Here is a 71453-nt window from a genome sequence, read left to right as displayed (position 1 = left end):
AGCTGATGCAAGTAGACGAGGCGGTCCCCGAGTGGGCTACTGAAATTGTACAGTATCTGAGAACAGGTGAGCTCCCGCCGGCCAAGGAGGATGCTCAGAGGATTGTCCGCCACTCGGCGCGTTATGTTCTATTTGGAGGAACTTTGTACCGACGAGGGTATTCTTTGCCCTTACTAAAATGCTTGCCGAGTGAAGATGCGGATTACGCGTTGAGGGAAGTGCACCACGGAGTATGCGGAAACCATTCTGGAGCTAAGGCTCTTGTGAACAAGGTTATCAGGGCAGGATATTACTGGCCGACGATGAGTAAGGATGCAGCGGAGTTAGTAAGAGCATGTGATGCGTGCCAGAGATTCTGTCGTATCCCCAGAAGCTCTTCGGAATACCTTCATTCAATTACCTCTCCTTGGCCATTCGCCAAGTGGGGAGTCGACATCGTCGGTCCCCTACCGGCGGGAAAAGGTAACAAGAAGTTTGTACTGGTTGCAGTGGACTATTTCACTAAGTGGGCGGAGGCCGAAGCACTTGCGACAATCACGACCGAGAATGTCATTAAGTTCCTATGGAAGTCGATAGTGTGCAGATTTGGGATACCCTATGCCATGGTGACCAATAATGGCAAACAGTTCGATTGTGGCCGTTTCCGCGAATGGTGCTCCGAGCTGGGCATACGGAAGAGTTTCTCCACTCCTGTCTTCCCTAAGTCGAACGGCCAGGTAGAGGCCACTAACAAGACGTTGATCCAAATGTTGAAGAAGAAACTTGGCCAGAAGAAGGGAGCATGGGTCGAATACCTCCCAGAGGTGCTCTGGTCTTACCGGACTACGGTCAGAACCGCGACGGGAGAGACCTTGTTCGCCCTCACCTATGGGATGGAAGCAGTAGTACCGGTTGAGGTAGGGTCACCAAGTTTCAGAGTGGCCCACTACAATCCGGGATTGAATGAAGAGGGCATGAATCTGCACTTGGATTTATTGCAGGAACGACGGGAGGAGGCCCGCACAGCATGCGCGGCCTATCAACGCCGTGTGGCCAAGTACTATGATAAGAAGGTTAGACCCAGGGAACTTCAAGTTGGCGATTGGGTCTTGCGGAAGGTCAATCTGATGACTCGAGAGCCTGCTGATGGTAAGCTGGGACCGAACTGGGAGGGGCCCTATAGAGTCGTCAGCTCCTGTGAGAACAGGGCCTATCGCCTAGCTACGGAGCAAGGAAAAGCACTCCCAAGGGCTTGGAATGTAGAACACCTCAAAAAATATTACTTCTGAAACTCTTGTCTTGTAAAGTGAAGCTTTTGTTGTATCAATTTCAAAAACTCTGGACCCCCTGTCTCCGGACAGGGGGGGTAAAGGGAGCTCGCCCCCACGAGGGGAAGAACAGGTGGACCCCCTGTCTCCGGGCAGGGGGTAAAGGGAGCCCGCCCCTACAAGGGGAAGAACGGGTGGACCCCCTGTCCGGAGACAGGGGGTAAAGGGAGCCCGCCCCCACGAGGGGAAGAACGGGTGGACCCCCTGTCTCCGGACAGGGGGGTAAAGGGAGCCCGCCCCCTCGAGGGGAAGAACGGGTGGACCCCCTGTCTCCAGACAGGGGGTAAAGGGAGCCCGCCCCCACGAAGGAAAGAACGGGTGGACCCCATGTCTCCGGACAGGGGGGTAAAGGGAGCCCGCCCCCTCGAGGGGAAGAACGGGTGGACCCCCTGTCTCCGGACAGGGGGGTAAAGGGAGCCCGCCCCCTCGAGGGGAAGAACGGGTGGACCCCCTGTCTCCGGACAGGGGGGTAAAGGGAGCCCGCCCCCACGAGGGGAAGAACGGGTGGACCTCCTGTCTCCGGACAAGGGGGTTGAAGAGAGACACCCCCTCGAGGGGATGAACGGGTGAATGTCCGACCTCGGACTCGGTCTACGGATAGGGTTAGGGGACGTCGATAACATTATATGGAACTCACGTAACCCCGTCCGACCATATGGATACCACCCTTCCGGACCTCGGACATGTGGGATAATATAACTCCATTCTTAACAATGGATTAACGTTCGACTGCTTCGTTTGGGATCACTTGGATTTACCCCTTTCCAACAGCAAATCCTCCGTTCATACTTAGTAGCAACGCACGGATTTGGGGGGGAAGAGTGAGGTAAGTGAGGTAAGTGATCCCGCTCCCTCTGACGTCTATACATTTTTATTTGGTTGCTAAAGTGAAATGAGTGCTCGAGAATAACCTTTAAAGGAGATATTTTAGAGCAGAAAAAGAGCATGCTTATTGATAAAATACACAATTACATGTTGTAAAACATTTGGGCTGGCATACATGAAGGCAAGTCGTGCGCCAACAGGTCACCGTCCTCTTCCAGCACCCTCCACCGCGTCCTCTCCACGGAGATGCTGTCAGGAGTCGACAAGCCTGGCAGAGGGGAACCCAGCTGTTCAAAGGCATGGGTGGCCAATGCAAAGTTGGAGAGTGGCGAGGAGTCGGACGATGGGGTCCACTGGACGCTAAAGCCGGCGACTCCCGACCGGGCGTGATAAGCAGTGGAATATCTCCGGTGTAAAGCCGGAGATCGCGCCTCCCTTACTAGATAAAGCCGAAGATCGTGCATCCAGGTGGGTCAAGATGCCAGAATCGGGACACTCTTAACTTCGTGTCTAAGTGCTGGAGCCGCAAGGGCATCGCGACTCCAAATGAGAGAAAGCAAGTGTGAGAATTTGAAATGAGGATGTGATGCACGGGGGAAGTCTAGAAGTATATATATAGGTGCGAAAGTGTTAAATGCATTCGCGATTCCCGTGATGGCAGGTATACCTAACGCTGAAAGTTTAGATTGAAAATCAATTCGGGCCGGTAGCCATTAATGGAGTAAAACCAGATAAGATGTTCATTAATAGCGACAATAAACGAAACGTACGGTTTCCTTTCATTAAAAAACAAAGTGAAACTGTACAGTAAAGCAATACATTGATATTTTCAAAAAGAAAGAAAGGAGTTATCAGGGGTTGCCGGGGGCGCGGCTGGAGGAAGGAGCCCCTTCTCCGGACGGAGAGGAAGTGGACCCTGACTCTGAGTTTCCTGCCGGAGAGGGTTCAGAGGATTTCGGACTCCAGTCGGCTACATGAGGGAATTGGTCGACTCCTAGCTTGGCCATGGTCTCCAAGGCCTCGTCCGGGATCTGAATGGTACTGATGTCGAGATCCTTGAAGGACTCGTCACCGGGAGGGGCACTTCTGGCAACACCTCTGTAATGTTCAAAGCCCCAATTGAAGCCCACGGCCCATGATGTATCTCGGAGCTCTGGAACCCGAGAGAGCTCCCTTGTGAGCTCAACCACTTGGAGATGGAGCTCTTCAATTCTCTCCACCGCTTCTCTCCTTTCCTCGAACGCACTGATCTGAAGGTCGAGAGCTTGCTTTTTATCAGCAATGGCTTGTTCGAGCTCCGACGTAACCCGGTCCCTAGCGGTGAGTGCTATGCCCTTCTCGGACAACGCTTGATCCCTTTCCCCAGCAAGCTTCTCCTTGTCAAGCAAGGCTCGGTCTTTGGCCGCCTGGGTTGATAGCAGTTCGGATTTCAACGCTGAATTTTCGGCTTGCAAGGACGGGATGGCCGCCCGCAAAGAGCGGGAAGATTGAATCTCAACCTCTAGTGTAGCCTCAAGTCTGGTCTTCTCGGAAAGTGCGTCCTTTAGGCGAGCTTGGGCTGCAGATAGGTTGTTCTCTAGGGCCTCCATGTCATTGACCATTCTCTCGCAGCTGCTCAAGGTGCTCTGTAGCGTACTTTCTCGGAGCTCGGACAATTTTTGGAGTCTTAGCCGATGCTTCTCTGACTCGGCCAGAGCCCTCCTTTGCCCCTTGGACTCCTCTTCCAACTCCTTTACGCGAGCCTCTAACGACCAAATGGATTCGCTCTGGTCTTGATCGGGGTCGCGAAGGCTCCTCCAGGATGTGGCAACGTCCACGGCGAACTAAACAAGAATAAGGCGTCGGCACGTGAATGGAAGTGGGAGATAAAGTATAGCCCAAGTAAAGATTGTCAGAATCATGTACTTGAAGGATCTTTTCGGTAAGCTGTTCGGCATAACCTTCCATTGGGAGCTGCCCGAACTGGGGACTGTAGTCCGGAGTGACCAAGGAGCTTAGAGCTTCCAGGGGACATCCCGCCAGCCCGTCGGTTTGGAAGTCCTGCCGTCGCCCGGCAGCCACGGGGGCGGCTGGAAGAACGGAGGATGAAGCTTCGGGAACTGTGTGGACCGGAACTGGGGCCGGAGACTCGGGCCTGATGGGCGAGGCAGGTGTCGGCGAGACCTGTTCGAGTGCCTCCCTTTCAGAGGCCACTTCCTCTTGTAATTTATTAAACTCCTGAGAGAAGGTGTCCGGCTCTTCCCTCAGTAGTGAGTGAGCTGGTGATCCACTAGGAGGAACTTCACCCCCCACAACGACATCAACTCCGGAGGTCGGTCCGGCCTCCGGACAGGCAACGGGGTCGACGGAGGCGGACACCAGAGCGGTAGGCACAGGAAGGGACGTAGTGGGCGGAGGGTTCTGGCTGCTCGGGGGAGCGTACACCTTGGCCAGGGCTAAAATCCGGCCGACCATGAACCTGCTGTCCCGTTGGGCTCGAAGTTTTTTGGACTCAGGACCCTCATCGGCCCCCGGAGCGGTCCTCTTTCCTTTCTGGAGCAAGGGCACCTCATGTCGCCTAACCGAGCCCTCTGCAGGTCGTGAAGGAAAGTTGGAATCAGTTGGAGAAACGGTAGAGCGCTCGGCCACTTCGATGGGAGCAGCAGCAGTGGCCACGCCTTCGACGACCTCTTCGAAAGAAATAGGGGGGAGCGAGCGCTTAAGTCAAGGGAGGAGGGACCCGCCCGAGGGTCTTGGGGAAGGATCACTACGGCTGGGGAGGAATCCCCCTCCTTTTCCTCGGACGAGGCCTCGGCTACTTCGTCGATCTCCCTTATGATAGAGTCGTCGGAACCAATTGATGAATCAGAAGACGGCCTGTCTGAAAGGGCCTTAGGAGCTCAGGTAGCCGGGGCCTGCGGTTGTTGAACCTTTGAGGCGCGTGTTCTCCGGGGAGGATGATCAGCCTGCCTCCCTGACGTACTCCCTTTTTGGGCGGCCTTCTTCGGAACTTTGCCCGGAATGGGTCTACTGCTCGTTACGGACCACTCAGCTATCGGAGCCCCCCGCTTGTCCAAAATCACTTTTTGCTCTGGGATTTGGTACCCAAAGCACTCGTTCAGGTTCTGAACTGAAACGAGATTTTCGTAGTCGATCGAAGACTGGACTGCCCTGGCCGAAAAGGAAAGCATGGCGTTGACCTCTTTGACTTTAGCGACACTCAGTGTGGGTAGGACCCGTAAGTCGTCGACCAACGGCCTCCAGTCTCTGGGCACCCGTTGAGAGTCCGGAATAACTGACTGGGAAGGGCATTCCCATTCCCCGGAGACCCGGAAAAATTGCTCTCTCCAACCTTTGTTGTTCCCGTACTTGCGCTGATCGAGGTAGATGAATATCGGATCTTGGCACACCCGCAATTCGACGGCCCCGTCCTTGGTCGATGGACGATATATGCTGAAGAATTGAGCGACATCCATCTCAGTTCCGAGGACCTGCCGCCATAGAATAGACGCCGCCACTACGTACCTCCAGCCATTCGGTGCTATCTAGCTAGGGGCTACCCCAAGGAATGCACACACCTCACGAACAATCTTCGGAAATGGGAGTCGTACACCTGCCATAAGCATCCGCTCTGTCAGGGTAATTTCGCCGCCGGCTATTCCCAGCTATCCGGGCTCTTGGAAGAAGATGTTGACGGACGGGCCGATGTCGTAGGCCCTCCGGAGGGTCGACTCATGACTCGCCAACCAGGTCGATTCTAACCGGTCTTCCGGCGGTACCAAACGAACGGCCCCAGGTCTGACAGTAGGAGGGGGGACGACGGCCAAGGGGATAGGCTCTTCGGGGGTGTCCGCGTGACCTCGGGGCGCTGGGGCTCTACGAGTGATGGCCATGCGAAGGTTGGAGGAAGCAATGAGGGGAAGGAGCCGAGAAAACGAGAAGACGAAAACAGAATGAGCTATGGAAGAAATGACCAAAGATGAGGCCGAAGGGAGATATTTATAACAAGGCCGACAGCCTCTGGAAAACGAAGGGGTGTGTAACTGTTTGATTGATGGGGGCGAATTAATTCTGCCACCGGCATGAAAGTTGAAAGGCCTTCTTGTCGTCATTATTGCGCCACACGCAGAGTCCCTCGATCCCCGACAAAACGCGCCCGTTCAGTATCGGAACATTTCTAGTTCCCTCCACTCCAAACTAGCCACGCTGGGGAAAAGTGAAGTTGAATGTCCTTTCCCTGGGGCCCACCGGGGAGGCTTGGACGCCCCCGAATTAAATGGCAGAAAAGGGACAATCCCGGGAAAAGTGCCAGAATTCTTCCCCTTCGTAAGGAATGGAGAAAGAATTCGGGGGGTAAGTGTTAAGGAATTTCCCGCCATAGTTCAAAATAGTAAGGAGGTGAGCTAGAGTCTACGGCTACGAGCAGAGTGAGTTGAATGAAGGGGGAGACTTCTCTCTAATTAATGTTTTTGTCTTATTAATAGATTATCATTCGCCGCCGTTCAGAGAAAGTGGAGACGAGTCGACCATGAACACTTGGGTTCGTGGGCTCAAATTAATTAAGGAAAAGAAAAGCATCTTCAGGTAATAAATGTTGATGTGAAGGATGTTTAAAAGGAGTAGACATATAAAAGAGTTCTCATATATACAAAAAGGTATCTTCTTCTTAAAAAAAAGTTGTCTTCTTTCTGACTGCCCTACTTCACCAATTCTAACTTGATCGTCAGAGGAGGCGTTGCCGGGACACCCCGACGACCCCTTTTATTTTGCAGGAATCTTTAAGAGCCCTTACTTGATTCTTGCCGACCTTGGGAGCTTTGGTACACCGTGTCAGTCCGGAATTCCAAGTCATCTGCCCCAAAATATTCATCAACACAAAGCATCACCAAAGGATTATTTGGGATTGTTTAACCAAAGATTTATTTGTTCGTATACAAACATGTGAGAGTTGTGCCCGAAGAAATCCCTCATCGAGCATCCCATCTCATTTTCCCGATCTTTATATATAGCACGTAAGTTGCGGCGTAACATTAGCCCTAATCTCGGCCATAAACCCGGCAGCTTGTGCCGGTGGTGGCTACAAAAATACAAGCATCAGAAAAATAAAAGGAAAAGAAGACGTACCACTACAAAAATTACAACACTTTGACACGTGCAGTTTGACACGTGTACAGTGCTGTACACGTGTCAAACATTTAGACACGTGCACTTTGACACGCGTAAAACGCGTGTCAAATGTGCACGACATTAAGTGCACACTTTGACACGTGTATCTCAATACACGTGTCAAATTGGTTTGACACGTGTATCTTAATACACGTGTCAAATTGGTTTGACACGTGTATCTTAATACACGTGTCAAACCGTTTGACACGAGTATTTTAAATATTCGTGTCAAACCAATTTGACACGTGTATTGAGACACACGTGTCAAATTTGACACGTGTATTTCAATACACGTGTCAAGACACTTTGACACGTGTATTGTAATACACGTGTCAAATTTGACACGTGTATTGAGACACGTGTATCTCAATACACGTGTCAAATTGGTTATTTTTTTAATAAAAAAATCCAAATCGAATTTTTCATTTAAATAAATTTTTAATTTAATTATTTAATTGTATTTTTAAATTAAATTAAAAATACGATTAAATAATTAAATAAAAAATTTAATTAAATAAAAAATCCAATTTGGATTTTTTTTTTCAATTTAGTTTTGGTATTGGTTATTTAAAATTATTTGGTATAATAATTTTAATAGTTATTTCAAATTTTATTATTTCCGACCACAAATAACGCAATATTGATTTTACCGAAAAACAGCACAAAATAATATTACACAAATCATAAGTTAATAACGTATTCGTTAACTAAGCAAATATTTACACATAAAAATTAATTACACAAAATATTTACAAATCTGAAGGGCGTCCCTGCGAATGAGGAGGTACCGTCCCAGGCGTGTTCTCGCCAATCGGCGATTGCTGCGCAAGGAATGGTGTAGCGGGCGAAGGTGTAGCGACAATGGAATGCTGGCTCAGCCGTCGTCCAACAGGCGACAACGTACCAACCGTTGTCGAATTACCTGCAAATAATATAGACAATTAAAGTATATAATATTACTTGCAAAATTAAAGGGGTAATTAAAACAAATTGAAATTAATTTTGTCCTACACACAGTATAAATCATACCTGCAGATGCACTACTAACAGACGACGTACTACCTACGTGTGTAGGTGAAGGCGTACCAAGACATGGTGCTGATGCTCCCATGGAGGACATGAAGACCTCAACCTGTCGCAGGCGCTGCTCCAACAGGTCATTCCTCGCTCGCTCAGCCTGTAGCTCCGCTTGGATCTCTTCCATCTTCCGAGTGTGTTCGGCCCAATCCCGAGACGTGCCCTGAGATGGTCCCCCTTGTGACCGAGGCCTATATGAGAAACATGTCCCCCGAACAGGTGTGACGTTCGGCCCAACCTGCCGAACCCTCCCTGCATACTCAGGCCTCCCAACCGCCTGTTCGTAAGCGTCGTTCGGTGCCCAACGCACCGTGTCTGCGGAGACGCTTTGTGTGGCGGCTGGATCACTGGATAAACTCTGGGTCATCCTCTCCTGTACGTCGTCAACATGAAAAAGTCATATATTGAATAATGACAAATCACACATAATTTTAAAAATAATAGTAAATTAAATCAGTAGCATACGCATAGGACCCGTGTACGTTCGTTCACGTGAGTGCCGTCCTTCCTTGTGTGGGTCTTCACGAACGACGCGGCGCGAGTGGGGGGCGTGCCAGATGTACATGTCTGTCGTCATGCAGTTGACATATATAACAAACAGATAGCGATAAAAATAGTATAAAGAAAAATAAAAACAATTATCAACAAATATATATAACATAAACATATATATTTTCATACCTCCTCGTGATTAAATCTGGCATAACTTTTAGATCCCGTACAATGAGGAAGGTCATTCTGCTCGCGCAGCCTCTTCATCCGTTCAGAGGTTGCCTACGAATTTAACATGAAAATAAAAATGTAAGCATTGACACACTTAAATTAAAACCAAAATTAAATAAACTGTTATTAAAAAACCATAACATTTTCTTGGCCTACATACGATTTTTTGCTCACGGCACCAATCTCTCAGCAGGAACTCTACATCTTCTGCGTCATAGTTGCCAAAAAAATTGTCCGGCATTCTCGCACGGATACTCTCGGGCGTGTCACCGTCTCTAATACGTAGTTTGGTTTTGAACCTCGACTTCCACCAGCGATGCTTACGGCCAATATCACATAAAGCCTCCTATTGTGCCCTGCGCGCGTCTACTGATACAGGTAGATAGAACTCCTCCTGCACATTCAACACATTTTTATAGGTTTAAAAACTTCAAGAAATACATTAATCTCAAGTTTAATTCAAATAAATAATTAAATTATATTCATAGACATACCATCAGCGTGTCCCACATTGCCTGCTTAATCTGCCTATTTACCTTCGCTCATTCGTCCCGCATGTGTATGTAGGACCCACTCCTGATCAGCTTGCCCTCAGCCCGCCGAAATCGATTGCAGGCCCGTCCTACAGGTTGTATAGCAGCATTGTACTGCAATACAACCTTCTTCCCCCTCGGGAGGACCCAGTTTCTCGCTGGGTCGTCAATCACCTCATAATAAATGGTCCCGTCTGGGTTGTACCCTAATGAAAGAAATATTCAACATTTAATCATAAGATTAAAGAACATATATATATATATAAACAATTTGTAATCAAATATTTATTTATTTCAAAACCAAAAAAAAAAATTTTTGGTAACAGAATATGAGTTTTAAGGATGTCTAAATATGTACTTACCCATCAACCGAATCTGCTCAATCCGTATGTGCTGGGTCGCTGGGTCGCCCGCAACCTCCTCGCCAACCCCTCCGGCTTGTGGATCCTGCTGATCATCATCTGAATCCATATCCTGGGGACTACCGGGGGCCAACTGATCGGTACCTAACATCGCAACGTCCTCCTCATGGGTACTCTGGCTCCCCCCCACATCTGGCATCTGACTCTCACCGGAAAGTGGCATCTGGCTCTCACCAGATAAAGGCATCTGGCTCTCTACATGCCCCGGGCCCTGACTCGCCCCCGATGCTGGCATCTGTCTCGGCCCCAAAATCTGGCCAGGCATCGCCGCCTGTGCCGGTATCTGTCCCAATCCCATAGCCGGCATCTGCATCTCCCCGGTCTATGACAATGGAACTCTACAATCCTGCGTCTCACTATCAGGGTTACACGTCATAGGTCGACTATACGTATACGGAAAGTACGGCGCATAACCCTGTGACCCCATCCCCTCTTGCACCCACCATCGATAGGCGTTACCCGGTTGGGTGAACCCTATTTGAGATAATGTCGGCAGCTCCGACAATGGAGAGCTGCAAGGTCCAGCTGTGCTGCTCTGCCCGTGATCTGACGTGGGCACGGCCACCGTACCCTGCAACAATGGTCTATAAGCCCCGTCTGGGTGGTGTGGCCACGCTGCAGAATACAATGCCGTCGAAACAGTGGGCGTGGTCATGGGGGAAACGGGTGGGCTAGGTGCCCGATACGCATAATGAGGGGGTCTCTGGTCCATCAATACCTGCGAACAAATGCAGACAAATTAATTAGAATATGTTTTTTTAATATATTTTTAATGAACATACTAAAGAACAACGAAATTTATGCAATTAATAAAAATTTGTATTGAGTACAAGCGAATTGTACAAACAATATATATATCAGTCAAGTGTATTGAGTTCAAACTAATTATACTCACAACAAATACATCAATCATTGTATCACGGGAGCTTCAATAGGATCTATGTCGGGCCTGTCGTACTCGAATTCATCATTCGTATCTGGTAGGTCAGCAGTGGCTAGTACGAGCGGTACGCACTCATGGTAGGTTGTACCATCCTCATTACTCCCATCCCCCTGTCCAACGTTGTACACGTTGCGCGGTTTGGTCCTAACCGCACAAACCCAATTTGGGTTCCTTCCATCTTCTACGTAGAATACTTGATCCACCTGAGATGTAAGCACGTACGGCTCGTCCTGAATCTGTTCTCCCCTGTGGACGAGGTGATTGAAGTTGACAAACACTAGGCCATACTCGTCTATTGTGAATCCTCTGTCCATTGTGGGGTCTGCCCAATTGCACTTAAATAGGACGTACGTAGTCCTGTCATAATACTCGACCTCAAATATATCGGTTAACTGCCCGTAGTACGTTTCGCCTTCAACGGCAGGAACACATACGCCGCTATTCTGAGTCCTCCTTCCCACATCATGAGCAAGCGTGCGAAATAATTTTCCATTTACCACGTACCTGTTGTACTTCACCGCTGTCTCATTTAGCCCTCTACAACGCATAACCAACTTGTGGCCCAATTCCTCCCTACGTTGATCGTCCAGGCCATCGACCTATGTTTTAATTACAAATATTAAACATAAATTTATATTGAACCCGCATAAATTTATCCAATTTCAAATTTACAACTATTTCCTTACATATGCACGGTACCATTCGCAGAACTGCTCATGATGTTGTGCTTCAATAAGAGCCTCCGTAATGCGGCCCCTAGTGCATGATCGCCTAAGCGCGTCTTTGTGCATCCTACATTCAGCGTATACAATTATGTAATAATTGTTATTAATACTTTTATTCGAATTCTGCTAAATATAAGGTTAGGACTATTTACGTCCGCAAATTGTGAAACTCTTCAGAGTTGAACACAATATAACGATGAATCTGGTGCATTATCAACCGGTTCATGGTAACACGCGTGCCCGCCCCCTTGGATCCATCAGGATTTCTCTGAGGTCTGTTGTGGAATGTTGGTGCGTTATTCAGATACCTTGAACAGAACGTTACCAGCTCGGTCGCTATGTACCCCTCCGCAATGCACCCCTCAGGAGCTGCTTTATTGCGCACATTAGATTTGAAATTCCCCAGACTCCTGGTGTAAACACATACACGACAATTTAATTGTCGTCAATTAGGATTACAATTAAATAAAAATATATATTTACATATTACGCCGAATTTTACCTCTCTGCCGAGTGCATCCATCTATACTGCACGGGTCCGCCCAGTCTACACTCGCGCACAAGATGCACGACCAAGTGGACCATGCTGGTAAAAAACCCTGGAGGGAATATCTGCTCTAGCTTGCACAAAGTGATACAGACGTCACCCTGCAGTCGGTCCATATCTTCTTGTGATAGCTTTGTTAAGCATATGCCTCTAAAAAATGCAGAAATCTCCACAAGAGGTCTAACAACTTTATCAGGCAATGACTTACGCAGTGCAATTGGGAGAAGCTGTTGCATCAGTATGTGGCTATCATGGCTCTTCAAGCCGGAAATTGTACGGTCCTTGAGCCGAACACATCGTGAAATGTTCGAGGCGTATCCGTCCGGGACCCTTACATTTCGAAGAACCTTCAGAAAATTTTCTTTGTCCTCTTTAGACATGGTGTGACAGGCAGCGGGAATATACGTTTTACCGTTGGCGGCCGTGAACGGATGCAACTTAGGTCTCAACCCCATTTCCTGCAAGTCCAGCCGAGCTGCCAAGTTGTCCTTCGTTTTCCCTTTTATATCCAAAATAGTGCCAAGTATATTGTCCATGACATTTTTCTCTATGTGCATAACATCAAGATTGTGCCGAAGCAAATTGTCTTTCCAATACGGCAATCTGAAAAATATACTTTTCTTCTTCCATATAACATCGGAACTCCCTGTACCCTTCTTCCGCTTCTTCCGTTTCTTCTTCTTACCCGCGGTCTCATCCCCAAACACAACTCCGTCCAACTGTTGGAGAACCTCGTCTCCGCATGGCACAATCGGCGTGCTGTCAAATTCTTCAGTACCGTCAAATGTCTGCCTGTTTAGCCGCCACAGATGTTCTGGCGGTAGGTATCTCCTGTGCCCCATATAGCAAAATTTGCATCCGTTCTTTAAGCGTATAGAACGCGTCGATTGCATACAGCAAGGGCATGCCTTCGCACCCCTGTTAGGCCAACCAGATAAATCTGCATACGCTGGCAAGTCGTTAATCGTTCACATCAACTGGGATCGCATAATAAAATTTTCCTTCTTTGAAGCATCGAATGTTCGTACCCCTACATTCCACAGTTCCAGCAACTCATCAATCAATGGCTGAAGGTAAACATCAATATCCATACCTGGTGAGCTCGGTCCAGGGATAACCAGGGAAAGGATGAAGGACGACTGTTTCATGCACATCCAAGGTGGCAAATTGTACGGCACAAGCATTACGGGCCATGTGCTGTGGGATGTGCTCATGTTCCCAAATGGATTAAATCCATCTGCTGTCAAACCAAGCCGAACGTTCCTACTTTCTGCCATAAAATCTGGATGTAAAATGTCAAACGATCTCCATGCCTCACCGTCGGCCGGGTGCCTCAATATGCCATCCCTAGTGCGGCCTTCTGCATGCCATCTCATATAGGGCCCAGTATGCTCAGACATGAATAACCTCTGCAACCGTGGGATGAGTGGAAACCACCTCAAGATCTTCACCGGGCGTTTTTTCCTCGCTGATATGATCTCACCATCATCATCTACATGTGTATCAGCCCTCCACTTAGACTCTCCACATACGGTACATGAATCTAATTCTTTATTGTCTTTCAAGAATAACATACAGTCATTACGGCACGCTGGAATCTTCTCATACCCCAGACCCATGCCACTTAGGAACTTTTTGGCCTCATACGTGTTATCTGGCAATGCCTCATCGCAAGGAGGCAACAACTGATTGATAAATTCGAGAATGTCTGAAAAAATCTTGTTACTAAAACCTCCAACGCACTTCAAATTGTACATGTGTACAGTAGCACTCAATTTACTATGCTTTGTACCAGGGTGAAGGGGCTTCTCGGCGGTCTTTAACAGCTCTTGGTACTTCAATGCGTCCCCGCAAGAGGTATCTTCGTCAACTTGTTGCGTAAGAGTACTGACGGCTTCAGGAACATCGTGCACGCCGAAGGCGTCACGCAACATGGCGTGCATGTCAGGTGGGCAAGAACGTAATCTGGAGTGTGACGCTGGTTATTTCGACAGTACTTGCATGGGCAGTAAATTTTTCCATCGACGGCCGTACAGTTACTAACGGCAAATGCCACAAACGCCCTACACCCGTCGTTATACCCTGTCGTACCCCTAGGTGCTGACATCCAAGACTTGTCCATATTTCTCTGTACAGGGTTAAGAGGACAAGACAAGACAAATCATACGTCTTACAGTATAAAGTGTAAGTGTTTTTATTTTTTTTTTATTTTTTTAAAGGGTTTAGGGTTAGGGTTTGTTAAGGTTTAGGGTTAGGTTTTATTTTTTTCTTTAAAAGTGTAGGATTTTGTTTTTTTTTTTTTCTTAAGGGTTTAGTGTTAGGGTTTATGGTTTTATTTTTTATTTATTTATTTTTTTTTATAAGGGTTTATGGTTTAGGGTTTGTTAGGGTTTAGGGTTTGTTATGGTTAATGGTTTAGGGTTTTTATTTAGAAAGTGTAGGAAATTTTTTTTTTTTTTTTTTAAGGATCTAGGAATAGGGTTTAGGGTTTGGGTATTTTTTTTAGAAAGTGTAGGATATTTTATGTTTTTTTTTTTTTGGGTTAGGGTATTTTTTTTTAAGAAAGTGTAGGATATATTTTTTTTAGGGTTTAAGGTTTAGGGTTAGGGTTTTTTTTTATAAAGTGTAGGGTTTTAGGATTTAGGGTTTGTTAGGGTTTAGGGTTTAGAGTTTAGGGTTAGGGTTTGTTAGGGTCTAGGGTTAGGGTTTAGGGTTTTAGGTTTTTTTTTTTTTTAAGCGATTAGGGTTTAGGGTTTAGAGTTTTAGGATTTAGGGTTTGTTTAGGGTTTTTAGGGTTTAGAGTTTAGGGTTAGGGTTTGTTAGGGTCTAGGGTTAGGGTTTAGGGTTTTAGGTTTTTTTTTTTTTTTTTTAAGGGTTTAGGGTTTAGGGTTTAGGGTTTGTTACGGTTTAGGGTTTAGGGTTAAGAGTTTTTTTTTAGAAAGTGTAGGAAGTTTTTATTTTTTTTAAAGGGTTTAGGGTTTTATTTTATTGTTTTTATAAGAGTTTAGGGTTTGTTAGGGTTTAGGGTTTAGGGTTTTAGGATTTAGGGTTTGTTAGGGTTTAGGGTTTAGGGTTTAGGGTTAGGGTTAGGGTTTTAGGATTTAGGGTTTGTTAGGGTTTAGGGTTTAGGGTTTAGGGTTAGGGTTTGTTAGGGTCTAGGGTATAGGGTTAGGGTTTAGGGTTTTAGGTTTTTTTTTTTTTTTTTAAGCGATTAGGGTTTAGGGTTTAGGGTTATGGTTTGTTAGTGTCTAGGGTTAGGGTTTAAGGTTTTAGGTTTTTTTTTTTTTTTTTTAAGAGTTTAGGGTTTAGGGTTTAGGGTTTGTTACGGTTTAGGGTTTAGGGTTAAGAGTTTTTTTTTAGAAAGTGTAGGAATTTTTTTTTTTTATTTAGAAAGTGTAGGAATTTTTTTTTTTTTTTTAAAGGATCTAGGATTTGGGTTTAGGGTTTAGGGTTTTAGTTTCTTAGGGTTTAGGGTTTAAGGTTAGGATTTTTGTTTTTAGTGTTAGGGTTTCTTTTTTTAGAAAGTGTAGGATATTTTTTTTTTAGGGTTTAGGGTTTGTTAGGGTTTAGGGTTTAGGCTTTAAGGTTTAGGGTTAGGGTTTGAAAGTGTAGGATTTTTTTTTTTTAGGGTTCGTTATGGTTTAGGGTTAGGGTTTTTATTTAGAAAGTGTAGGATTTGTTTTTTTTTTTTTTTTTTAAAGGATCTAGGATTAGGGTTTAAGGTTAGGATTTTTGTTTTTAGTGTTAGGGTTTCTTTTTTTAGAAAGTGTAAGATATTTTTTTTTTAGGGTTTAGGGTTTAGGGTTTAAGGTTTAGGGTTAGGGTTTTTAGGGTTTGAAAGTGTAGGATGTTTTTTTAGGGTTTAGGGTTTAGGATTTAGGGTTTAAGGTTTAGGGTTAGGGTTTTTTTTTTAGAAAGTGGAGGATTTTTTTTTTTGGAAAAAGGGTTTAGGATTAGGGTTTAGGGTTTTAGTTTTTTTTTGGAAGTAAATGAATTTTTTGTTTTTTTAAGGGTTTAGGGTTTAGGGTTAGGGTTTTAGTTTTTTCTTAAGGGTTTAGAAGGTTTTAGTTTAGGGTTTTTTCTTGGGTTAGGGTTTTTGTTTTGTTTTAAGAGTTGAATGTTCTTTTTTTAGAAAACAAAAACAAATATGGGTTTAGGGTGTTTATTTTTTTTTTTAAAAAAAATGGTTTATTGTTCCGTGTTTAGAGTTAGGGCTTAGGGTTTACGGTTATGAATTTAGTGTTTAGGGTTAGGGTGTTAGGGTATTTTTTTAAAAAAAATGGTTTAGGGTTAGGGTTAGAGTTTTTGTTTTGTTATAGGGTTTGGACTTTAGGGTTAGGGTTTTGCTTTTTGTAAAGGGTTTAGGATTTAGGGTTTATGGTTAGGGTGTTTGTTTTTTTTTAGTGGTTTAGGGTTAAGGAGCTTGGTTTTTTGGTTTTTTTAAGAGTTTTTCGTCATAAATTAAATATTTTGGGTCATTTTATGTTTCTCAAATTGTTTTTTTAAGAAAATATCAAAAACGAATAGTACGATATACTTGTTTCAATTTTAGTTTAAACAATTCCATAATTTTATTTTTAAAAAGTGATTTTCTATATGTAGATCATTTTGTTGAGTCATTTTGTCAGATTTCGGTTTTATAGAATTCCCAAAAACCAAAATATGATAATTGTCAAAAATGATAATAACAACACAAATTTGTAAATGGTAAAATATATCACCAAAAAACATACAACTGTACGCATGCATATTTTCCATGCATAATAACCAACCACAGATAAATCAAAAAAATGATACAACAATATATAGTAATACTGCAATGATAAACAATTAAGAAAAATATATAAATAAATACAGTGAAATATTTGAAATTTATTATAGCCAAAAAATGTAGGAAACAAATTTTGAAAATTACTCACAATCTTGTACTCTGTGATGTAATATACTACTGATTGTTGTATTTTTTGTACCTGCATTTTTTGGGAAGAACAAATTAATACTATAGCAAAAATAAAAAACACAAAATTACAAAAAACTAATTACAAAAAAATCACGTAGAGATACAGAGAGAGAGAGGGAGGCAGAGAGAGATAGAGGCAGAGAGAGATAGGGAGAGAGAGAGAGAGACATAGAGATACAGAGAGAGAGAAGAGAGAGATAGGGAGAGAGCGATAGAGGGAGAGAGAGTACACTGAGAGAGGCAGAGAGATACACAGAGAGAGAAAGAGAGAGAGAGAGAGAGAGAGAGAGAGAGAGAAAGGTAGAGAGAGAGAGAGAGATAGAGAGGAAGAGGGAGATAGAGAGAGAGAGGTAGACAGAGAGAGAAAGAGATAGAGAGGAAGAGAGAGATAGAGAGAGAGAGGGAGAGACGGAGCGAGATATTAGAGAGAGAGAGACTGAGAGGAGGAGAGGTGGAGAGAGGGCGACTCACCGGCGGGGAGGGCGGATCGCGGTGACCAGGAGCTGTCCGGTGCGGCTGTATGTGTCGACGGAGAGGGGGAGAGAGAGAGAGAGAGAGAGAGAGAGAGAGAGAGAGAGAGAGAGAGAGAGAGAGTGTGTGATCAGAAATGGGTAGCTTCCAGGGGAAGCTACCCATTTCCGATAATATATATATATTTAATATATTATTATTTGAATTTTAAAGTTTATATATATATATATATATATATATATATATATATATATATATATATATATATATATATGCACAGCAAGGCCAGGTGGCGCGCGGGAGAACTCCCGCGCAGCCGTCTTGGCCAAAGGATTGGGCACGTGTACTGAGTACACGTGTCCAATCCGGGACGTGTATTTAAATACACGTCCCCAATTGTATTTATTTATAAAAAAAAATAATATATATGTATTTATATAATTTAACCACATAATTTAACTCCCACGCAGTACCTGGCCAAACAGTTGGACACGTGTACGTAGTACACGTGCCCAATTGGGGACGTGTACTACGTACACGTCTCCAAATGTAATTTTTTAATATTATTTTTATATATTATATATATTATATATATTTTATATAAATCCATGCAACCCAGAACGTGTATGCACTGCATGTACTGCATGTACACATTACTAAACCCTAAGACCTAAAACTAAAACGTAAACTATAAATTAAAACTAAATATAAACCCTAAATTTAAATCATGACACTAAGTATAAGTATATATACTATACTACCCTAACCCTAACCCTAACCCTAAGTATATGTACTATATATTATTTTGAATTTTAAAATGGCGGCGCGCGGGAGACGTGTAATTAAAATACACGTCCCCCATTGTAGAAGTTTTATTTAATTTAAAAAAAATATATATATATATATATAATTTAACAACGTAAAAAATTGGTAGGGTTTAGGGTTTTAGTTTCTTAGGGTTTAGGGTTTAAGGTTAGGATTTTTGTTTTTAGTGTTAGGAATTTTATTTTTAGAAAGTGTAGGATATTTTTGTTTAAGGCCGGGTTTATGGTTTAGGGTTTAAGGTTAGGATTTTTGTTTTTAGTGTTAAGGTTTCTTTTTTTACAAAGTGTAGGTTTTTTTTTCTTAGGGTTTAGGGTTTAGGGTTCGTTATGGTTTAAGGTTAGGGTTTGGTTTTAGAAAATGTAGGATTTTTTATTTTATTTTTTTATTTTTTTAAGGATCTAGGATTAGGGTTTAGGGTTTAGGGTTTAGGCTTTAGGGTTTTACTTTCTTAGGGTTTAGGGTTTAAGTTTATGATTTTTGTTTTTAGTGTTAGGAAAAAAAATTTTAGAAAGTGTAGGATATTTTTGTTTAAGGGTTTAGGGTTTAAGGTTAGGAATTTTGTTTTAGTGTTAGGGTTTCTTAATTTAGAAAGTGTAGGATAATTTTTTTTTTTAGGGTATAGGGTTTAAGGTTTAAGGTTAGGAATTTTGTTTTTAGTGTTAGGGTTTCTTTTTTTAGAAAGTGTAGGATATTTTTGTTTAAGGGTTTAGGGTTTAGGGTTTAAGGTTAGGAATTTTGTTTTAGTGTTAGGGTTTCTTTTTTTAGAAAGTGTAGGATATTTTTATTTTTTTAAATACACGTCCCGAAATGTATTTGCATGCATAAAATATATATATATATAATTTAACCACATAAAAAAAAAAATACTATACATATAGCTAAACTTTACACGCTAAAAGTAAACCGTAAACTATAATTTAAAACTAAACCCTAACCCTAAAATTAAACTCTAACACTAAGTATATATACTATATTAAACCCTAAATAAAAAATAAAAACTAAAACCTAACCATAAAATTAAACTCTAACCCTAAGTGCATAGACTATATATAGCTATAAACTATAATCCTAATTAAGGGTACGTACTGTATATAGTCATAAACCCTAACCCTAATCCTCGTGATTTAATATATATATATTTAAAAGTATACAATAATAACACATGAAAAATATATTGACATTATTATTCATAAAATGTAAAATCAATTAAATTATAACCCATAGCTTTAAGTGTATATATTATATATACCTATACAACATAAAACCTAAACCCTAAGTGTATATACTATATATAGCGATAAACCTTAACCCTAAGTATATATACTATATATAGCTATAAACCCTAACCCTAAGTGTATATACTATATATAGCGATAAACCCTAACCCTAAGTATGTATACTATATATAGCTATAAATCCTAAGTTTAAGTGTATATACTATATATATCGGAACAATCTAATTTTGAACTGCTCATGATTTAATATATATATATATTTAAAAGTGTACAATAATGACACGTGAAAAATATATTGACATTATTATTCATTAAACGTAAAATCAATAAAATTATAACACATAGCCCTAAGTGTATATATTATATATACCTATAAACCCTAAAACCCAAACCCTAAGTGTATATACTATATATATCGATAAACCATAATCCTAAGTATATATACTATATATAGGTATAAACCCTAGCCCTAAGTGTATATACTATATATACTATATATAGCTATAAACCCTAACCCTAAGGGTATGTACTATATATAGCCATAAACCCTAAATGTATGTACTATATGAGGGACTAAACTATAAGTATTTAATTTATTATGTAGCGCAGAACTCTAAAAATAATTGCATTTACTATATATAGCCATAAATAAAAAGGTTACTGTATATAGTTTCTAAACCGTTTACATGCATGCATATCTATATATATAGTATTAATTATAGGTTTTTTAACTTTGTTATGTTTAAATTTTTTTTTTTTTTGTTTCTAAACGTAGATGGTGTACAAAACTAAACCCTAATTTGAACTCTTTGGTTTAATTATATATATAGCACCAAATTTGTTTAATTATGCATATAGGACAATATGTAAATTAGGTTAGGGTTTACGTGCTTATTAGTATACTATATATATATATAAATAAGGAACCTAAAAAGTATAAATTCCAACCAACAAATTTACATATAGCATATAGTACAATATGTAAATTAGGTTAGGGTTATGTACACCGTATTTTTGGATTAGATTTGTATGATTAATAATGTAAGGAGTTTTTTTTTTTTTAATTTTTTTTTTAAAATAATTAATACAACACAGAATTTTTTTTTTTAATATATATTTGGCGAATTAATAAATTTTTGACACGTGTATTACTACACGTGTCCATTTGGACACGCATATGAAATACACGTGTCTAATTGGACGCGTGTATTCAAGCACGCGTCCAAAATTGACACGTGTAATAATACACGTGTCCATTTGGACACGCATATGGAATACACGTGTCCAATTGGACGCGTGTATTCAGACACGCGTCCAAAATGGACACGTGTATTAAATACGCGTGTCCAAATGGACACGTGTAATAATACGCGTGTCCAAATGGACACGTGTAATAATACACGTGTCCAAATGGACACGTGTATTTAATACACGTGTCCATTATTGGACGCTATACAAGTTGACACGTGTCTTCCATAACACGTGTCAATTTGGACGCGTGTCTACAGTAACGGGTACTGTAGACACGCGTCAAACTGCTAGTATTTTTGTAGTGTACGTACGACAAATCTGCTAGATCACTGTGCTATCTGGATATCTAGAGAACTAAAGTTGTATTTGACCCACAACAAAAGGACAGCATTTGTTGTAGAAAATAGAAATTAACAGTTTATAGAGCACAAAATGTCAACACGTGCACGTGTGCCCCATATAAGTCGATACAAATACAAGTGAAAGCAATAAAAAGGCATAGAAAACCAGAACCTATAAGATGTCAAAGTCCAAGACGCCATGCCATACACAGATTTAGAAAAGCCACACAAAACATCAGCCCCCATAACAGGATCGAAAGAAACAGAATATTATTATGACTTTCTGGGAAATCAGGAAACCAATTAACGTCATCTCCCCTGTCAGGCAGTTTTCCAGCAGGAGAGAGCAAAGAGGATTCTCCCCTTCCATCCTTGTAGCAGCCACTGTCCATCTTCATCTACCAAGAAATCCTTGTGGTAACACAACTTCACATGCGCCTTCACTTTCTTCAGAACCTCCCCGTTCAACGGAAGTTGCTTCAACCCAGCCCTCTGATTCCGAACCTGCCACTGCTTATATGTCTCCGGCCTCTCGAACCTCTTCACCCCTTCACAAGCTATAGCGTTCAAAACCTCTTTTCCATATATCTCTTGCTCAAACACCAACCTGTCCTGGTCTTCGCGGGGTGCATTGGCTTCAAACATATCAAACACTGCCGAGAAGTAGTAGAGTGCCTCTCGGAAACGTGAAACAAAAAACGGGGAATTGTAAGACCCATTAATGATCCCATGAATAAAAACATCTGGATTAATCCTCTTAATCAACTTCAAAACAGTGTTCCTTGGGCTGCTCGACACGACCGTCTCGTCAAGTAGGTACCTAAACAGGTATAAACAGTCGACAACAACCATCTCATCTCTGAAAATCTTGAGGTCCTGGAATTGGATAGTATCCCATTTCTGCGCTATGGCATTGTACTCAAAAGGGACATGAAATCTATCGCAATAGTTTGCTAAACGACGCCCCGTTTCTTCTGCCCTTGCTGTCGGTTGGAAACCAGGTTGGGGAAAGTCTACTCCTGTAGAGAATATAAATTAAACGATTTAAGCTTTTGGAATTAATCAAAGCCAAGGTCTTAAGTTCACATCTTATCTATGTCAAGACTTTCATTCCATTAAATATTCAAACGTGATGGGGGAGTGTTAGAATATAAATTTAAGCTATTTTGATATAAATAGTGACTTAACACCTGTAATGTGTAGCACCGGCGGCCCGCCCGGTCTTTCTGAGAGGCGCTGGATAAGGCCAGGCCACTGGGAACCAAACTGGATACCGAAATGGATGATGTGGAGCCTGTTTGCTTTCTTTGCTAGGTCCATAATCGTTTGTGTCACAAAGAAATTTGACGTCCTCATGAAAGGGAATGCTGAAATAAATAGCCTGCAAGCTTTCAAGATATGAATGGATGACATCTTTTTAGCAGCGAGCGCTGCATATAACTGACCACTTCCAGCGCCAACCAAGCGTGCTCCAAGGGCGTTGGCAAAGCAATGAGCCAGTCTCTGGGACCCGTCGCCAAAAGGAGAAGAGTTCTGCCTAATCTGCGACAGTAGTTCTTTGGCACTCTTGAGATCGTCTCCTCCCACAGCCTCAGCGCAGTGCATGAGGAGAGCCCTCATGTCAACTAAATCCCCTTTATTAACACGTTTTCTCTTGCGTTTTCCACTCTGGTGCAACATCCTTCCTCCTCCATCTTCAGTACTGTTAAATGGTAATACTTTATCAAACACCTCCGATGATGGCTGCGGTGTTTGATAATGTATTGACAAATACTGATCAGGCGCCGGAGGAGCTTGAATACAGGAAGATTTCTGCTGAGAGGGGTCAGAAACCAAGCTGGATTCAATAGCGTTGTAATTATCATTGGCAATGCTCTTAAAACGACCATAATAATTGGAAAAGCAAGTGTCGTTGTTGACAGGGCTATCTACATTTTGATTGATTAAGAACGGATATTTCTCACCAAGTACATCGTACAAAGACTTTTCAGCGGCTTGAAGTGTAGCAGCCGGGAACATGAAGGTTGCATTCTCCATGCCTTCATCCATAAGAATCTGGCGTATGTTGCTCAGAACAGCATCATCTGGGGTGTTGCTTTCTTCTGAAGGATTCCCTCCCTTTGAGCTCATGTTTGAAGGTGGACAAATTTACTTGGACCTGTATGATGAATCGATGATCAGTCAAGGAAATATTATGAAAGCCTAACTCAGAAATAAAGACGTATAATAACACCAACAACTTGGTGAAAAGAGAAAATCTGTACGTATAATTTTAAATAAGAAGCTGAGCATGAATTAATTCCTTAACTTCAAATAGGAATTGTAAAATGAAGTAAAGGAACAAAGAGAACGTCGTACTTGAGAGAAACCTGAGGAAATTATGGCCAGTTCGCTGAGGGTAGGAGAAAGCACTGCTCTTATTTAATAAGAAAGATATCGCCTCCAAAATTGACTGCTGGGGAATGTCATTTTCATCGGCTGTCCAGAATAGTACGTACGTACTTTAATTAGTGCCACGCTGATTACAGAAAGGTTAAGTCAGAACATGAGCGTCATGGTTAGAACTTAAAACTAAAACCAAAAGTTACACGAGCTTTTTAATTTCGTACGCAAGTCAGTATAGAATTTATTGAGTACACACGTGACACGTGGATCATGATACTGATCCAGAAGATCGTTTTACATGAAATTAACATATATCAATATATATAACACAATTAAATCTAAATCTACTGGTTTAAGTTATTGGGTTAGGAATCCGGCTTCCATGCGGTAGTTGGATGCTGTAGTGACACAAAACGGTATTGTTTTCTACTTAAAAAAATTTGTAAAATTTTTAATAAATTTAAAAATTATAAAAATAATAATAATTAAAAACAAAAAAAATATTAAAATAATAAAAAAAAACTTAAGGGGTGGCCGGCCACCCCATTATTGGCCAAGGGGGTGGCTCCCTTGGCCGATCTGGGGTGGACGAACCACCCCAGTCGGCTTTGGGGTTGGTCCAGCCACCCCCAAAAGGCCAAAAAATAAAACAAAAAAAAAAAAAGTTAGGGGTTTGAGGGTGGCCGGACCACCCCCAAGGGCCTAGGGGTGGTTTCGACCACCCCATACGGCCGATCTGAGGGTGGCCGAGCCACCCCCAAGGCCTTTTGAGGTGATCCGGCTACCCCCAAAACCCAAACTTTTTTTTGTTTTGTTTTTGGTTTCTAAGCCTTTTAGGGGTGGCCGGACCACCCCCAAGGGCCTAGGGGTGGTTTTGACCACCCCATACGGCCGAGCCACCCCCAAGGCCTTTGGGGATGATCCTGCCACCCCTAAAACCCAAACTTTTTTTTTGTTTTTGTTTTTGGCTTCTAAGCCTTTTAGGGGTGGCTGGACCACCCCTAAGGGCCTGGGGGTGGTTTCCACCACCCTATACGGTTGATCTGGAGGTGGCCGACCCCAAGGCCTTTGGGGGTGATCCAGCCACCCCCAAAACCCAAACTTTTTTTTATTATTTTTTTTTATTTTTGGTTTCTAGGCCTTTTAGGGGTGGCTAGACCACCCCCAAGGGCCTGGGGGTGGTTTCGACCACCCTATACGACCGATCTGGGGGTGGCTCAAGGCCTTTGGGGGTGATCCGGCCACCCCCAAAACTCAATTTTTTTTTTTTTTTTTTGTTTTTGGTTTCTAGGCCTTTTAGGGGTGGCCGGACCACCCCATACGGCCGATCTGGCGGTGGTCGAGCCACCCCCAAAGTCGACTGGGGTGGTTCGTCCACCCCAGATTGGCCAAGGGGGTGGTCCGGCCGCCCCCTTAAGTTTTCTTTTTTGTTTTAATATTTTTGGTTTTTAATTATTATTATTTTTATAATTTTAAAATTTATTAAAAATTTTGCAAATTATTTTAAGTGGAAAACGGTACCGTTTTCCACTACAGCACTATGCGGTAGTTTAAAAATGTACCGTTTTCCACTACAGCACCATGCGGTAGTTTTAAACTACCGCATGGAAGCCGGATCCTTGGGTTAGGCCATTTTACAATATGTTATGTTTTGATCTCTCATTGTTAAACATCCATTTTCTTTTTTTCTTTCTTTATTTTTTTTTTTAATTGAAAACAAACAACCTAAAACACACAAACTATTTCTCAAATCACAAAAATAGTTTTCACATTTACGTTATAATCAGTACACTTTTAAACCAAAAAAATAAAAAACACATTAACAGACGGGGTTTAATCTCTTTAATCTTATTAAAAGGCTATGTTTATTAATTCTTTTTTAAGGGTACGCGGTACTTGTGTTTTTGGTTTGAAAATGAATTCTAATGCGACATAAAGATAAGTAAATTAAAATAAGTGATGTTGGGTGTATAGAAACACTTGCATGTGAGCGTTGAGCTCTTGGTAATAACATACGTGTGATGCTTGTTAAAAACAGTACTTTTGTTCAAAGGCGAGTATAGTCGATGTGGTAACAGTCTCATATGCTAAAAAAAACAAAAAACAAAAAACAAAAATTTTGAATATACACACATGAATAAAAAAGATTTAGCTAGCGGTTAATTTAATACCATTAGATCCAAACCAATTAACCTAATATCAGTGGGAAAAGTATCAAGAAATTAATCTCCTAGTTGAGAATCATCCCCAAGCAACATCCAGATGCAAAATATGTATATATGTGCAGATACTGTAGCTTCATTATCAATCTGTCGCAACTCTAATGTTTTTTCTCAACCTACATCTGAGTCAGCAGGTGATATATGTACGTTCAAAAGGTCGTAGGGGTAAGTATCTACGACCTTTTGATGGACAACATATGTTGTCCATTAGGACTACAATCACATCCAAAGCTAGAAATTGGTGACTATCTGATCATCAGCAGCCCTAAAATTATCGCAAAACCAGAAGTTTGATTGACTTCACCATGTATGACAGTGTGAGAGGGCTGAATTATATGTGAATGAATGAAATGAGGATGCCAGCCATTGAGTACTCTTGGGCGAGCTTTTCGTGTCTCCTGTTGAAAAGGGATACCTTCATAATAACAACAACATTTTGAAAGCATCTAAGCGTACGTGCATGGCGGCGTGTGAAAAATTGAATCTACAAATTAATTAATACCAAACTTGATTATGACTTTTTTATAAAATTTTTAAAAAATATTTAAAAATTTTGAAGGAAAATATATTCTTCTATTCTTATTGATTAAAGGGAATAGAATCAACACATTGGGCATCTAAGCCATCTTTTTTGAATTTAGATAGCACTAGGGCTTCAATTGTGCAAGCAGAATTACAAAAATAACCTTTGTTTAAAACTGATGTAGCTAATTCGTTCAAGCGGTCATCGAGGGAGTAGCGTGTGAAGTTCTTTGTCTTGCAATTAGTCACAATCTCGCTCGAGCTAGAGTCGAGCAAAGTTTTTGTTCTCCACTCGCAACATCTTGCTCAAAAAATTGTCCGCCCAGCGAAGGTCGAGCTAAAATCCTCCCACAATCTCGCTCGACGGAGGGTCAAGCGAGATGTCTGTCTCCTGTAAAACTATGTCTACACTTTAGAAACTCCGCTCTTCGCTCAAGGTCCTCTACAAAGCCACGTGTAATCTGAATTGCGTTACATTCTCTTTAGCCTTACATTTGATAATGATTTTAAAAAGTACTTTTTTTATTATTATTTTGGTTTTAAAGAATATCGTGTTATCCCTTGTAACATTTTTTCCTTACTCAATTAAAAAAAAAAAAAAGAATTTCATGTTTTGAAAATTAATTATTTAAAGGCAATGTTTGTTAAAGTTTTGTTTTCTATTCTCAAAACAAATACATTAATAAACAACTCAAAACACAAAACACTCATCAATTTTATTATAAATCTGTATTCTTTCTTTATTGTATGAATATTAATTTTGACAAAACAGGTACTTTAACTTTTGAGAAGTTAACTTTTGCATAAGTAAGAGATAACTTATTATTAAAAATAATAATAATAATAATTAAAAACAAAGTCACCCTAAATGGAGGAAATCGAGGTGGACACATGGCTAACACTTTTTTCAAAAAATAAAATAAAATATATATATATAAAACAGTATACTCTCTAAAATAAATATATTGTGTTTTGAATTATATGTTAATAATTTGGAGAAAAGTATATTTTTAATTTTGAATGTTATTTTCAAAATCGTTAGGAAAAAGGCCATTTTTTTTTGTTTTTTATTTTTTTGGGGATGGAGGCTAATTAATTAACCAAATTCGTTTAGGGAGACATTGTGGGCGGCTGCCCTAGTAATATAACCCCAATTATTCCCAAACATGTTTCAACCAAATAGATGAGCATCCACTTGCATTTTTCTTCACCCTTGTCCAAAAGTCAAAAGTGCAGAATTCAACGGTTTCACATCATTAATATTAAGTTAATTAATTAAAGACACCACCCAAGGAATAGGGAAAAGGAAAACGTGTGAAAAAACTAATGCAATGAAATGACCAAACAAACCAAAACCAAAAACAAAGAATTAAGAATATATGGCAAAGGATGATGAATTTCCAAAGTTTCACTTTCTTCAAAACAATTGAAAAGACAAGCCCACAAAAACTTCCACCTCACTTTCTTCAAAGTGTTATTTTTATAATTGAGAGCCCCTTCTATACGGCAATGGCAAAAAACAGTGGGTTTATGCCCACTAATAATCACTTGGCACATAAGCTTAAAGCAAAAAATGAAAATGTTGTTGAAGTAGCCAATCCTTCTCCACTCTCTTCTGATGAAGTATCCCACGATTCCAAAAAAAAACCCCACTGACCAAATGACATCCGCCGTCCGTCGTCCGCCAATTCGCCGGTCCGCCCCTAATCCTCTCCAAATCACTATTTTCACGATTTTCATACCTGCGTTAACAACAGAGCCTACAATAACAGCACATTAGTTTAGGCATTTCATCAAACACCTTGTGTGCATATTTACATTTTTGTTTCCTTTGGATTACACAAAAATATTTTGTTTCCTTTAGATTATACAACAAATCCTCCCATAATCAGGACTGAAGAATGAATTAATAGCAGAAAAAAAAAAAAAAAAAAAAAAAAAAAAGAAACAAAAATCCAACTATCACCAATGGAACCCATCTTCACCATTTTCATGCCCATCAGCATTTTGTGGTAGAACAAGACAGACAGAGAGAGAGGACCCCGACGTTGGCTCTGAGAATCATATGTGAGCCAATTGTGAATGTGAGGAAACTAATCAGAGAGAGATGGAGAGAACACAGACAGAGAAAGAGACGGAGTGGGCGGACTTCGTGTGTTTTCTTCAGAAGTCCCGGCGTGGTGAGGGCGGCGGCGTTCGGGCCTGGGCAGCGTTCGTGTGTTTTCTTCACCGCCCATTCAGTTTCTGTAATGGCAACGTCTGTGTATGAGTTGAAAAATATCGGGTGTTTTTATTCTATTTGGGTTTCTTGCTCAGTGCTTACGTGTCAACGTCTAATTCACAGGTAAAATGTTACTAATTTCTGCCATAACCTAATAAAAGTTATTCCCTTTATAATTAGCTTTTTTATGACTCTTCATCGTAAGTGTTTGTAACTTTTTCCAATTCTTTGTTCAATCAGAACAGGTATACCGATCGGTTTGGGATACCCGAACAAGTTAACCCCTATTTATTTTTCTGATCTGATGTATTGTCGTGATTTGAACAATTCATTTAAATTAAACAACTCAAATTGTATTGGACCAGATCTCAATCCCTCAATCCAATGCCAAGAGGACAGATGCCTTTTACCATGCTTTAATATAACCGGACCAAGTTTCACCATAATTGATCTCGACAGAAGAAAGCTCAAATTGGGACCGAATCTGCCATCGACCAATTATTCGATGCGGCTTTTAGCTAATTCGACTTTAAGGATCTTGAACTTCGAAACGTCTTAAATTAAGATATTTATTTTTCAAAACGTCTTAATAACAGGTCTTTTATTAAGATTTACTGTTAAATCCTGTCAAAATTTTCAAAATACCCCTGTATTTATTTTTTTAAAAAAAAATTAAAAATTCAAGTATAGGTATTTTTGTAAATTCCATTAAATTCTCACCGACACCTAAATCTTACCAATATATATATTTTTTTTCCTTTTAAAAAAATTATGGGTATTTTAAAAATTTTGATAGGATTTACCAATAAATTCTAATGGATGAACTGTTATTGATAAGTTTTGAAAAATAAATACCCTAATTTAAGACATTTTGAAATTCAAATACCTTAAATAAAAAAAAGACGATAATTTGAAACTCTTAAACTAGAGTTCTCCCTTTTTGCTCTTTTTTAAACCGGGAATAAGACTAGGCATACAGTGACTATGGTAACTAGCAACGACAGTCAAGTACTTAGGACTGGTCGTTTGGTAGGTATTAACTACCAGTCCTTTCTACAAAACAAATACGGTCCGTCGTTCAATACTACCAGGCTGTCCTTTACTTATTAACAAAAACATGAGTGGTGTACGTTTCGTGAGGCAGAATTAGTGAGCAGTGGGGTAAGCAACCTTGGCACTCAATCCAAACCCAGCCAATTGTTTGGCACCATACTCTGTTTTTCTTCCATATATTTTGTTTGTAAATTTGAAGCAACCTCCTAGGAACGACTTTGAACAAATTTTTTACCAATCACAACGTAATTTATGTAGACCAAACTATTCTTCTGCAGATACGGGGATTTGACCATTACTTAGTGATGTCATCAGAAGTCACTTTTTGAATAAAAAAAATTATTTTTTTATTCAAAAAGCCGGTTGGGGGACGGTAAAACGTCTCTAGCCAATCACTACTCAGTCCATATGAATAGGCACACAAGAACCGAAAAGACGTCGTGTGTAGGGTATTTGACCTATGCTACTTGGACCCCTAACGCTTCTTTATTCTTGAGGGCTAAGGGATGTTGGCACAACAGAGTGTGGGCTACAAAATTAAATCAGTTATCTCTAGGACTCCCCTCCCTAACCAACCAAGCACGAGAAATGACTCTTTAAAGATAAAGGAAGGAATGAGCTCACCCACAAAGAACACACCGTTCTATTAAAGAATTTTTAAAATTATTATGTAAATATATTTAGTTTGTGGTTTGGCAATGTTTTAAATAAAAAGTTTAAAGAGCTTTGAAATAAGAGAGTCCTACGTGAAGAAACTAAAAAAAAAGGGGGGGTGGGGGTCAAATTGGCCTTTATAAGGCATTACACACACCAAGCAATTACTTGGGTGTATGCGGTTGTCTGTAGGGCGCCTTGATGGCACTAGTGGTAGTGGGTTGTAGCGCTCTAATAGCGGAGTGCACTTGGCTTGGATCAATCATATCATGGCCATTCTTTTTTAGACGGTCATGATCATATGATTTGGTTGTTTGATCTAAAACATAAGAAATTGTAATGTAGATCGAATAGTTGGATTCACTGGACAGTTAATAACATCAACTATAAGATTAAATTAAATTTAATCTAACAGTTGAGATTAAGTGATCCTTACTAACAATTACAATGTAAAGATTATAATTAAATAACTATTAGTAACAATTTCATCTAACGGTCAAAATAAGGTGTCCGTTAAGATTTGATGGTAAGATTTTAATGATTGTTAGAATTGCAATTTATTACTGTTAAGTGCATGATAGTGAACAAACATTAGAAATTGTTCTTTTAACACTATAAATAGTGTGTGGTTTTAAACAGACATTAAAAACTGTTATTTTAACATTATAAATAGTGCATATAGTGAACAGACATTAAAAATTGATGTTTTAACACTATAAATAGTCCAATGCATACCAATTTTAACAAGTCACTGCAAATCACATTCAAATATTAGAAACCATAAGCTATGAATACTAATCTACACACGAAAAACCCTAATCAAGTGGTTGAAACCCTAACCCGTAATTAAAACTCTAATTATCGATTCTCCAGTGTCATCGATCATTTATTCGTTGAGGGTCGATCGTTCGCTTTCGAGGGTCGAACGTTCGTTCCCTTGGGTCTAGAACTAAAAACTCCAAAATTAACCTTAGATCTCATTTGCATTATGCGGCCCCACGTGGCCAGGGGCGGAGGGAGGGGGGGGGGGGGGGGGGGGGGGGTCGAGAGGGGGCAAGTGCCCCCCCCTCACTTCTCAAAAATTCTTCTTATTCCCAGTAAAATTCTCCCAGATATTATGGTTGCCCACCCTCAACCACGCATCAGAGGCAAATATTTTCTCAGAGGACTCCGATAACTTACCACTCACTTGCGTCGACATGATTCTATTTCCATCATCGTCCCTGTTTGAGTTTCAGGTGTTTAGGTTATTTTTAGGTCAGACGAAGTTGAAGAAGGTGAAGACAACCACAAAACGCGCAGTTTAACTAATGTCTTATGTTGTCTAAAACAATGCAAAAACGAATCGTTTAACTAAAGTTTTGAAGCATTAAAAAACAAAAAAGTATGCTACACATAAGTGACACCGTTTAGAGAGGGAAAACAAAAGAAGCAGGAAGGGTAGGAAGAGTACTTTGCAAATGTCTCTTGCATATTATATTTATTGTCTTTCTGTTACACATACGTGTGTTTATGTCTTGAACTTTATGCCTTTAACAAGTTCTTGCTTTTTCAAGATTGGCACTTTCTTTCTCTGTATTTAATTTTTTGGATCAAATTTTGTTCATTTAACTCTGGGTTGCTGAAATTTGTGCTTAACCATGTATTATTATTATTATTATTTCTTTAAAAAAAATAAAACTTAAAACTATGTATGCTGCCTAATTGATATGTTTCATGCATTATATTTTAGGGATTTTTTGGATTGTTAGAACATGAAACTTGCATCTTTGTTGCAACCGGCCACCCCTTTTCTTTTTGTAACTTTTTTTTTTTTTTTGACAAAAAAATAATTTTTTAAGCTTTATTTATTTATTTATTTTTTTTTTTAATTCTGATCAACACGTGTCATTATTTTATTGGCACTAACTTTACGTCTATCGAAATTTGTCAAAATTTTTAATGAAATTTAACTCTAGGGATCGATTTGTAAATTAAACTAACCATATGAATTTCTGAATTAATTTTGATACTAGAGTGAGCGATTTGTAATTTAGGCTAACTATAAAGACCAATTGTGTCATTTTTCTTAAAAAAAATATTTTGACCGCCCTAAACTAAAATCTTGGCTCCGCCACTGCACGTGGCGCATCCTCTGCCGCAACCTCACCTCTGAGATCCTCCACCCTTCACGAGTCAAGATCTTGTTGGTCTTCATGTGCTTCAGGAACAATCTTTTGAGACCCAGATAAAAGAAATAGAAGATGTCAAGTGTGGAAGACTGCTGCGATGGGAGCTGGGTGCAGACCGTGCAGTTGAACAGCCAAGTGTTTGGGTTGGGTATAGTGGTGATTTTATGGCTTGTAGCTTGCGGTTCAGTAGAGGGAGAGAGACCGAAGACTAGAGAGAGAAATAATAAAACAATAAATTTTTTTTTTTTAAAAAAATAATATTAAATAAAATAGAGAATTTGTTTGACTGTGTATAGAAAAAAGAAAGAAGAAGCAGTAGTCAATGTAGAAATCTGTATTTTTCATTAGCTATTTTGGCTATCATTGTTGGAGATGCTATGAGACAATCACAAGGGAAATATTGTAGGAAAAACATGTTTGTTAGTATGCTAAGAAAATTTGAAAGGGACTTGGCGGTAGCATTGGCAGATTTAGAATGGTGATAATCTATTTGTAAGGGGAAAATGGTGATGTCATGATTGGTGGAGGCAGAGGTGGCTAGAACATTCTTCCTTCTCTGAAGAATCCAGCATGCATGGTTCAATAACAACAAACATGCATTAGCCAATCATACATTTTTAAGATCACCAAGTAAGATTCTGTTCTAGTGCATTACCAATATCCAGATCAACAAACCAGAAGAGAAATGCAATATCATGAAATTCTGAAATTTTACCTTCTTTTAGTACATCTGAAGAAACAAACACAACTTCCAGCTAAATGCACAAAGAAGAAGGGCAAAGCCCTCCTATAACATCCAGTAATGTGGAAACAAACATATTTACAACAATTGTCCCAACAAGCAGTAGAGTTTTAGGGTCATTACAGCGTCTTCAACAGTATTTGCAGTTTGTTCCAAGTCTTTGTCCTGTCCATAGTTCTACCACCATTTCCAATTACAAGACACCTCATCCTAGGATCAACAAGTCTTCAACCATCATCAATATGGAAGTCTAAGAATCAATATAACATGCATCAAACATCTGATGACGAGTGCGTGATTATAATCAAGAAAATTCCCTATGCTTCTTCTCAAAAAGGCCGCTTTACCAGAAGCAATCTTGAACATGATACCCACAAAGTTAGCTTCTCTACTTGTTGATTTAACAAAACTGGGATCCCTAAGCAGAATCATGATATTCTAATAACACTAGTAGAAAGTTCAAGAAGATAAGCATACATAGAAACGTTTATAATATACCTGCAGCTGCACGTACAAAAGAGAGAAAAACATAGAAAATTGAAAAGGTCCAATAGTTTGCACAGTACCTCGAGTATACTTGCCGGCTATGCCCACAATTATGAGTTTTCACAAAATCCTAATTCGGCACCCAACAAGAGGAAGCATAGAGAATACGGCCCTTCCATCCCTGAAGCATCCAGTGGTTGTCTTCATCAAGTACAAAATCCTTGTGGTACCATTCCTTCATCTTAGACCTGAAAATGCTCATCAGCTCTCCGTCCAATGGGAGCTGCCTGAAACCAGACCTTATAGTCCGAACCTGCCACTGCTTGCAAGTCTCAGGCCTCTCCACCCTCTGTAAGCCCTCACATGCTAAAATATTCATACACTCCCTCCCAAGGAACTCTCTCTCAAACAACAACCTCTGTTGGTTCTCACGGGGTAAAGTAACATCAAAAATGTCAAACAATGAAGAGAAGTGATAGAGTGCTTCTCTGAACCGGGTGACAAAGAAGGGGGCATTGTAGGATCCATTAACAATAGCATGGACAAAAACATCGGGATTTATCCTCTTGATTAAATTCAAAACCGCATTCCTCGGACTAGTCTCTTCAACTGTCTCATCAAGTAGGTTCTTAAACCGATACATACAATTCACAGCAAGCATCTCATTCCTATCAATCTTGAGCTCCTCAATTTGGATAGTCTCCCAGTTCTGTGATGCTAGAACATGGTACTCAAAAGGAACATTAAACCGCTCACAATACTTAGCCAAGCGTTGACCAGTCTCCTCAATACTCTCTGTTGGACGGAATCCGGGTTGGGGAAACTCTATCCCTGTAATACGTAGCTTGGGAGGTCCTCCTATTCTTTTTGAGAGCTTATGGATCAGAAGTGGCCAATGGAAACCATATCCGATACCAAAGTCTATAATATGAAGACTTGTTGCTTTCTCTGCTACTTTAAGAATCATTTTGTTAGCAAAGAATAGCGACATCCTCTTGAAAGGGGAGGATGAAAGATGAACAGCATAAGATTTCAATTTTTCAGAAGTTGAGATCCCTTTGGAAATTAAGGAACCATAAAACATTTGAGTTCCAGTGCCAGTGCCAGCCAAGCGTGCCTCAAGGCCATTAGCAAAGAAATGGGCCAACCTCTGAGACCCATCACCGTAAGGAGAAGAGTGCTGCCTAATCTGCTTCAGTAACTCATTTGCAGTTCTGTTGTCACCTGTTGAGACAGCTTGTGCACATAGAATCAAAAGCATCCTCAAATCAACCGTTTCCTTCTTTTTGCCCTGTTTCTTAGAACGACTCTTCCCACCATTAGCTCCTTGCGGCTGCCCATTTGGCTGCGATGCCTTGCTTGCTTCATTCTGCTCAGCTTCATTGTTATTGTTACCGCATAGCAGAGAAAGTGCTTCAGTGGAAAGCAACACCTCATCAAACATATCTGTTAATTCACTCTCTTCCACATAAACAGCAGACTGCTTGTTACTCCTCCCTTCTTCTACTTCTACATCTACATCTTCCCTCTCATGATTCTTCCTTCCCCTCAACCCATCCGGTGAAATCTCTCTCTCACCCTTCTCCACCTTTTGATCCTCTCCCTTCAACTCTGGTGATACCATGCTAGTCCCCAAATCAATAACTAACTGATTGCCCCTAGGAAGGAACTTATTAGCTTCCTCTAACCCTCTTCTAAATTGCAACGCAGATTCACCATGAGTAAAAATATTCTGAGCCAAAAACTCCATGCCATCACCCATGTTAGTCACGCTGTTTGACTGATTGGCTAAAAACTGTGATCCATTAGTGGGCTGGAAAACATAGTCACCAGGATCAACAGCTTGTGAAATAGAGGACTTGTACTCCCCAACACCACTGACCCACTGTGGATCAGTGCTATTGCTAGTGCTAGAACTCGTACTAACACCATAATCACCACCACTGCTTGCAGAGAAAACATCATCGGGGCTCCCCAAGTTGAGATTGATATAAGTTGGTTCTTCCCGGTAAAGTTTGGGGGAAGGAGGGTTGTTCTGACTGAGAGCATCATAGAACGATTTCTCGGTGACTTGGAGACCCAAAGGGTCGTAAAACAGGCAGGGTTTGTCCTCTATGTTCTCTTCCGTAAGTATCTGGCTTATGAACTTGAGAACCGTATCCGAGAACTCACTGTCGCCCGATGACGAGTCTTCCCCCGGACTCGTACCCACGGACGGTGTGCTCATGGTATCTCCAGCCGACAGAGCATATGGCTCTGCTGCTGGGGCCACAGGTATCGGCGGAGCGAAATCAATGTGACCCAGGTCAGGTGAAAGCAATGAACTTTCAAGGAATCTAAGGTCCGGGGAGGGCAAATTGAATTCGTTTTCGTTTAAAAGATCTGGGTATTGATTGGAATTGGGTGAAAATGCATGGTCATCTTCGATCAAGACATCGTTTATGAAATCAGGCAACCCAGAAAACGTAGGATCCATAACTATTTATAGTATCAAACTAAGGAGCTGAATGACAGACCAAATCAATTAAAGACTAGGATATATCTATAAGATAGATGTGAACATGCTAGTGACAAAAGGAAAAGGAAAAGAAAAGGTTTAAAGTTGAAGAACCTCAGATATCCATCGGTTTCTCCTCGAGAAGCAAACAGGTTTACCTGAGGAGTAGCAGAGAACTCTCAGAAAGAGGGAACTGAAACTGATGAGATTACTGATAGGGGCACTCAGCTCTGTCCGAGGCATTTCTCATCTTCTGTATGCGGCTTGCCTTTTATAAACGATACTCGGAGTAGATTTCAAAACTTTATTATCCTAAAGAAGTTGAAAGCTCAATTATTATGTTTAAATTCATTAGATAAAATAATAAGTGCTAAAATATGAAGAACCATAGAGGCATGAGGCCTGATATAACCGTCCCTGGCAGCCTCTTTTAAATAAAAAAATTTGATTTTAATCAAACCCTAGAGGCATAGAATATGGAAAAATGCTTGACGGGATACACCCATCCGTCCTCATCACCTATTTATAATAAAAAAATATTCTTTGAGGAAGTTTCAAAGAAAGCTGGGGGTGACGGCATGAAGAAGGAGTCAAACTCTGAGAGGCATTGAGATTTGCACATGTCTGCATGATTCGATTTCCTTATTGGTCTCCATATAATTTCAAGTGTTTTGACTGACTTAAACTACTCCCCTCTTAATAATTGAGTGCAGCTCAAGAAAAAACAATGATAAGGTTACTCTTCCAACTAATTTACTTGATTAATTGTATAAAATAATTGTGATAAATGTTTTGACCGACTTAACTACTCCCCTTCTTCATCATTGCGTGCAGCCCAAGAAGAGGTCGGGTGGCTCCATGGAGCATGTTTGGTTGCTGTTTTGAAAACAGGTTCAAAACGGCAAAACAGGTTTTATTATTGTAGCTAAGCGTTTGGCTACTTGTTTTGAACATAAAATGGATAATTACACTTAATCCTCTGATTTATCCACGGTGTGGCGATTTACCCCCCAATGTACCAAAATTGGTACATGACCCCTCCGAACTTGCCAACGTGTGACAAAATCAACATTCCGTCTAATCGACCGTTCGTTTGAACGGAAAATCGGCCACGTGCAAGTCACGTGACTTGGAAAGGGTCTCTGTCTTAAACGGTCACGTGACTTGCACGTGACTGATTTTCCGTCCAAACGAATGGTCGATTGGACGGAAGGTTGATTTTATCATACGTTGGCAAGTTTGGGGAGGTCATGTACCAATTTTGGTACATTGGAAGGTAAATCGCCACACCGTAGATAAATCAGGAGGGTTAAGTGTAATTATCCCAAAATAAAAACACCGCAAAACACGAAAATTGAAAACAAGTTGGACTTGTTTTCAAAAACAGTTCTCATTTGGATGTTTGCGGAACAACTAAACGCGCCTTATTTTAAGTGCACAGTAACGAGGGAAGAAGTGTTGATCTGGGGTTCGATTCGTGGGAATGATGAGGTAATTGAAGCTCAAATCCAGCGAGACAAGCTGCGAACAATTGTGCAAACTCGCGGGAATCGACCCAGTAAACATAGCTCTTCCCAGGGGGAATTTCGCCGGAACGGGAACTGGTTGCTGGAGATGTTCAAGAAGGCGTGGTGGTCGCACAAGGAGAGGGCGCCGGCAACGTCCCCCGAGAACTTGTTGGCAGAGATGTCGAGGTGCTCCAAAGCCAAGCAATTGCCGAAAGAGGGAATAGCCACAGAGAAATTGTTGGACAATTGTTGGAGGTGAGGTCCACCACTTGTGATTTCCCTTCCGTCACTGTCTTTCTTTTCTTTTTTTCTTTGTCGTTTCATTTAATGGGTTTTGTAGGTGAGAAATCTGATTCTTCGAATTTATGGGATAGTTTGTTGGTAATTGGGTACTGGGTCTCATAGGGATTATTACATTGTTCCATTTCTTTGGGTTAGTAAGACCACAGCTCATTACAAATTATTCCTTGACTATCGCATTGGGATAATTGGATGTTCATCATGTTCTAGAGATGGTATTTATTTTTTGTTAGTTTGAAGAAATTAGATGTATTCATAGGAGGAAGATGGGGACGGGACATTGTGGAAGTTGGACTTGAGGTTGTAGAATCTGTAGTTGACATGTGAAAGGGTAGGGAAGGTGTTTGAAAAAAAACCTCAATGAAACAGATGAAGAAAATAGAGGACGGCTAGTCGTATAACTATGATACCATACTGAATTTTGAAACAATGATTGGATTGTTTTCCCGTGTGTTTTGGGATCTCTTTAAGTATTGATATTTATAGAAAGCTATCCTTCTGATTTTTAAAAGTGGACTGATTTTTATATTGTCTTTTGACTGTTAGATGTTGTGAAGGCCTGGAAAAATTGTGTTGGGCTATATTCAGGAAATTGTGATGAAATTGATCGGTTAGATACCTTATGGAGAGCATGATAAGGAAGATGAAGAACCATATACAATTGATAACATATTTGATGGTGATGAGAAGCTACATAATGGAGATATAGAGGGTGAAAATATGGTTGACATTGGAGTTGAGGTACACGTTGAAGATAATGAATCCCCACGATGGACAAGTTAATGTTTCTGGACGATGGCATCCAAATAAGAGACATTGTATGCGACATGAAGTTTTATTTTGTGTTTTGGCATGATTTCTACAGTCTGATTCATCAAGTTGTATGTGAGATATTGTAATCCCCTACCATGTAAATTGTGTATCTACACTTAAAGCTTCCTTATGAAATGTTTGGAGTATGATATTAGGCAGAAAATCTGTTGTTTTATTATTAAATATTGGAGTCATAAACTCGTAGGGACCAAGGTTTTTGTATCAAAACTGTTAGAAAAAAAAGTAGACTTTACTTTTATTGCTTGGTCTGATTTCTTTCTAAGTAGAAACTATTTTGAAAACAGTTGTCCAAACACCTTTACCATTGTTTTATGTTTTTAAAACTGTTTTCGAAAACAGTTTGCTTAACGCTTTTTCAACGAAAAAACAACAGAAAACGGTTTTCAGTTTTTGTATTTGAAAACAGTTCCTAGAAACAAAAACAAAAACTAATTTGCCAAACAGGCTTCATATATTTTGGGGCTTTAGACAAGAAGTTTAAGTGTAATTTTTTATTTAAAATTAAATATTATTTAATTTAAAATTATATTTTTATTTACAATTTATTCTTTTTACTTTTTGGGATGTAAAATTACTTATTAAGTTTTTTTATTTGAGTTTTTTTAACATTTTCTTTTTATTTTTAATTTTTTTTATAGGAACATTTCCTTTTTAATTGATAATATAGCTAATTCATTTGAGCATAACTTCTATACGGTTGTGGCATAAACAAAGCATTTTCTGCCCTCCAATGAAATACTGACACGTCAGCCTAAAACAAAAAAAAAAAAACAAAATAATTTCAAAACACTGGATTTGGTCTCTAGTGTTTACATTTGCTACGAAAAAAAACACTGGAATGTCTCTCTTTTTCGTGGAGGTCGTTGCCCAGACGCCCAAGGCCACTGCCCAGACGAACGCCACCGCCCACGCCGAGAGCTTTGAGAATCACTTTCTAAAGTGCGCATTTTCTGTTCAAATCGCGCCCGTATGGTTAAAATTAGAAGTGGGTCTTGGGTTTCAAGGGTCACCAAGGCATTTTTGCCTGGACTTTTCATTCTCCAATTACTTTTGTTTCCAAAAATTGGTGTTTGATCCAACATGTGAAGTGGGTTTTGCTTGTTTCACGCTGTAAGCCCCAAAAAGTCCCTGATTTACATTATTTTGATGACTTGTTTAATGAACTGTTGTCTTTCCTTTGATGGGTCGAGACATTGGTCCATAAATAGTGTATTTTTTTCTTTTTTACAAAGAAAGATATGAAGATTTAATCAGAGAGGGAGAAACGGACGTTCTAAGGAAGCGGCGTCTGGGCAATGGGTATGGGAACAATGGTGGCTGTGCGAAGGAGAGTGAGGTTCAGGGTGTTTTTTCGTAGCAAATGTTAACACTAAGAGACTAGATCCAGTGTTTTGAAACTATTTAGTTTTTTTGTTTTAGGCTGACGTGTCAGCGTTTCGTTGGAGGGTAGAAAATACCTTGTTTATGCCACAACCGTATAGAAGTTGCTCTCAATTCATTTAATCTTTTTTGTGACATTGTTGATCTTAAGTAGGTTTTTATTAATTTTAATTTTGAAAAACTTCTCTCTGCAGAAGCAACTATAACATGTATTGTCAATAAAATTTTACAAGCGATACTTGCATTAGGAAAAGAATCAAGTCTTTTTATATAATTTTTTTTTTTTTTTTTTTTACCTCAAGACTTTTTATATAATTTAATGTGTCAATTGGAGCACTTTCTTTTATTTGTAAAATTTATGTTAAAACTTTTAGTTCTAAAAATAAAAATTTTTGGAATGATTTTAAGGAATTAAATAGTAAGTTATTGGAAAATAATAAAAATGGAGAAGAATAGAGAAATTCCAATTCGAATAAGACTTAAATATGGAAATTGAGATAAAAATAAAAAAATAAAAATAAAAACTTATAAAGAGAAGCATTTTTTGTAGGATCCTATAAAGAGTAAGATTTGAAATGGAAGCTTAGAGTCTTTCCATCTTCTTAGCTTTTTTTTTTTTTTTTTCATTGTATTTTGTCTTTTTTTTTTTTTTTTTTTTTTTGATATGTCCACACAAGAGGGTGAAGGGGGAATTCGAACTAGTGATATCCACTTCATGAGGCGTGATCCCCAGCCGATTGAGCTACCCCTTGGGAACTATTGTATTTTGTCTTTGAACGTTGAACTTAACTTAAGGCCTTCAATTTTGGTAATTAAGGTCTTCATAACTTTTGAGACTTTCCATATCTTCTAAGCATTTATTTTATTTTATTTTTTATTTTTCATTCTATTTTGTCTTTGAATGTTAGACTTAACTAAGGTCTTCAATTTTGGTAATTGAAGGCCTTCATGACTTTTGAAACTTTCCATATCTTCTAAGCATTTTTTTTTTTTATTATTATTTTTTCAATCTATTTTGTTTTTAAACATTGGATTTAACTTAAGACATTCATGACTTTTGAGATTTTCTATATCTTCGTAGCTTTTCTTTTTTTCTTTTTTCATTGTATTTTGTCTTTGAAGTTGGACGTAACTTAAGGCCTTCAATTTTGGTAATTAAGGCCTTCATGACTTTTAAGACTTTCCATATCTTCTTAGCAATTACTTTATTTTATTTTTTCATTCTATTTTATCTTTGAACATTGGACTTAACTTAAGGCCTTCAATTTTGGTAATTAAAGCCTTCATGACTTTTGAGACTTACTATATCTTCAATTTTAACAAAACGATGTTCCCCTTCTATATGGAAGAGTCTAAGAATCAAGATAACATGTATCAAACATCTGATGACGAGTGCGTGATTATAATCAAGAAAATTCCCTACGCTTCTTCTCAAAAAGGCCGCTTTACCAGAAGCAATCTTGAACATGATACCCACAAAGTTAGCTTCTCTACTTGTTGGTTTAACAAAACTGGGATCCCTAAGCAGAATCATGATATTATAATAACACTAGTAGAAAGTTCAAGAAGATAAGCATACATAGAAACGTTTATATATAATATACCTGCAGCTGCACGTACAAAAGAGAGAAAAACATTGAAAATTGAAAAGGTCCAATAGTTTGCACAGTACCTAAAGTATCCTTGCCGGCCATCCCCAAAATTAAATGAGTTTTCACAAAATCCTAATTCGGCACCCAACAAGAGGAAGCAAAGAGAATACGGCCCTTCCATCCCTGAAGCATCCAGTGGTTGTCTTCATAAAGCACAAAATCCTTGTGGTACCATTCCTTTATCTTAGACCTGAAAATGCTCACCAGCTCTCCATCCAATGGGAGCTGCCTGAAACCAGACCTTATAGTCCGGACCTGCCACTGCTTGCAAGACTCAGGCCTCTCAACCCTCTGTAAGCCCTCACATGCTAAAATATTCATACACTCCCTCCCAAGGAACTCTCTCTCAAACATCAACCTCTGTTGGTTCTCACGGGGTAAAGTAACATCCAACATGTCAAACAATGAAGAGAAGTGATAGAGTGCTTCTCTGAACCGGGTGACAAAGAAGGGGGCATTGTAGGCTCCATTAACAATAGAATGGACAAAAACATCGGGATTTATCCTCCTGATTAAATTCAAAACCGCATTCCGCGGACTGGTCTCTTCAACTGTCTCATCAAGTAGGTTCTTAAACCGATACGTACAGTTCACAGCAAGCATCTCGTTCCTATCAATCTTGAGCTCCTCAATTTGGATAGTCTCCCAGTTCTGTGATGCTAGAACATGGTACTCAAAAGGAACATTAAATCGCTCACAATACTTAGCCAAGCGACGACCAGTCTCCTCAATATTCTCTGTTGAACGGAATCCGGGTTGGGGAAACTCTATCCCTGTAATACGTAGCTTGGGAGGTCCTCCTGTTCTTTTTGAGAGCTTCTGAATCAGAAGTGGCCAATCGAAACCATATCCGATACCGAAGTCTATAATATGAAGACTTGTTGCTTTCTCTGCTACTTTAAGAATCATTTTGTTAGAAAACAATAGCAACATCCTCTTGAAAGGGGAGGATGAAAGATGAACTGCGTAAGATTTCAATATTTCAGAAGTTGAGATCCCTTTGGAAATTAAGGAACTATAAAACATTTGAGTTCCAGTGCCAGTGCCAGCCAAGCGTGCCTCAAGGCCATTAGCAAAGTAATGGGCCAACCTCTGAGACCCATCACCATAAGGAGAAGAGTGCTGCCTAATCTGCTTCAGTTTCTCATTTGCATTTCTGTTGTCACCTGTCAAGACAGCTTGTGCACACAGAATCAAAAGCGTCCTCAAATCAACCGTTTCCTTCTTTTTGCCCTGTTTCTTAGAACGACTCTTCCCACCATTAGCTCCTTGCGGCTGCCCATTTGGCTGCGATGCCTTGCTTGCTTCATTCTGCACAGGTTCATTGTTATTGTTACCGCATAGCAGAGAAAGTGCTTCAGTGGAAAGCAACACCTCATCAAACATATCTGTTAATTCACTCTCTTCCACATAAACGGCAGACTGCTTGTTACTCCTCCCTTCTTCTACTTCTACATCTACATCTTCCCTCTCATGATTCTTCCTTCCCCTCAACCCATCCGGTGAAATCTCTCTCTCACCCTTCTCCACCTTTTGATCCTCTCCCTTCAACTCTGGTGATACCATGCTAGTCCCCAAATCAATAACTAACTGATTGCCCCTAGGGAGGAACTTACTAGCTTCCTCTAACCCTCTTCTAAATTGCAACGCAGATTCACCATGAGTAAAAATATTCTGAGCCAAAAACTCCATGCCATCACCCATGTTAGTCACGCTGTTTGACTGATTGGCTAAAAACTGGGAATCATTAGTGGGCTGGAAAACGTAGTCACCAGGATCAACAGCTTGTGAAAAAGTGGACTTGTACTCCCCAGCACCACTGACCCACTGTGGATCAGTGCTATTGCTAGTGCTAGAACTCGTACTAACACCATAATCACCACCACTGCTTGCAGAAAAAACATCATCGGTGCTCCCCAAGTTGAGATTGATATAAGTTGGTTCTTCCCGGTAAAGTTTGGGGGAAGGAGGGTAGTTCTGACCGAGAGCATCATAGAACGATTTTTCGGTGACGTGGAGACCCAAAGGGTCGTAAAACAGGCAGGGTTGGTCCTCTATGTTCTCTTCCATAAGTATCTGGCCAATGAACTTGAGAACTGTTTCCGAGAACTCACTGTCGCCCGATGACGAGTCTTCCCCCGGGCTCGTACCCACGGACGGTGTGCTCATGCTATCTCTAGCGGACAGAGCATATGGCTCTGCTGCTGGGGCCACAGATATCGGCGGAGCGAAATCAGTGTGACCCAGGTCAGGTGAAAGCAATGAACTTTCAAGGAATCTAAGGTCCGGGGAGGGCAAATTGAATTCGTATTCGTTTAAAAAATATGGGTATTGATTGGAATTGGGTGAAAATGCATGGTCGTCATCGACCAAGAAATCGTTTATGAAATGAGGCAACCCAGAAAACGAAGGATCCATAACTATTTATAGTATCAAACTAAGAAGCTGAATGCCAGACCAAATCAATTAAAGACTGGGATATATCTATAACTATTAGCTAGATAGATGTGAACATGCTAGTGACAAAAGGAAAAGGAAAAGAAAAGGTTTAAAGTTGAAGAACCTCAGATATCCATCGGTTTATCCGCGAGATGCAAACAGGTTTGCCTGAGAAGTAGCAGAGAACTCTCAGAAAGATGGAACTGAAACTGATGAGATTATTGATAGGGGCACTCAGCAGTCAGCTCTGTCCGAGGCATTTCTCATCTTCTGTATGCGGCTTGCATTTAATAAGCAATCCTCGGAGTAGATTTCAAAACTTTATTATCCTAAAGGTAAAGGTGTTGCAAGCTCAGTTTTATGTTTAAATTCAAGAGATAAAACAATAAGTGCTAAAATATGAAGAACCATAGAGGCATAGAGGAGGTTGATCCGAATGGGGACATTCAGGAAGTTTCAAAGAACGCTGGGGGGCGATGACATGAAGGACGGAGTCAAACTCTTGAGAGGCATTGGTCTCCATATAATTTCCACGTGTTTTGACTGACTTATTGGCAACCGAGTGGAATATTCCACTCGGATTTTTTCTAAAACCCGCCCACCCGTCCGAATACCCGAATTTGATCCGAATTTCGTTTGAATTTTAAGCTGACATTTTGTGTAATGGCTGGGCCCCACGCGCAGGACAAACTGTCTCCCAAAAAGCGCGTGGGTCCCACATATAAATAATAAAATAATACAAATTTAAATAAAAAAAAAAATAAAAGAAATTAATTAAAAACACAAGGGGTGGCTGCCGGTTGGCCGGGGGTGACCGCGCGGCCTCCCCCGGCCACTGGGGGTGGCTGCCCCTGCATCATTTTTTTTTTGTTTTTTAATTTTATTTTTATTTTTTTAAAAAAAAAAAATTATTTATTTATTTTTTAATTAAATAATCAATATATAATAAATTATTATTATTTAAATTATTATTTTACACAACTTTTCAAAATACCAATCATTATACACAACTTTTTAAACTTTCAATCATTTTTTACCATTAAAATATAATATTTTTCAATCTCAAAATTCAACATCCAAACACAATTTTTTACCTCGATATTTGTAAATAGAATTAAAATTCAATTTTAATTCTCAAAATTCAATACCCAAACGCACCATAACCACTCCCCTTCTCAATCATTGCGTGCAGCTCAAGAAAAAACAATTACTTGATTAATTGATTAATTGTATAAAATAATTGCGATAAATGTTTTGACTGACTTAACTACTCCCCTTCTTCATCATTGCGTGCAGCTTAAGAAGAGGTGATATATTTTGAGGCTTTAAGGGGAAAGTTTAAGTGAGATTTTTATTTAAAATTAAATATTATTTAATTTAATTTATTTTTTTCCTTTTTTGGGATGCAAAATTACTTATTAGGTTTTTATATTTGAGTTTTTTTTAACATTTTCTTTTTTATTTTTTATTTTTTTTTCTATAGGAACATTTCCTTTTTTTATTGATAATATAGCTAATTCATTTAATTTTTTTTGTGACATTGATGATTTTAGGTAGGTTTTTATTAATTTTACTTTTGAAAAACTTTTCTATGCAGAAGCAACTGTAACAGGTATTGTCAATAAAATTTTACAAGTGATACTTGCATTAGGAAAAGAATCAAGTCTTTTTATATAATTTTTTTTTTTTTTTTACCTCAAGTCTATTTATATAGATTAATGTGTCAATTGGAGCACTTTCTTCTATTTGTAAAATTTCTGTTAAAACTTTTAGTTCTGAAAATAAAAATTCCTGGAATGATTTTAAGGAATTGAATATTAAGTTATTGGAAAATAATGAAAATGGAGAAGAATAGAGAAATTCGAATGAGACTTGAATTGGGAAATTGAGATTAAAAAAAAAATGAAAACTTATAAAGAGTAGCATATTTTATAGGATCTTATAAAGAGTAGGATTTGAAATGGAAACTTAAAGTCTTTCCATCTTCTTAGCTTTTTTTTTTCATTGTATTTTGTCTTTGAACTTTTGACTTAACTTTAGACCTTCAATTTTGGTAATTAAGGTCTTCATGACTTTTGAGACTTTCCATATCTTCTAAGCATTTATTTTATTTTATTTTTTCATTTTATTTTGTCTTTAAACGTTGGACTTAATTTAATATCTTCAATTTTGGTAATTAAGGCCTCCATGACTTTTGAGACTTTCCAGATTTTCTTAGCAATTATTTTTTTATTTTTTTTATTCTATTTTGTTTTTGAACGTTGAACTTAACTTAAGGCCTTCATAACTTTTTAGATTTTCCATATCTTCTTAGTTTTTTTTATTTCATTGTATTTTGTCTTTGAAGTTGGACTTAACTCAAGGCATTCAATTTTGGTAATTAAGGCCTTCATGACTTTTGAGACTTTCTATATCTTTTAAGCATTTATTTTATTTTATTTTTTCATTCTATGTTGTCTTTGAACGTTGGACTTACTTAAAGCCTTTAATTTTAGTAATTGAGGTCTTCATGACTTTTGAGAAATTAAGGCCTTCATGGCTTTTGAGACTTTTCATATCTTCTTACTATTTATTTATTTTTTTCATTCTATTTTGTTTTTGAATGTTGGACTTAACTTAAGGCCTTCAATTTTGGTAATTAAGGCCGTCATAACTTTTGAGACTTTCCATATCTTCTTAACATTTATTTATTTATATTTTTTTTTCATTCTATTTTGTCTTTGAACGTTGAACTTAACTTAATGCCTTCAATTTTTGTAATAAAGGCCTCAAAAGTTACACTTTTGAGACTTTTCCATATCTTCTTAGCATTTATTTATTTATATATTTTTTTTTCATTCTATTTTGTCTTTGAACGTTGAACTTAACTTAATGCCTTCAATTTTGGTAATAAAGGCCTCAAAAGTTAGACTTTTGAGACTTTCCATATCTTCTTAATATTTTCAAATTTTAATGCATTTCTTAAATTTATTTTTACCATAATTTGGGGCTTTATTAAAGTGTATTGATGGTAATTATGGCCTTTTTTTTTAGATTTTTTTTTTTTTTAATTGGGGGCCTTAGGCGGGCCTAATCCGCCTAAGGCTCCAACCGGCCCTGGAAGAGGTTACTCTTCAAACTAATTTACTTGATCAATATAAAGTAATTGTGATAAATTTGTTTGAAAAATAGCATTACTTAACTCGTGTCATGATCGTGTGACCCTTCTAAAAGAATATTGTTACTTATTTGATAATACCTTCTTCTTCTTCTTCTTCTTCTTTTATTTTTTTTTCTTTTTTTAAAACAAAAATATTAACAAACAATTTAAAATATAAAATACTTAAAATTACATTTACATCTATATCACATCAAAATACCTTTTTCAAACAAAAATAAATAAATAAGAGCCTTTTAAAAATATTAACAAAAGATGTTCCCCTTCTATATGTTGTGTAATTCCCAAAGTTAAATGTTTCTTTCAATAACTAAAGATATTCTTAAAAATGACAAAAAGAATTGTTGAAAAATGGTGGTGGATGGAAAAGTGGTTTATAAGACCCATGACAATGCCAATATGGCCTCTAGTGCTAAAGTGGGTGTGTTCTTTCTTTTTCTTTATTTATTTATTATTATTATTGTGAATGAGTAACTTTCATTATCAACAGCATAACTCATTACAAATAAAACTATTAACTCCTATACAAACTCCAAAAATGCAAACATCAAACTAGAACCCCATCTAAACCTCAAGCTGTACAAAGAATCATATTTCCTTTAGTTTTCTTTTTATTATACTATTCTCAAGAATTCTTTTGTGTTTTTCCATAAATGTGTTTGTCTTTCTCCCATGGGTTCAAGTTAATATCAGCTACTGAGATTCTTCTCAAAGATCAACAAACATGTTACACAAGCAAAGTTCTCATTTGTTGAGTTTGGGATTGCCCACCTCCGATGACCTGATATACAAATGGAACCGCCAAAATTTTGAATTTCAAAATAATTATATTGTTTTGATTCCGATATTGAGTGGAGACAAATTTGGTGGCGTTAAAAAACTTATTTAAGAGGGCTGCAATTTTGTAATATCAACGTTTACCAAGTATTCTATTTGCCACAAGGTATTTTTATTTTGTTCTTTTTTTTAATTATTTTTTAAAAGTTTCGAATTTAGGCTCTATATTAGCCTAATAAGATGACCTTACCAGTTTATCAATAAGAAATACTCAGATGTTGAGTTTTCTCCTATTATATCTCAAATACTTTATTGGTTCTTGATTTTGGAAAGATTTGTAAATTGTGTTTTTGTTGGCTTTACGATCCACTACGCCATGCTACATCGGAACCCGAGTGAGAGAGAGGGAAAGAGGAAGAAAGAAAGAGAAGGGTTTGAAGGGGGTGGTGCGGTGCTAGGTTCAAAATCGGGCGGAGCTTCAGCGGCGACAATAGGCTCCGTTGTGTATCTTTACCATGTGCAACTGAAACCGTACAGCAGGCCAAAAAAGGCAAAAGAAGAGTAACAATTTAACATCCATCGTCCCTTTGCTTTATTGATCGCATAGCATTAGGATGGAGCTAAGAAAATGCAGAAGCCAACCTCATAACCTTTACATATCATGTTTCCTTCTCGCTCACAAGTCACCCTTGAAGAATTGCTCGACTGTACAGAAAAATATATAATGAAAATCAACAGTATATCACAAAATCCAAAATATGAATTCTCCCATTTAACTTCTAGATCTACTCTCTGTCTTCTTTGGCCTACTGCAATCACCAAACAATGAAAACCGTCCACCTTTGTGTGGTGGATGAGCATCAAAATCAACAACCCCAAAACTGAAAATCAAAATTCAAAAACCAACCCTATAAATCATCCGGCCATACCTGAAAAATCAACTCCAATTTCATACCCATTCAGCCAAACTACAACCCCAACCCAAACAAATTACAAAGATACCTCTCAATCGATCAATAATACACAGAAAACCCATAAATCATCCTCCCCAAATTCCAGCCAATCCTTCATTCGAAAGACCCAAATTCTTCGAAAAAAACTCAACCACCACAAAATTTTCCCCAAACCGGTCATGATAAAACCCACAACCAAAATTCAACTTCAATCTCCCACAATCATTCCCCTTACTAATCAGCCCCATAATCCAAACCATACACCAAAATTTAGTTCAAACGTTAAGCAACTAAAAATGAAGAATCAAAAATCATGTTGGGGAGGGGAATATGTTAGGCTGCCAGAATTTTGGAATGGCGCCTGAGGGACAAGTACCGCACCAGCATACATCCAATAACAAAAAAGAGGCATTCGCCAAGCATACATTTTTAAGATCACTAAGTAAGAATCTGTTCTAGTGCTATCATATAAAACATCTGAAATTGCATTAGCAATATCCAGTTCATAAAAGCAAAACAAAGATGCCATGCTCGCAAAAATGACGCAATGAAATGATTAACAAACTGAAAGAGAACCAAAATATCAAGAAATGATGTAATTTTTTACTTTCTTTTAGTACATCTGATAAAACAAACACACAACTTCAAGCTCATGGAAGAATATACAAAGAAGAAGGGCAAATCCCTCCTATTACATCCAGTAATGTGGAAGTTCATCTAAATATCAAACAGATTTTACTACAGGAGTCCCAACAAGCAAGTCAGTAGACAGTTTTAGAGTCATTACAGTGTCTTCAAAAGGGTTTGCAGTCCTTTATCCTATCCATAGTTCTACCACCATTTATAAAAACACCTGTAGAAAGTTCAAGAAGATTGGCATAGATGCGTTTATAATATACCTCCACATACAAAAGAGAGAAAAACATTGAATATTGAACAAGAACAATAGTTTGCCCAGTACCTAAGGTCTCCTTGCTGGCCATGCCCACAATTATGAATTTTTTCACAAACATCCTAATTCGGCACCCAACAAGAGCTAGCATAGAGAATACGGCCTTTCCATCCCTGAAGCATCCAGTGGTTGTCTTCATCAAGTACAAAATCCTTGTGGTACCATTTCTTAATCTTAGACCTGAACAAGGTCATCACCTCTGGGTCCAATGGCAGCAGCCTGAAACCAGCCCTTATAGTCCGGACCTGCCACTGCTTGTAACTCTCAGGCCTCTCAACCCTCTCTAAGCCCTCACATGCTACAACATTCATAGCCTCCCTCCCAAGGAACTCTCTCTCAAACATCAACCTCTTTTCGTTCTCACGGGGTAAATTAACATCATATATGTCATACAATGCAGAGAAATGGAAGAGTGCTTCTCGGAACCGTGTGACAAAGAAGGGGGAATTGTAGGCTCCATTAACAATAGAATGGACAAAAATGTCGGGATTTATCCTCTTGATTAAATTCAAAACCGCATTCCGTGGACAGGTCTCTTCAATTGTCTCATCAAGTAGGTTCTTAAACCGGTTCATACAGTTCACAGCAAGCATCTCATTCCTATCAATCTTGAGCTCCTCAATTTGGATAGTCTCCCAGTTCTGTGATGCTAGAGCATGGTATTCAAAAGGAACATTAAACCGCTCACAATACTTAGCCAAGCGACGACCGGTCTCCTCAATACTCTCTGTTGGACGGAATCCAGGTTGGGGAAACTCTATCCCTGTAATACGTAGCTTGGGAGGTCCTCCATCTCTTTTTGAGAGCTTATGGATCAGAAGTGGCCAATGGAAACCATATTCGATACCGAAGTCTATAATATGAAGACTCGTTGCTTTCTCTGCTACTTTATAAATCATTTTGGTAGCAAAGAATAGCGAGGTCCTCTTGAAAGGGGAGGCTGAAATATGAACTTTGTAAGCTTTCAATATTTCAGAAACAGAGATCCTTTTTGAAATTAAGGAACTATAAAAAATTTGAGTTCCTGTGCCAGTGCCAGTGCCAGCCAAGCGTGCCTCAAGTCCATTAGCAAAGAAATGGGCCAACCTCTGAGAACCATCACCATAAGGGGAAGAGTGCTGCCTAATCTGCTTCAGTAACTCATTTGCAGTTCTACTGTCACCTGCCGAGACAGCTTGTGCACATAGAATCAAAAGAGTCCTCAAATCAACCGTTTCCTTCATTTTGCCCTGTTTCTTAGAACGACTCTTCCCACCATTAGCTCCTTGCGGCTGCCCATTTGGCTGCGATGCCTTGCTTGCTTCATTCTGCACAGGTTCATTGTTATTGTTACCACATAGCAGAGAAAGTTTTTCGGTGGAAAGCAACACCTTATCAAACATATCTGTTAATTCACTCTCTTCCACATAAACCGCAGACTGCTTATTACTCCTCCCTTCTTCTACATCTACATCTTCCCTCTCATGATTCTTCCTTCCCCTCAACCCATCCGGTGAAATCTCTCTCTCACCCTTCTCCACCTTGAGTTTCACCTTTTGATCCTCTCCCTTCAACTCTGGTGATACCATGCTAGTCCCCAAATCAATAACTGACTGATTGCCCCTAGGAAGGAACTTACTAGCTTCCTCTAACCCTCTCCTAAATTGCAACACAGATTCACTATCAGCAAAAATGTTCTGAGCCAAAAGCTCCATGCCATCACCGATGTTAGCCACGCTGTTCAACTGATTGGCTAAGAACTGCGATCCATTAGTGGGCTGCAAATTAGGCTGGAAAACATAGTCACCAGGATCAACAGCTTGTGAAAAAGAGGACTTGTACTCCCCAACACCACTGACCCACTGTGGATCAGTGCTAGAACTCCTACTAACACCATAATCACCACCACTGCTTGCAGAAAAAACATCATCAGGGCTTCCCAAGTTGTGACTGACATAAGTTGGTTCCTCCTGGTAAAGATTGGGGGTAGAAGGGTAATTCTGACCGAGAGAATCATAGAACGATTTCTCGGTGACTTGGAGACCCAAAGGGTCGTAAAACATGCAGGGTTTGTCCTCTATGTTCTCTTCCATAAGTATCTGGCCTATGAACTTGAGAACCGTTTCCGAGAACTCACTGTCGTCTGATGGCGACTCTCCCCCCGGACTCGTACCCACAGACAGTGTGCTCATGCTATCGCTAGCGGACGGAGCATATGGCTCCGCTGCTGGGGCCACAGTTATCGGCGGAGCGAAATCAGTGTGACCCAGGTCAGGCGAAAGCAATGAACTTTCAAGGAAGCTAAGGTCCGGGGAGGGCAAATTGAATTTGTACTCGTTTAAAATATCAGGGTATTGATTGGAATTGGGTGAAAATGCATGGTCATCATCGACCAAGACATCGTTTACGAAATCGGGCAACCCAGAAAGCGTAGGATCCATAACTATTTATAGTATCAAATTAAGAAGCTGAATCCCAGACCAAATAAAAATTGAACTACCTAAACCAGATCAAAGACTAGGATATAAACATAGTTGTGAACATCCTAGTGACAAAAGGAACAGGAAAAGAAAAGGTTTGAAGCTCAAGAACGTCAGATATCCATCGGTTTCTCCGCGAGAAGCAAACAGGTTTACCTGAGAGAAGTAGCAGAGAATTCTCAGAGAGATAGAACTGAAACTAATGAGATTATTGATAGGGGCACTCAGCTCTGTCCAAGGCCATTCTCACCTTCTACATGCGGCTTGCCATTCATAAACAACCCTCGGAGTAGTTGAAATCTAAATTATTATGTTTCAATTAAATAGATAAAATAATAAGTACAAAAATATTAATTAACCATAGAGGCATAGACTGTAGAGTACGTTGATCCGAATAACTTCAGCCTTCAGGGTTGACGGTTGACTGAAGAGGGAGGAGTCTCGTGAGTGGCATAAAGCGATGTGCCAAGACAATTTGGATGTCTGCGATTTTTTAAAATTAAAATAATTTGTTTTTTTTTGAAATTATGTTTAGAAAGTTTAAAAAATTTGAGAGAAAATTAAAAAAAAATTTGGATAAAATCTTAGTAGAATTTTATATTTGCTAAACAGTATTTGAAAAATATTTTTTTAAAAAAAATTCTTACCAAAACATGCTTTTACTCTTCAAACTAATTTAGGTGATCTATTATTAGTGTAAAATAATTTTGTAAAATAGTTTGAAAAGTAACATTATTAACCCTTCTAGAAGTATTGTTACTTATTTGGTAACACTATTTTTCTTCTCTCTTTAAAATAAAAATATTAACAAATAATTTTAAATATGAAACACTTAGCTAGTCACTTTTTAAAATTATTAAATAACAAATTCTCTAGATGTTTCTTTATTAAATAAATATTATTTTTTATTGATAAAGTTAACTGCCAAAAGCATTCAATGTAATAAACTCAATTCAATTCAAGTCAAATGTTTTAAGCATTCAATGCAAAAAAAAATGTTTTAAAAAATATAATATTCACTTTTTTTACTCTTTGAATGTAAAGAAGGTTATTGACAAATGTTAATCTTAACATTTGATAAAGAGCTTGTTAAATGTTAGTAGTTTTTGTTAAAAATTTAAAGAAAAAAATCAAATATAAAGAGCTCATTGTGAGTGCTCTTATACTTAATTTTTTAAGAAATGTTAGAGGTACCAAATTTTTTACCAACAGATGGGTACCAAGATGAAGTGGAGCTTATTCAATTCATTGGAGATGATCAAAACAATTAATAAAAAGAAATGCTGCGGGTACCAATAAATAAGCTTCATATCATCTTGATAAAATATTTGATACCTCTAGCATTTCACGAATTTTTTACCTTTAACTTTTCTTTAAAATTTCGGATAATTGCACCATTGGTCCCTGAGGTATGCCATAATTACAAATCACTCCCTATGGTTTAAAAGTTCATGGAAAGTCCTTGAGATAAACTATAATTACAAATTGATCCATTTTTTTCGCTGTGTGTCACCTTTGGTGGGCTCATTTTGTCATTCTAATTGCCAAAGTTTTAGCTGCCTTGTGTCTCATTTAATTGAAAGAAAAAATAAATAAATAAATAAAAATCGTATGCAAACCAAATTGGGTTTTTCCCTTTTGGTGTTCATCTTAGTTGGAATTTTCATTTTGAACCCGATCAGTAGTCAAAGACTTCACTATAACACGGATTTAATGGTAATTTTGAAAAATAAAAAGATAAGAGAAGGACAACATAGATCCCACATATCTAATGATAATTTTGAAAAATTGAAAGATGAGAAAATGATTAAAGAAAAAAATCAATCATTTCTCTTTACAAAAGAGGCTTATACACTGGCCTAACAGGTGTCAAATTAGCTTTATATATATATATATAAAGAAAAAAAAGAAAAGAAGAAGAAGTTGCACTTTGTTTAGAGAGGGAGGACCTGATGCATGCCCCTTTTTATTCGGTTTTTATCACGTCGAGTGGAGACAAACTTAATATTGTTGAAAAGCTTATTTATTTAAAGGGCTACAATTTCATAATTTTGACGTTTATTGAGTAAAAGTTGTCTTTTTATATTTTGTTTGCCCCCATTGTGTTTTTATTATTATTCTTATTTAGGGTCCTGAATTTAGGCTCTAAAAGCATCAAAATCAACGACCCCAAAACTGAAAATCAAAACTCAAAAACCAACCCTATAAATCATCCGGGCCATACCCGAAAAATCAACTCCAATTTCATCCCCATTTGGCCAAACAGCAATCCCAACCCAAACAAAGTATGAAGCCACCTCTCATTCGATCAAATCAATCATACAAAGAAATCCCAGAAATCATCCTCCCCAATTTCAGCCAATCCTTCTTTCGAAATACCCAAATTCTTCGAAGAAACTCAACCACCACAAAATTTTCCCCATACCGGCCATGATAAAACCCACAACCAAAAATCAACTTCAATCTCCCAAAATCATTCCCCATGCTAATCCAATCCATACACCAAAATTTAGTTAAAACATTAAACAACTAAAAATGAAGAATCAAAAGTCATGTTGGGGAGGGGAATATCAAACATATATTTCACTACAAAAGTCAAATATCAAACATATTTCACTTCAAAAGGCTTTGCAGTTTGTTCCAAGTCTTTTATTTAATCCATAGTTCTACCACCATTTATAAAAACACCAGTTGAAAGTTCAAGATGATAAGCATACACAAAAGAGAAAAACATTGAAAATTGAATGAACAATGACAATAGTTTGAGTTTCCACAAACATCCTAATTCGGCACCCAACAAGAGCAAGCAAAGAGAACACGGCCCTTCCATCCCAGAAGCATCCAATGGTTGTCTTCCTCAAGTACAAAATTCTCGTGGTACCATTCCTTCAACTTAGACCTGAACAAGGTCATCATCTCTTGGTCCAATGGGAGCTGCCTGAAACCAGCCCTTATAGTCCGGAGCTGCCACTGCTTGTAATTCTCAGGCCTCTCAACCCTCTCCAAGCCCTCACATGCTACAACATTCATAACCTCCCTCCCAAGGATCTCTCTCTCAAACATCAACCTCTCTTGGTTCTCACGGGGTAAAGTAACATCAAATATGTCATATAATGCAGAGAAGTGGAAGAGCGCTTCTCGGAACCGTGTGACAAAGAATGGTCCATTGTAGATTCCATTAACAATAGAATGGACAAAAATATCGGGATTTATCCTCCTGATTAAATTCAAAACCGCATTCCGTGGACTGGTCCCTTCAACTGTTTCATCAAGTAGGTTCTTAAACCGGTATATACAGTTCACAGCAATCGACTCATTCCTATCAATCTTGAGGTCTTCAATTTGGATGGTCTCCCAGTTTTGCGATGCTAGAGCATGGTACTCAAAAGGAACATTAAACCGCTCACAATATTTAGCCAATCGATGACCAGTCTCCTCAATACGCTCTGTTGGACGGAATCCGGGTTGGGGAAACTCTATCCCTGTAATACGTAGCTTGGGAGGTCCTCCAGCTCTTTTTGAGAGCTTATGGATCAGAAGTGGCCAATGGAAACCATATTCGATACCGAAGTCTATAATATGAAGACTTGTTGCTTTCTCTGCTACTTTATTAATCATTTTGGTAGCAAAGAAGAGTGAGGTCCTCCTGACAGGGGTAGCTGAAAGATGAACTTTGTAAGCTTTCAATATTTCAGAAGCTGAGATCCTTTTGGAAATTAAGGAACTATAAAAAATTTGAGTTCCAGTGCCGGTGCCAGCCAAGCGTGCCTCAAGGCCATTAGCAAAGAAATGGGCCAACCTCTGAGACCCTTGACCATACGGGGAAGAGTGCTGCCTAATCTGATTCAGTAACTCATTTGCAGTTCTATTGTCACCTGCTGAGACAGCTTGTGCACATAGCAAAAGTGTCCTCAAGTCATCCTTCTTTTGTCCCTGTTTCATAGCACGACTCTTCCCACCATTAGCTCCTTGCGGCTGCCCATTTGGCTGTGAGGCCTTGCTTGCTTTATTCTGCACGGGTTCATTGTCATTGTTACCGCATACCAGAGAAAGTGCTTCGGTGGAAAGCAACACCTTATCAAACATTTCTGTTAATTCACTCTCTTCCACATAAACCGCAGACTGCTTATTACTCCTCCCTTCTTCTACATCTACATCTTCATCTTCCCTCTCATGATTCTTCCTTCCCCTCAACCCATCCGGTGAAATCTCTCTCTCACCCTTCTCCCCCTTGAGTTCCACCTTTTGATCCTCTCCCTTCAACTCTGGTGATACCATGCTAGTCCCCAAATCAATAACTAACTGATTGCCCCTAGGAAGGAACTTACTAGCTTCCTCTAACCCTCTCCTAAATTGCAACACAGATTCACTATCAATAAAAATGTTCTGAGCCAAAAGCTCCATGCCATCACCGATGTTAGTCACGCCGTTCGACTGATTGGCTAAAAACTGTGATCCATTGGCGGGCTGCAAATTGGGCTGGAAAACATCACTGACCCACTGTCGATCAGTGCTATTTCTAGTGCTAGAAATCCTACTAACACCATAATCACCACCACTGCTTGCAGAAAAAACATCATCAGGGCTCCCCATGTTGAGATTGATATAGGTTGGTTCTTCTTGGTGTAGATTGGAGGAAGGAGGGTATTTCTGACCGATTGCATCATAAAAGGATTTCTCGGTGACTTGGAGACCCAAAGGATCGTAAAACAGGCAGGGCTTGTCCTCTATGTTCTCTTCCAAAAGCATCTGGCTTATGTACTTGAGAACCGTTTCTGAGAACTCGCTGTCGTCCGAGGACAAGTCTCCCCCCGGACTCGTACCCACAGACGGTGTGCTCATGCTATTGCCAGCTGACGGAGCATATGGCTCTGCTGCTGGGGCCACAGTTATGGGTGGAGCGAAATCAGTGTGACCCAGGTCAGGTGAAAGCAATGAACTTTCAAGGAAGATAAGGTCCGGGGAGGGCAAATTGAATTCGTAGTCGTTTAAAAGATCTGGGTATTGATTGGAATTGGGTGAAATGGCATGGTCATCGTCGAGCAAGACATCGTTATTGAAATCAGGCAACCCAGAAAAAGTAGGATTCATAACTATTTAAAGTATCAAACCATCAGATCAAAGAATAGGATATATATATCTATAACATAGTTGTGAAAATGCATTATCAAAAGGAAAAGGAAAAGAAAAGGAACAGAAATATGGAACTGAAACTGATGAGATTACTGATAGGGGTAGTCGGCTCTGTCCGAGTCTCCGACGGAATTCCGCGACGGCAGTCGGCATACATATATAAAACATAACAACATTCATCTGGAGTAGTTTGCAATACTACAGGGGACGTTCAGGAAGAACGCTGGGGGTGGAGACCGAAGAGTGAAGACTGAGAGGCATTGGGTGATGTGCCTTCTCACGTTTTTGGTCAACAATTGGCCAGTTGCTATCCTTCTAAATATGATTTATCAAAAAAAAAAAAATAATAATAATAATTGAATTGTAATAAATTTTTAAAATTTAATATATTAAATTAATTAATTATTTAAAATACAAATAAAATCCACACATATAGGCGTAATAATAGGAGGCCCATGATAATGCCAATAATGGCCTAGTACTAAAAATATGATTCTAGAATAACTCATTCCATAAATGTCTGTCTTTTTCACGTGTCCACGTGAACATGAGCTCAGCTACCCTATACGAATCGTTCTTGATAAAGGACAGCTGTAGGGACAGATTGAGAATCACAGCATTTTGCGTCAAACCATGTGACGCTGCCGTTGACTTAGAACTGATTGGTTGGGTATCCGCGACCGACTCGATACATTTTTTTAGTCTAAAAAGTAACATGTTAGTGAAGCATCTTCTTTATTTTTAAATATTAATTAAATTATATTTATTTTAATATTTTTATTTAAAATTTATTTTTTTTTTCTTTTTGAAATGCAAAATTATATATTAAGTTTTTCTAAACATTTCATTTTGGTAAACAATGCAAGTGATTGATTGAGTTTTTGGTAACTAAACTTTTTTATGTCATTGGTTAGCTATGAAATGATTTTAATGCCTTGAATAGAGTGTTGTTAGAAAATAATAAAAGTGTATAAGAAAATAATAATTTAAATTTGAATAAGAATTGAATAGGAAAATAAAGAGAAAACAACGAAAACTTATAAAGATAAGAGTTTATAATTGAATTGCATAAAATATTTTAAAAACTTTTCATCTTCTTAGCATTTATTTATTTTTCCTTGTTTTATTTTGAACATTAGAGTACTTGTGTTGCATAATTTCTATCTTTTGAACGTTTTGAATAAATTATATATTATTAGCATTTAATGTTAAAGCGATCCATGTCTTTCGTAAATGATCTAATTGGCAGTTGAGATTAGAATTTATTGTTGTCATTTAAAATTCTAATTGAAATTTTGGTTGTTCAATGCTCATCATGAGGCCCAAAAAACTCTACTCACAACATATTGAATATTATTACTATTTTCATTTTCTCCATTATTTCCAATAATAGAACATTTAAAGTTGAAAAATGAGTTTTATTTAAGAATGTCTTTAGTATTATTTGACTCTCCTATTTAATACTATCAATTTTTTAAGACTTATTTCAATAATTGAACATTAAAGAATTAAATGATATTAATGCCTTTTTAATTGCTATAATTAAGCCTTCAAATATATATATATATATATATATATATATATATATATATATATATATATTTTAAAAAAAAATCCTTATTAATATTCTTTAATCATGGGGGCCTTAGGCGATCGCCCAATTTTTTATAAGGTAGAGCCGGCCCTAGATATCATCGCCTGAAATCATACGGGCACGGTGCGAGCTACTATGTGTTATGTTCAGAAGTACCTCTTAGACCCAACTGTTGCTGAAGCTTTTAGTGCTCGGCTTGGGGCGGAATTTGGAAGATACATGGGGTTTCCATCATTTACATTGGAAGGTGACGCTAAGGAGGTTGTGTTGGCGTTGGGCAGAGGTGATGGGGGAATGGGTAAATTTGGAGTCTTATTCTAGATACTAAAGATTTTCTGAAGGGTTTTCGTTCGTGGGATGTGAGTCATGTATGGATAGTGGGGAACAGAGCTGCACATCATCTTGCAAAACTTGCTATTTCTAAGCAATTAAACAAGGTCGGGGTTGACTTTTATCCCAACTGTGTATTGGCAATTGTAAATGTTGAGCAACTTATTTCAGATAATCAATAACATTCCAATTCCCCTAAAAAAAAAGGGACAAAAAGAAAGCTACCAGTTCCTCAAGATAGCTTGGCAGCCAAGTAGGTGTGGAGGAAAGGGTTGAGATAGGTCAAATGCTTCCCTCACCTCCAAAAAATTATTCTTATATTTCGTAGAGTTCTTTCGGATGCCCTAGATGTCTACCCTAATCACTTATTAGGGGCTAATCTTCTTCAAGAGGACTGGAATTCACAACTCGCCACATCGTAATTTTTTTTCTATTAAATATTTGAAGCGTTATGGTAATTAGGTTGGAGAAGGTTGAAGATGACTTTACTGATTTGCGAATCCGTAGGTCGTAACACTAAGTGCTATTAGAAAAATCAAAGAACCAGAAGAATTTGCGATTTGTGATTTTTTCTTACAGTATTTCTTCTTACTTCAAATCTTCAACAATTCAAATCAATTTTTTCCTACTCTTTCTTAAAAAGTTGTAGGTGTGTAATTAAATTTTTACATTGATTAAGCTTTTACATTTGGATTGTTCTTTTAAATTAATTGTTTTTTATATTTAGATTGTTCTTTTTTATAATTGTTTACGAGTGTGTATATATATATATTTTTTCTTGCATATTTTAATTGTATGGAATATATAATTGTAGTTGTGGAGAACATGCTTATATTGTATCAATTCAAACTAAATACTGGAAAACAAGCATGATGAGTCTTGTTTGTTATTGAAGGTTTTAAAAATTGGAAAAAGAAAGAGAATTTACAGCCATGTGGGACCAAACCGACGAAATGAAGTTGGTCAACAATGGCTCAAAAATGGCAGATTCTGATGAAATGTGACAAAGAAAAGAAAGACAACAGATATAAGTCCTAGAGGTGAAAAGATGGAAATGGCCTAAAGAGTACACTTTTTTTTTTTTGAACGGAATAGCATGTGCTAACCATTAATACTGAAAAGTCCGAAGACATACAAGTTGAGAAATGAGGGACAGACCCCCTTATATTCTAAGTCAAAAGGATCTGACTTAAAAAACAGCTGCCTAGGCAAAATCACAAATCTCACTATAATTACATTTAAGCCCTCTACAATAAAAATTCTAATAAATTTTGAGCCAAACATAGGCAGACTGTATATAGAAACAAGGGGAATACATAACACAAATACAGAAAACCCAAAAAAAAAAATCCCCAGCAGTGAAGCAGACTTCCTCGGAATGACGACGCGTGTAGGACACGCGCCGCCACCGTGAGCACCAGGCCGGAGATCCGACGCCACTAAAGGGTACACTTTTAAAAGACATAAGAGATATGCAACCGCCAACCCAAAATTTTAATAAGCGCGCGCGTAAGAATCTTAAAAAGCTGCAACAAGGACAATGTTTTGAGTTTCCACAAACATCCTAATTCGGTACCCAACAAGAGCAAGCAAAGAGAATACGGCCCTTCCATCCCAAAAGCATCCGGTGGTTGTCTTCATCAAGTTCAAAATCCTTGTGGTACCATTCCCTCAACTTACACCTGAACAAGGTCATCATCACTTGGTCCAATGGGAGCTACCTGAAACCAGCCCTTATAGTCCGGAGCTGCCACTGCTTGTAGGTCTCAGGCCTCTCAACCCTCTCCAAGCCCTCACATGCTACAACATTCATAGCATCCCTCCCAAGGATCTCTCTCTCAAACATTAACCTCTCTTGGTTCTCACGGGGTAAATTAACATCATATATGTCATACAATGCAGAGAGGAAGAGTGCTTCTCAGAACCGTGTGACAAAGAAGGGGGAATTGTAGCCTCCATTAACAATAGAATGGACAAAAATATCGGGATTTATCCTCCTGATTAAATTCAAAACCGCATTCCGTGGACTGGTCCCTTCAACTGTTTCATCAAGTAGGTTCTTAAACCGGCATATACAGTTCACAGCAATCGACTCATTCCTATCAATCCTGAGGTCTTCAATTTGGATGGTCTCCCAGTTTTGCGATGCTAGAGCATGGTACTCAAAAGGAACATTAAACCGCTCACAATACTTAGCCAAGCGACGACCGGTCTCCTCAATACGCTCTGTTGGATGGAATCCAGGTTGGGGAAACTCTATCCCTATAATACGTAGCTTGGGAGGTCCTCCAGCTCTTTTTGAGAGCTTATGGATCAGAAGTGGCCAATGGAAACCATATTCGATACCAAAGTCTATAATATGAAGACTTGTTCCTTTCTCTGCTACTTTATTAATCATTTTGGTAGCAAAGAATAATGAGGTCCTCCTAAAAGGGACGGCTGAAATATGAACTTTGTAAGCTTTCAATATTTCAGAAGCTGAGATCCTTTTGGAAATTAAGGAACTATAGAAAATTTGAGTTCCAGTGCCAGTGCCAGCCAAGCATGCCTCAAGGCCATTAGCAAAGAAATGGGCCAACCTCTAAGACCCTTCACCATAAGGAGAAGAGTGCTGCCTAATCTGATTCAGTAACTCATTTGCAATTCTATTGTCACTTGTTGAGACAGCTTGTGCACATAGAATCAAAAGTGTCCTCAAGTCAACCGTTTTCTTCTTTTGTCCCTGTTTCATAGCACGACTCTTCCCACCATTACCTCCTTGCGGCTGCCCATTTGGCTGTGAGGCCTTGCTTGCTTTATTCTGCACCGATTCATTATCATTGTTACCGCATACCTGCGAAAGTGCTTCGGTGGAAAACAACACCTTATCAAACATTTCTGTTAATTCACTCTCTTCCACATAAACCGCAGACTGCTTATTACTCCTCCCTTCTTCTACATCTACATCTTCATCTTCCCTCCCATGATTCTTCCTTCCCCTCAACCCATCCGGTGAAATCTCTCTCTCACCCTTCTCCCCCTTGAGTTCCACCTTTTGATCCCCTCCCTTCAACTCTGGTGATACCATGTAGTCCCCAAATCAAAAACTAATTGATTGCCCCTAGGAAGGAAATTACTAGCTTCCTCTAACCCTCTCCTAAATTGCAACACAGATTCACTATCTGTAAAAAATTTCTGAGCCAAAAGCTCCATGCCACCGCGGATGTTAGTCACGTCGTTCGACTGATTGGCTAAAAACTGTGATCCATTGGCGGGCCGCAAATTGGGCTGGAAAACATCATTGACCCACTGTCAATCAGTGCTATTTCTAGTGGTAGAAATCCTACTAACACCATAATCACCACCACTGCTTGCAGAAAAAACATCATCAGCGCTCCCCAAGTTGGGATTGATATAGGTTGGTTCTTCTTGGTGTAGATTGGAGGAAGGAGGGTATTTCTGACTGAGAGCATCATAGAAGGATTTCTTGGTGACTTGGAGACCCAAAGGGTCGTAAAACATGCAGGGTTTATCCTCTATGTTGTCTTCCATAAGTATCTGGCCTATGAATTTGAGAACTGTTTCCGAGAACTCACTGTCGTCCGATGACGACTCTCCCCCCGGACTCGTACCCACAGACTGTATGCTCATGCTATCGCCAGCGGACGGAGCATATGGCTCCGCAGCTGGGGCCACAGTTTTCGGCGGAGCCAAATCAGTGTGACCCAGGTCAGGTGAAAGCAATGAACTTTCAAGGAAGCTAAGGTTTGGGGAGGGACAAATTGAATTTGTACTCGTTTAAAAGATCTGGGTATTGATTGGAATTGGGTGAAAATGCATGGTCATCATCGACCAGGACATCGTTTATGAAATCCGGCAACCCAGAAAACGTAGGATCCATAACTATTTATAGTATCAAATTAAGAAGCTGAATCCCAGACCAAATAAAATTTGAACTACCTAAACCAGATTAAAGACTCTGAAATATTGATGAAAAATGATTCTTGTATATTTCATTGATCTGAGTACAAATATATAGAAAGAATGCTGTACAGGAAAATGAAATGAATACAACCGTAGAGAATAGAAATGGGCGATAACAGAAAAAGAATCTATACAAATCAGCTAACAAAACTCCAACAAAAAGAAGCTTCTACAGAATTCTAGCAAAGAGCATCTTCTGGATGATGGCGTCTCCAATCCATGAGTCCACGAGGCTTTCCTTTTATACAATTAATTCATCTGTCAAGCTTACGTGGTGAAGGGTATAATCGTAATACTCCCCCTCAAGAGGAATATATGTTCAGTATATTCATCTTGAAAAGCAAATGTTCAAAAGGAATTCTGCCAAGAGCCTTAGTAAAGATATATGCAATCTGATGCTGAGAGGTAATATGTATAGTACGAAGTAAACCCTCTTGTATTTTATCACGAACGAGGTGACAATCGATATCAATATGCTTAGTCCTCTCGTGAAAAACAGGATTAGCAACGATATGAAGGGTAGCTTTATTGTCATAGAATAATAGAGCTGGTTGAGAATGAGAAATGTGTAAATCACGAAGGAGAGAAAATAACCAAGTAAGCTCATAAGAACAAGTAGCCATAGATCGATATTCTGCTTCAGCAGAAGAGCAAGAAACAGTGTGTTGTTTCTTGGATTTCCAAGAAATAAGAGCATCACCAAGAAAAACACAAAATCCAGTAATAGAGCGTCGAGAATCAGGGCAAGCAGCCTAATCACTATCACAGAAGGCTTTAAGCTTAAGATCTGAAGAAGTAGGATAAAAAAGTCATTGACCTGGAGAGCCCTTAAGGTATCGAAGAAGGCGAGAAGCAGCGTCCATGTGTGGTTGTCGAGGACTATGCATGAACTGACTGAGAATTTGAACAGAAAAGGAAATATCAGGTCGAGTGAGGGTTAAGTAAATTAACCTGCCTATCAATCTGCGGTATGAGGTAGGATCAGGGAGAAGAGCACCATCATTCCGAGAGAGTTTCAAATGAGATTCCATAGGAAAAGCAGCGGGCTTAGCAGCAAGAAGACCACAGTCTTGAATGATGTCAAGACAATATTTGCGTCGGCTGACAGAAATGCCCTTAGCAGTACGAGCAAGCTCCAATCCAAGAAAATATTTGACCGCCCCTAAGTCTTTGAGACGAAACTGAGAGTTGAGAAAGGCAGTGAGAGAAGAGATAGCATCCATATCATTACTGGCGATGACAATGTCATCAACATAGACAAGGAGAGCAACAAAAGAACTGCCTTGAAGTCTGGTGAAGAGAGAGTAGTCAGCCTTGGACTGAGCAAATCCATGAGTGATCAAGGTAGAAGAAAACTGAGAAAACCATTGGTGGGATGCCTGTTTTAAACCATACAAAGATTTGGAAAGTTTACAAACTTTGGACTCCTCTTGAAATGAAAAACCGGGTGGTAATTTCATGTAAACCTCCTCATTCAATGTGCCATGGAGAAAGGCATTGTTGACGTAAAGTTGATGTAGATGCCAGCCTTTTGCAGCAGCAAGAGCTAACAATAATCTGACAGTAGTGAGCTTGGCCACGGGAGAAAATGTTTCAAGGTAATCAATACCTTCACTTTGGGAGTATCCCTTAGCCACCAAGCTAGCCTTATACCTTTCGATCTGCCCATTGGAGTTGAATTTGACATTGTAAACCCATTTGCAACCGATGGGGGTCTTATTGGGAGGAAGATCAACCAAGGTCCAAGTTTGATTTTCCTCGAGAGTAGAGATTTCAGCCTGCATAGCCTCTCGCCAATGGGGATATTTGACGGCTTGATGAAAGAATTGAGGCTCAAAAACAGAAGAAACAGACAAGCTAAAAAAATTGTGAGCTTTAGAGAGTTTATTATAAGAAAGGTAGGAAGAGATAGGATATGGTGTACCTGAGGAGACAGCAGAATTGGCAGAAGAGGGAGAATGAAAGTGGGGAGAAGAGTTAGCCAGCTGACAGTGAAAACCCTGCAAATAAAGAGGGTTTCGAAGTCTAGAAGATCTTCGAAGATTAGTGGAAGGTTGGGGAATGGAAACAGGATCAGGAATAGAAGCAGGAACAAAATTAGGCAAATTAACATCAGGAATGGAATTAGGAATAACAAAACAACCATCAGTTGTAGGATTCAAAAGATTAGAAGCATAAGGAAAAACATGCTCATGAAAAATAACATTGCGTGAAATAAAGATAGATTTAGTGTGAAGGTTAAAAAGTGTATAACCTTTAACACTAGAGGGGTAGCCGATCATAATGCAAGGGATGGCTCTAGAATCAAATTTGGTTCTAGATTGAAGAAGAAGCATAGCATAAACAGCCAAAAACATGCAAATGATTATAAGTAGGAAGTTTATGGAATAAGACCTCAAAAGAGGACTTGTTAGAGAGAAGAGGGGTAGGAATGCGGTTGATGAGATGAGTGGCAGTGAGTACACAATCACCCCAAAAAAATAATGAAAGGTTGGCTTGGAATCTTAGAGACCGAGCGATATTAAGTAAGTGTTGGTGTTTACGTTCGACCACAGCATTTTGTTGTGGGGTTTCCACACAAGTACGTTGGTGACTAACCCCTTTAGAAGCATAAAAATCAGGCATAAGGAATTCAATTCCATTGTCAGTTCGTAAACATTTGATGTGAGTCTTAAATTGTGTTTCAACAAAAGTAAAAAATGATTGAAGGATAAACCGGGTTTGTGATTTATGATGCATAAGAAACACCCAAGTATATCGACTATGATCATCAACAATTGTGAGAAAGTATTGAGAACCATTTGTGGATTTAACAGAGAAAGGACCCCATATGTCACAGTAAATTAACTCAAAAATAAAATGGCTAACAGAATGGCTATCAGAGAATGGAAGACGTTTCTGTTTAGAAAGAGGACAAACAGTACATATGCGGTCTGGATTAACAGAAATAGCAGGAACATATTTATGTAAAAGAGCAAGTCTAGATGAAGATAAATGGCCTAAACGATAGTGCCAAATATCATCAGATACATTGTTAATTGAAAGTGCAGAAAAAACAGAAGGAACATGGACTGAAGGATCATTCTGCATCAAATAAAAAAGATCATCTCGTTCTTCACCCACTCCAATCGTCCCCCAGCTGACCAGATTCTAGATAAAACAATGTTGATGAAGGAAGATAAGACAACAAGAATGGGAAGTAAGTAATTTACTGACAGAAAGAAGATTGAATGTAAATGATGGTACACAAAGCACGTTAGTTAAAACCAAAGTGGCAGAAATTTGAACAGTGCCAATGTGTGTAACCAAGGCTTTTTGACCATTAGGTAAATTGACATGGGAAGAAACAGTGGCTGTGATTGTAGTTAAAAAATGAATGGATCCAACCATATGATCTGTAGCACCAGTATCTATGATCCAAGAATTTCTATGAGCATTTGTGGAAGCAATCTTAAAAGAATGAGATGAATAAAAAACAGAGTGTTTATTATTTAGACAATGACGAAGAGAAGGAAGAAGGTTACCTTGCATCTTTGAAAAAAGATGATCCTGGTGGAGGGAGGTACCTACTTGGTTGGCAGAAGACTCGGAGGAGACCGTTTGAACAAGGCCAAGAGTTGTTGACATTGTTCAGGTGTGATGGAAAGAGGTGAATGAGATGTCTCAAAATCCTGAACTTGATTGACCAAGTGAGTACCACCACCTTTGTTTTTGGTAAACTTAAAACCAGGGGGGAACCCATGAAGTCTGTAGCACTTCTCCACAGTGTGGCCAAGAAGTCCACAATGACTGCAGAGAGGCTTGTCCTTGCACATGGTTGGAGATTTTGTAGAACTAGCTTGAAATGGAGAAGCAGTAGTAGGAACCTTACTCAACAGAGCAGCAGAGGTGTGATTAAAATAACCAACGGAAGCAGAAGCTTCACGTTGGCGTTCTTCTTGAAGAACAAAGGAAAACACTTTGTTGTTGGGAGGAAGGGGATCAATGAGTAAAATCTGACCCCTTATGTGAGAGAAAGTGTCATTTAATCCCATAAGAAACTAAAAAACGTATTCATGATGGAAGTAATCATGAATGGTTTTCATTGAGCCACAAGAACAAACAGGTATTGGGCGATAATTGCTTAGCTCGTCCCATAGAGACTTGATTCTGGTGAAGTAAGTTCCCACGTAGAGATTCTCTTGAGAAAGAGAAGAAAGGGATTTTTGGAGCTGATAAATGCATGGACCATTTTTCTGGGAAAACCGTTCTTTTAAGTCGATCCAAACATCAGTAGCAGTGTCGATGTAGATGACACTAGAGGCTATTTCTTTGGAGACATAATTGAAGATCCATGAAAGGACCATTGTGTTGCAGTGAATCCAGGCACGAGATTCTGGACTGGAGTCATCCAAAGGTTTCCCGAGTGAGCCATCCAGAAAGCCCAACTTGTTCTTAGCCGTAATAGCCATAATCATGGATCTACTCCATGTTTGATAGTTCTCACCATCCAAAGGTTGAGAAACGAGGATAGTGCCTGGGTTATCACCATTATGGAGATAGTAGGGACTTGAAGGATCCTCATGGAAGGAAGAAGAAGAAGGAACGTCTGAAGCCATGAGGAAGCAGGGAAAAAAAAAATGCTCTGATACCATGTGAAATATTGAGTGAAAAATGATTCTTGTATATTTCATTGATCTGAGTACAAATATATAGAAAGAATGATGTACAGGAAAATGAAATGAATACAACCGTAGAGAATAGAAATGGGCAATAACAGAAAAAGAATCTATACAAATTAGCTAACAAAACACCAACAAAAAGAAGCTTCTACAGAATTCTAGCAAAGAGCATCTTCTAGCATCTTCTGGATGATGGCGTACCCAATCCATGAGTCCACGAGGCTTTCCTTTTATACAATTAATCCATCTGTCAAGCTTACGTGGTGAAGGGTATAATCGTAATGAAGACTAGGATATAAACATAGTTGTGAACCTCAGATATCCATCGGTTTCTCCGCGAGAAGCAAACAGGTTTACCTAAGAGAAGTAGCAGAGAACTCTCAGAGTCAGAGAGATGGAACTGAAACTGATGAGATTATTGATAGGGGCACTCAGCTCTGTCCAAGGCAATTCTCACCTTCTACATGCGGCTTGCCATTCATAAACAACCCTCGGAGTAGTTGAAATCTAAATTATTATGATTCAATTAAATAGATAAAATAATAAGTACAAAAATATTAATTAACCATAGAGGCATAGACTATAGAGTACGTTGATCCGAATAACGTCAGCCTTCAGGGTTGTCGGTTGACTGAAGAGGGAGGAGTCTCGTGAGTCGTGAGTGGCATTAAGCGATGTGCCAAGACAATTATAAAAGGTTGGGGACTAGTTTGGATGTCTACGATTTTTTAAAATTAAAATAATTTGTTTTTTTAAAATTATGTTTAAATAGTTTAAAAAATTTGAGAGAAAATTAGAAAAAAAAATTGGATAAAATCTTAGTAGAATTTTATATTTGCTAAACAGTATTTGAAAATTTTTTTTAAAAAAAAAATTCTTACCAAAACATGCTTTTACTCTTCAAACTAATTTAGGTGATCTATTATTGGTGTAAAATAATTTTGATAAAATAGTTTGAAAAGTAGCATTATTAACTCTTCTAGAAGTATTGTTACTTATTTGGTAACACTAATTTTCTTTTCTCTTTTTAAAATAAAAATATTAACAAATAATTTTAAATATGAAACACATAGCTAGTCACTTTTTAAAACTATTATTAAACAACAAATTCTCTAGATGTTTTTTTATCAAATAAATATTATTTTTTATTGATAAAGTTAACTGCCAAAAACATTCGATGCATTAAATTCAATTCAAACCAAATGTTTTAAGCATTCAATGCAATATATATATATATATTTTAAAAATATAATATTCACTTTTTTGACTCTTCGAATGTAAAGAAGGTTATTGACAAATGTTAAACTTAACATTTAATAAAGAGTTTCTAAAATGCTAGTAGTTTTTATAGATTTTGTTAAAAATTTAAAGAAAAAATCAAATATAAGGAGCTCATTGTGAGTGCTCTTATACTTAATTTTTTTAGAAATGCTAGAGGTACCAAATTTTTTACCAACAGACGGGTACCAAGATGAAGTGAAGCTTATTCAATTCATTGGAGATGATCAAAACAATTAATAAAAAGAAATGCTATGGATACCAATAAATAAGCTCCATATTATCTTGGTACCCATTTTTTGGTAAAATATTTGGTATCTCTAGCATTTCTCGAATTTTTTACCTCTAACTTTTCTCTACAATTTTAATAAAACTTACAAAATACACCATTTAACAAACTCTCTACTTAATGTTAAATTTAACTTTTGTAGGTAATGCTTTCTAAATGCAAAGAGTCCAAAAGTGAAAGCTAAAGATTTTTTTTTTCTTTTAATGTTCTTTTTCTTTCATATTTTTTATTCTTTCCTCTCAACTAAAGTAAATATTTAGTGCAAAGAGTTCAAAAGTTGATTTTATCAATAAAATTGAATATTTAGTTAAAGTAGATAAATATTTAGAGAGTTTGATGTTTAGTAATTTTGAAGAGTGGCTAAACTAAATCAACTAAAGTATACTTTTAAAGTTAAATTTAGAGAAATTTTGAACAATTCAATGTGAAAATGCTTTTACATTTATATCACATAAAAAAAAATTTAAAAATAAAAAATAAATATCAGCCTTTTAAAAATATTAACAAACGAGGCTCCACTTCTATATGTTGGTGTAATGTCCAAAGTTAAATGTTTCTTTCAATAACGAAAGATATTCTTAAAAATGACAAAAAGAATTGTTGAAAAATGGTGGTGGATGGAAAAGTGGTTTATGAGGCCCATGATAATGCCAATATGGCCTTTAAGTGTTAAAGTGGGTTTTTTTATTATTATTATTATTTATGAATGAGAAACTTTCATTTTCAACAACGAAAATCTTTATAAAGAAAACTCTAGAAAAACTAAAGCAACTTTAACTTTTATACAAACCCGCCTAGGGAATTAATATATGGGATGTGTTATTTATACATCATATTATCTACATAAATCTTATATCAAGACACATTGAATGTGAAACTCATGTATATGAGACCTACATGCATAAGTCACACACTCTATGTGTCTCGGCATAAGATTAATGTATGATAATGTAATATAGAAAAATCATTTCCCTTAATATATAGAAACTATTCGGAATAATTCTACTCCAAGTTGAATTGGGGTAGTAGCCTCAACTCTGGTTCAATAAGGATTCTTTGAAGAATCTGGTCAACAGTTCAACTCCCAGTTGAATGGGAATAGGACTCCCAAAACAAATCAAATTCCAAGCACTCTTAGTATAAGTGGGAATAGTAAACCTAATTCAAGTTTGACTCCACCTTAAGTAATAAAAAAAAAAAAAAAAAAAAAAAGGACTGGTTATTTTATGCATTAAACATATATATTTTTTTTTCTCATAAGCTAATTTAGGCATCGAAGTAAGACCCCCGGAAGGGTCTCTTAGTTTTAGTTGTTTTACAATGATCGTGGGAGGGTGAAAAACATCAAAGAAACATGTCATTTATACCGTACCGAAAACTGTACATTCATAAACTAATAATGATATATAGAGAGAAAGACATAGATTAAGGTGGTTCAACCTATAATTTACATTCATTCGTTAAAGTTTTATAGGCTCTATTTTCCTCTATATTTAATGTAAGTACATGAC

General features: G+C 38.7%; 6 protein-coding genes and 1 pseudogene across 10 annotated transcripts; 1 reads left to right on the top strand and 6 right to left on the bottom strand.

The window, feature by feature from the left end:
- Positions 1 to 21336: 21336 nt before the first annotated feature.
- Positions 21337 to 23481, bottom strand: LOC133878609 (scarecrow-like protein 9). Its single transcript, XM_062317174.1, has 2 exons — positions 22521 to 23481; positions 21337 to 22349 (listed from the first exon to the last, which is right to left on the bottom strand). The coding sequence occupies exons 1-2, from the start codon at positions 23458 to 23460 to the stop codon at positions 21652 to 21654; spliced, it is 1638 nt and encodes a 545-aa protein (XP_062173158.1). The 5' UTR covers positions 23461 to 23481; the 3' UTR covers positions 21337 to 21651.
- Positions 23482 to 33093: 9612 nt separating this feature from the next.
- LOC133877169 (scarecrow-like protein 34) lies at positions 33094 to 36945 on the bottom strand. Of its 5 annotated transcripts, none has more exons than XM_062315414.1 (2): positions 33867 to 36698; positions 33094 to 33114 (listed from the first exon to the last, which is right to left on the bottom strand). In XM_062315414.1, exon 1 carries the CDS (start codon positions 36260 to 36262, stop codon positions 33917 to 33919), a length of 2346 nt encoding a protein of 781 aa, XP_062171398.1. In that variant the 5' UTR covers positions 36263 to 36698; the 3' UTR covers positions 33094 to 33114; positions 33867 to 33916. The 5 variants fall into 5 exon arrangements, 4 of the variants coding, with proteins under 4 accessions (XP_062171398.1, XP_062171395.1, XP_062171397.1 ...); XR_009901672.1 differs by lacking the exon at positions 33094 to 33114 and adding an exon at positions 33250 to 33657 and having other exon boundaries at positions 36442 to 36945; XM_062315411.1 differs by lacking the exon at positions 33094 to 33114 and adding an exon at positions 33250 to 33657.
- A 736-nt stretch (positions 36946 to 37681) lies between these two features.
- Positions 37682 to 38763, top strand: LOC133876863 (uncharacterized). Its single transcript, XM_062315101.1, has 2 exons — positions 37682 to 38046; positions 38638 to 38763. The coding sequence occupies exons 1-2, from the start codon at positions 37682 to 37684 to the stop codon at positions 38687 to 38689; spliced, it is 417 nt and encodes a 138-aa protein (XP_062171085.1). The 3' UTR covers positions 38690 to 38763.
- A 2967-nt stretch (positions 38764 to 41730) lies between these two features.
- Positions 41731 to 44872, bottom strand: LOC133877275 (scarecrow-like protein 33). Its single transcript, XM_062315515.1, has one exon. It carries the CDS (start codon positions 44373 to 44375, stop codon positions 42030 to 42032), a length of 2346 nt encoding a protein of 781 aa, XP_062171499.1. The 5' UTR covers positions 44376 to 44872; the 3' UTR covers positions 41731 to 42029.
- A 4992-nt stretch (positions 44873 to 49864) lies between these two features.
- Positions 49865 to 53004, bottom strand: LOC133877373 (scarecrow-like protein 34). Its single transcript, XM_062315650.1, has 2 exons — positions 50245 to 53004; positions 49865 to 50136 (listed from the first exon to the last, which is right to left on the bottom strand). The coding sequence occupies exon 1, from the start codon at positions 52653 to 52655 to the stop codon at positions 50298 to 50300; it is 2358 nt and encodes a 785-aa protein (XP_062171634.1). The 5' UTR covers positions 52656 to 53004; the 3' UTR covers positions 49865 to 50136; positions 50245 to 50297.
- A 2301-nt stretch (positions 53005 to 55305) lies between these two features.
- On the bottom strand, positions 55306 to 58108 carry LOC133877936 (scarecrow-like protein 34). The gene has a single exon (XM_062316391.1). The coding sequence runs from the start codon at positions 57783 to 57785 to the stop codon at positions 55476 to 55478; it is 2310 nt and encodes a 769-aa protein (XP_062172375.1). The 5' UTR covers positions 57786 to 58108; the 3' UTR covers positions 55306 to 55475.
- A 3207-nt stretch (positions 58109 to 61315) lies between these two features.
- LOC133876862 (scarecrow-like protein 14) lies at positions 61316 to 63663 on the bottom strand (annotated as a pseudogene).
- Positions 63664 to 71453: the final 7790 nt, after the last annotated feature.

The sequence above is a fragment of the Alnus glutinosa genome, chromosome 9, assembly GCF_958979055.1.
Source record: "Alnus glutinosa chromosome 9, dhAlnGlut1.1, whole genome shotgun sequence".
Lineage (NCBI taxonomy): Eukaryota > Viridiplantae > Streptophyta > Magnoliopsida > Fagales > Betulaceae > Alnus > Alnus glutinosa.
Note: the sequence above shows the minus strand (reverse complement) of the source record. Positions and strands in the feature narration are given on the sequence as shown.

Excerpts from the sequence above, each read along its gene's own strand:
- LOC133878609 (XM_062317174.1), bottom strand. The coding sequence starts at position 23,460 with ATGAGCTCAAAGGGAGGGAATCCTTCAGAAGAAAGCAACACCCCAGAT. Across the intron at positions 22,350-22,520 it reads GCCGGTGCTACACATTACAG|GAGTAGACTTTCCCCAACCT; the intron begins GTGTTAAGTCAC and ends TATTCTCTACAG.
- LOC133877275 (XM_062315515.1), bottom strand. The coding sequence starts at position 44,375 with ATGGATCCTTCGTTTTCTGGGTTGCCTCATTTCATAAACGATTTCTTG.
- LOC133877169 (XM_062315414.1), bottom strand. The coding sequence starts at position 36,262 with ATGGATCCTACGTTTTCTGGGTTGCCTGATTTCATAAACGATGTCTTG.
- LOC133877936 (XM_062316391.1), bottom strand. The coding sequence starts at position 57,785 with ATGAATCCTACTTTTTCTGGGTTGCCTGATTTCAATAACGATGTCTTG.
- LOC133876863 (XM_062315101.1), top strand. The coding sequence starts at position 37,682 with ATGTTTGCGGAACAACTAAACGCGCCTTATTTTAAGTGCACAGTAACG. Across the intron at positions 38,047-38,637 it reads TTGTTGGACAATTGTTGGAG|ATGTTGTGAAGGCCTGGAAA; the intron begins GTGAGGTCCACC and ends TTTGACTGTTAG.
- LOC133877373 (XM_062315650.1), bottom strand. The coding sequence starts at position 52,655 with ATGGATCCTACGCTTTCTGGGTTGCCCGATTTCGTAAACGATGTCTTG.